The 72,089-nt window shown below is 36.5% G+C and overlaps 3 protein-coding genes and 1 non-coding gene across 5 annotated transcripts; 2 read left to right on the plus strand and 2 right to left on the minus strand.

Moving 5' to 3' along the window:
- The first annotated feature begins 224 nt into the window (after nt 1-224).
- LOC141645123 (small nucleolar RNA R71) lies at nt 225-330 on the plus strand. The gene has a single exon (XR_012544711.1). It is a non-coding gene; the product is annotated as a small nucleolar RNA R71 (small nucleolar RNA).
- Nucleotides 331-11,706: 11,376 nt separating this feature from the next.
- Nucleotides 11,707-41,723, plus strand: LOC141643011 (anaphase-promoting complex subunit 1). 2 transcript variants are annotated; one of them, XM_074452032.1, is made up of 37 exons: nt 11,707-12,090; nt 13,375-13,438; nt 15,452-15,536; nt 15,813-16,081; nt 16,300-16,402; nt 16,507-16,667; nt 17,292-17,476; nt 17,551-17,620; nt 18,441-18,608; nt 19,669-20,150; nt 21,339-21,795; nt 22,034-22,372; nt 23,052-23,135; nt 25,187-25,279; nt 25,458-25,517; nt 26,153-26,251; nt 26,661-26,801; nt 27,334-27,414; nt 28,958-29,029; nt 29,591-29,662; nt 30,193-30,286; nt 30,386-30,462; nt 30,562-30,615; nt 30,975-31,052; nt 33,453-33,574; nt 33,658-33,818; nt 34,744-34,820; nt 34,892-35,005; nt 35,098-35,199; nt 36,408-36,548; nt 37,002-37,175; nt 37,673-37,736; nt 37,816-37,955; nt 38,052-38,209; nt 38,611-38,689; nt 39,945-40,043; nt 40,890-41,723. In XM_074452032.1, the coding sequence occupies exons 1-37, from the start codon at nt 11,849-11,851 to the stop codon at nt 41,274-41,276; spliced, it is 5,448 nt and encodes a 1,815-aa protein (XP_074308133.1). In that variant the 5' UTR covers nt 11,707-11,848; the 3' UTR covers nt 41,277-41,723. The 2 variants fall into 2 exon arrangements, with proteins under 2 accessions (XP_074308133.1, XP_074308132.1); XM_074452031.1 differs by having other exon boundaries at nt 11,769-12,090; nt 16,297-16,402.
- A 1,361-nt stretch (nt 41,724-43,084) lies between these two features.
- LOC141641344 (endoglucanase 14-like) lies at nt 43,085-46,307 on the minus strand. Its single transcript, XM_074450010.1, has 5 exons — nt 46,107-46,307; nt 44,313-44,714; nt 44,119-44,205; nt 43,879-44,028; nt 43,085-43,797 (listed from the first exon to the last, which is right to left on the minus strand). The coding sequence occupies exons 1-5, from the start codon at nt 46,305-46,307 to the stop codon at nt 43,198-43,200; spliced, it is 1,440 nt and encodes a 479-aa protein (XP_074306111.1). The 3' UTR covers nt 43,085-43,197.
- Nucleotides 46,308-48,803: 2,496 nt separating this feature from the next.
- LOC141641345 (endoglucanase 13-like) lies at nt 48,804-51,714 on the minus strand. The gene is made up of 5 exons (XM_074450011.1): nt 51,514-51,714; nt 50,650-51,150; nt 50,430-50,579; nt 50,031-50,312; nt 48,804-49,407 (listed from the first exon to the last, which is right to left on the minus strand). The coding sequence occupies exons 1-5, from the start codon at nt 51,712-51,714 to the stop codon at nt 49,090-49,092; spliced, it is 1,452 nt and encodes a 483-aa protein (XP_074306112.1). The 3' UTR covers nt 48,804-49,089.
- Nucleotides 51,715-72,089: the final 20,375 nt, after the last annotated feature.

A 72,089-nucleotide genomic window follows, 5' to 3' on the forward strand; every position in this document is an offset into this window, starting at 1 on the left:
CTTCCAGCTGAGCCACGACTGCCTTATCAACCGCGTGAACTGTTCGAATACCATCCCTCGGGTTCCCATACTCGGCACAATGGGTCTCCATCTCCTCAATAATCACCCATCCCTTATCATCGTCAGTATTCTTTTGAAATCTTCCGTTGGATGAAGCATCAAGTATGGCTCTGTGGTCATCGTACAACCCATTGTAGAACTGATTGGACAGAAACCACAGATCAAAACCATGGTGAGGAAGAGACCTCACCAACCTCTTGAACCGGCACCAAGCTTCATAGAACGTTTCATCCGATGCCTGCTTGAAACTAGTGATCTTGGCCCTCAGCTAATTGGTGCGCTGCGGAGGGAAATATCTCTTATAAAAAGCAAGAGCAAGGGTCTCCCAGTCTGTGATCCTTGCGGCCGTACGGTCCAAGTCAGTCAAAGAAAAAGGAAACAGCACCTCCTTAATCTTGTCTTGAGTTACCGCCTTTGTGGCGGGGATAGTAGAACAGTAGTCCGTAAAGACCTCCATATGCTTCCTCGGGTCTTCACCTGCCACACCTCTAAAGAGATTTCTCTCCACCAGATTGATATAGGACGGACGGATGTCAAAAGTATTCCCATCCTCAATCTGGAGATTGAAACCTTTAGGAATATATGATGCTTTAGAATCCGAATGACTAGCAATGTTTGGCATCTTTACTGGTTGGTTTACATAACTGAAAGTGTCTTCTTGAACAGACGGGTTTTCTATAAATAGGAAATGCTGAAGTTCAGGTTCGAAAGTACTCAAGGCTTCCTTTCGTGATTCTCTTTGCAGACGGAGTCTATGCCTGAACAGTCTCTCTGACTCAGAATCAGCTGAAATTAACTCCAACCTGTTTGACCTGGGCATACACAACACTTGAAAGAAAATAAATAAGAATTGTCTCAAGGAATAAAAATTCCCTGAGATGGATAAAATAAATGAAACAAAAACAGATAGGGCAATTGCCTCCCCAGCAACGGCGCCAAAGTTTGACAGGGCAGTCGTATACCTATCAAAAATAACTAACTAAACTAACTATATAGCTAGGGAAGTCAGGTCGATCTCCTCAGGGAGGCAAGATATCTGTAAAGAGTTCGTCTATTTGGTCACTAATGGGGGTTGTAAATTTGGTTTTCTAATCTAGTAAAGGCTAAGGGGGAGAGAAATAAATAAGAGCAGTAAAAGGGCAGAAAAAGGGCAGAAAACGAGAATAAGAATATCAATAAAGAGGGAACATGTCGGGATTTCGGTTCACTACGGTAGTCTAATGACTCAACTGCAAATAGCCTAGATAACTCATTGTGAGACGGATGTTGAAAGGTCCTTCCGGTCCACTTTCTATCCTAGATTTCCATTAACTTAACTTTCGTCCTCGTCAGGGTAGTCTACTGTTCATAGCAGGTCCATTTAGTCCAATCTTCCGATCCAGGATTAAATTTAACCAGATTAAAAGGTGACTCAGAAGCGTGCACTCAACTAAGTCGGTAAATACAGTTATATTGCCATGGGGACAGAATCTCACAAATAATTCATCTAACCTACTCACTACATCGTCACATTTCTACCGTAGATTCCCTCGTCCCAACATGAAATGATTTAGCTACTCATGCTATTAATATTGTCAAAACTAATAACAATGAAATAACTAACATTAAACATAATGAAATAACAATGAAGTTGCATAAATAAGGATTAGGGCAGAAATTAAGAAAGAACAAAACAAGTAATTAAAGTAGACAAAATGAAGAATTAAGATTAAAAGAGAGTAGAGATTACAATCGCAAGAATCCGGCGTAAAGAACAACTAAATCCGAGCGAGAAAATCCGAAAGCAAAAGTTACAGTAAAAGGGAAAAGCAACGCAGTCAAGTGTAGTGTAAAAATGATAGATGAAAAGATTATTAGATAGAATAGATGCCTAATGACCTAGTTAAAGAGCTTTTAAATAGAAAAATGCTAAGTCCATAAGCTAATTATAAGTTCACGGGCTAATTAAAGCCCATGAAAGACAAAATCACTCGATCGAGCAGTTTGAAACAGCTCGAACGAGTACTTCTCTAGGAAATCTACTCGATCGAGTAGAAATAGTACTCCAACGAGTAACCTTCAATTCCAGCCTTGTCGATCGAGTAAACAAACAACTCGATCGACCACCCTCAGCCATAGAAACCACTCGATCGACCAATAAAAGGGCTCGATCGAGTGTTCTTCCTCCAAAACAGCTTAAACTCGTAACCGACTGCTTCGTAGATCGTGCCTTCACGCATCCCAATGCAAGATCTCACTCTGAAAATCCCGTCTCCTCAAAATGTATGCAAAGTAGGACGAAAATGGTACGATTCCACTACTTTCACGTTCATTTCTACAAAACGGACAAAACGAACCAAAGTAGCCAATTCGGGGCATAATGCAATATAAACAGTACAAAAGTACATGGAAATACGTGCTAAAATAGGCTAGAAAGACTATACAAAATGCACGTATCACTTCTCAACTTCAGCAGGAACCTTCTCAACCTCAGCAGGAGCCTTAGAAGCAGCCGTCTTTCTTCTACCACCAGCCATATTCTATTTCTTGCTGAAAATTGATTTTTTGCAAAGAGAGAATTCTAGAAAGAGAAAGGAGAAATTTTGAGATTGGAATATGAAAGCAAGATGGGGCAAAGCAAAGTATTTATAACCGCAAAATCAAAACGGCTAGGAAAACAAGTGGTTGAGGCTAATCGTGACTCTCCTAGGGTTTTGTGAATCTACCCTATTTATGGCAATATAGCCGTTACAAGAAGCTGAATCAAACACAACCTCTAATCCGTTAGAGATTCCTACACAGTTTTTTGCCTGGCCCAAATTTTTATCTCCTTATTCCTTGCCAGACCCAATAATGGAATAAGCAGATAAGGGGCAATTGTTGGGCCCAGAATTATCCTGCCTGGCCTGACAGAGGCCAGGCAATGATCAAAACCAAGACTCAAGCAAAGGATACCTGAAACCAAGCATTAACAGCATATGGACAGACACCAAGCAGAAGAAAATACAAGACAGGCAATAACTAACCCTAGCCTGAAAGGAGATCACGTCAGGCACAAGAAAAACGTTGCACAAGCTAAGCAGGCAACAACCAGGTTGTTTAAATATAATCCCTACAAACAAGGAAGACTAATTCAGAAGGAAAAGATAGAGGAAAGAGTCAAAGACAACGGCTAAAATGCTTCAACTACCTCCGGGTAAATAGGGCACAAGCCCTATTCACCAGGAAACCCTAAACGGAAGAAAAGGAGGACTTTGGAAGCTAGTATAAATTGAAGAGAAGATAAAAACAGAAGGGACACTGATCACACACTCATTCTCACTTCCACTCTTGTATTCTTAAACAATATTCTTGTATGTCACGTCTGATATATAAATACTCTGTCAGGCTATCTGAAATCATAGTAACAATCACTCCTGGCTTGGTGCCCGTGGTTTTTTCCCTTATTCCCAGGGTTTTTCCACGTATAAAATCTTTGTGTTTTTGCTTTTTACTTATCTATTTATTTACTTATACTGGTCAGGCAAGTTATTTGAGTTAGATCACCCCTCCTTAAATCCCCTGGCAGGGCGTTCTCATTTAGTAAAATCCCTGCCAAAACAGTAGTATTTCTTAAAACAGTGTAGTACAAAGGTAGAAGTTATCAAAAAACCCTATTTTAAATGTTACCATATATAGTCAGAATGTGTTGTCATATATTTTGTTTGAAGGACACTTTTAATGTAAAGTAATGGTAAAGTTTCATACTCATTTCGCAGAAATTTGTATGCAATCGCGGCACCTAAAAATGGACAAAACAAAATCCGACGTTAGACAAACCTCGAAATAGTTGGAGGTGCAAACAACAAAGAAATTGGAGGTCCTCCAAAGGGTGTTGCCAAGAAAAAAATGAAGGGGGCAGAGGCCATTCATGAACTATTATCTGTTTAACTGTCAGTTTGTAATAAAACTTATGTTTAGTACTTGGTGGTTTGTTTGGGGATATGTAATTTTGGAACATTCACTCTTGATGTCAGACATCTAAGATAATGTTTGTTTTGTGACCACCTTAATAATTACAAAATGTCATCATAATCTATTTAAATGTGCGCATTTTTTCTTAACAATTGTAACTATATCATCATAAACGTCTAAAAATGTCTTAATTTTTGTCGAATATATGACCACTAAAATTATAAAATACTTCAAAGAGTAGTATGTGACCATAAAAGAGTACAATGTTACCATTTAAGAGACTATAGTAGTATATTACCTTGAGTTCTAAAATACTACAAAAATTTGTTCGTTTAATTTCTAACTAGTGTAGATCCCGCGCAAATGCGCAGGTAAATATAGGCCTTTTAATTTTTAGTGTATTAGTTATAGATTTTAGATTTATATCTCACAAATTTTTATAAAAAATAACTAATATTAAAATTAATAAAAAGAATTGAATAATTCCATTAATTGTATTTTTTATGAAAATATTTTAATTACATCAAATTATTTTAAAAAAAAAATCTTTTTTCATCACGAAATCAATAATAGGAGATACAGTTTTTATGTATAGATTATTTTAAATGGAAAATTAGTTTAATAAATGAAAACCTAGTTTGTTTCCATACATAAGTTTGAGCACTTTGGAGGAAAAACTTTAGAGAAGTTGTATTATCTTAGCATATAGGAGGATTTATATACTTTTTAAATTTGCACCTCATTAATATTCATCAGTTCACTCAATTGTATTTTGATATGAAACAAAAAAAATGAAATGGAAAATTAATATAAAAAAATTATTTAAGTTGTGAATTTTTTTTAGTGAATGTTTTTTTGTGACGAAGCTGATAGTAAGCATATGTCAAGTTACTCTCTGCAGTAATAATTATTGCATTACTGAAAATTTAGCAACTTATACTTTATAGTTTAATATCAATTTAATTTTATTTTAATGAAAAAATCATAATTATGAATTTATTTTAAAAATTAGAGTTTATTTATAAGAATATATTCATTTAAAAGATAATAATGTAATGAAAGAAAATTTTATTTATTACCTTATTTAGCCAGATGCTTTTTGGAGGGAAAACTAAAAGAATTTTTATTCTCTTAGTAGTAGGGGGGATGTTACCATAAGAGAGTACATTGTTAGTTTGTTACCATTTGAGAATGTATATAAAATTGTAATTAGTTGGTAACAGATTTATTTTAAATGGTAACATAACCTAATATTAATATAAGATACTAATATGTGACCACATCAGTAGTAAAATACTACATATTTCGTTCTTTTAATTTCTAATGTTACCATAGAGAGTATAGTGTTACCATTTAAATTCTACTGATAGTCTGAAATGGTTTCTGAAATGATAGCATACGTAGCTAAAGTGGTGACATACTGGAGTGAAATTGTAACATATTTAGTTAACTTAGTGATATACTAGAGTGAAATGGTAACAATTTGAGTACTTGTGATTACAAAACATACGATGACAATGTTATAACAACATTACATCACTATACAACATGTACTACCTAAAATATTTTCCCCAAAATGTGGTCGAATTGTTATCATATACCATAATGCCCTTTTGCACCTTTTATATCAGACACGGGAGAACATTGTACGCGAAACTGTTAGTTGATCGCATCTCAGTCCCTTTCCTAGACTTCTTCTTTCCCAAGTTCCTTTTTTTTTTACGTTGATTGCGCCCGTTGTCGTACAATGTATAGGGTCAATAATAACAGGCTCCCCCAGCTCTATGGTTGGTTGATCATCGTGCATATTAAGGGACACATATGTGCCATTAATATAGCCGATGTCTCATTGCTGGTAAATATTAACACATTATCATCATATAAACTTCAGATGTTTACACATTAAGATTTAATGTAACTAGTTAATAGGTAGAATATTATCATCTTAGTTATATCATTAAAATCTAACTTTACAGAGAAGATATGATTGAATTTGAATAGAGACTTATAATGAACACATATATGCATTGAGATGTGACATAAAAGTTTGTGTAAAATGTTATTATCTAAGTCAATAAATGTAACCATCTACAATAAGTTTTCTTTGATTTAAATGAATCTTATAATAACATATATGAATGAACATGCTAATATGTGAGTTTATGTTAAAATTGTTACCATCTTTGTAAATATGTGTTGCCACTTTACAGAATATGTGCCATGAATGCTACCACCCTTAGTAAAATGATATCATTTTAGGCTGAAATGTAACCATAATAACAAATGCTTAATTGATCTTAAAAATGTCAACAAATAAGTGACAACATTTATGCAGGACCACATAAGACAATATGTCAAAATGTAACCATGTTAGCTTATGTTCTTACACAATAAGATGATAATATTGTGAAACATTCTCCTTTGTATGCATATTCAGGTAATGACATTTTGAACACAACCAAAAGATGTGCGAAGTTGGTCACATTCACATATACTCCCTTCATTCTACTCCACTTCGCATGTTTGCTCTTTGCACGGATATTAAGGAGCGGATTAAAAAAAACTATAAAAAGTACATAGGGAAACAGAATGGTGGGGTTAAAAATGTTAAAAAAAATATAAATGTGAGATTTTATGGTGGATTAATGTCGGGTATAGATGACATTTTTTGTAAATATGGAGTGTGAATAAGGATAGAATGGTCATTTTCTTGGCCTAGAAAGGAAACATGTAAAGTGGAGTTGAATGGACGAAAAAGGAATACATGTAAAGTGGAGTTGAATGGAATCACACTTGCCGAGACACGTTTTGCAACGTGAATATCTTTAGTTACACATTATTAAAAATTATAAAAATCCTATATTCTTATAGCATTCATGACGATAAATCAAACAAGATCTCACATGACTATATTTTGTCTTATAGATCAAGAGCTATATCAAAGATTTCATACGGCCATAAATAGTGTCAAAAAGCAAGTGTTACCTTTGATTTGGATGGGAGGGAGTAGTAGACAAAGATAGGTACATATTTATGATAAGGTGGTCACATTCACATATATGTCACCACGTTTAGTCAATTACGTTAACAAGTTAATAATATTTATACGTTCCTAAAATATAAGTACATATCTGTGATAAGGTGGACACATTTTCAACAATCACATATAATTGACCATGTTTATTAAATATGTTAATATGGTGACAAACTGACAATTGTATAATCAGACTAAGATAGGTACATATCTCTGATAAGGTAGTGGTCACATTCACATATCTGTCACCATGTTTAGTAAATTATGTTAACAAGTTAATAAATTGGTACCTTCCTCAAACATGGTCACATATTTGCAAAAACATGCTCACATTTTTAACAATCATATATAAGTCACCATGTTCATTATATTACGTTAACATCTTAAGGGTAATTTATAACATCAAAAAACATAATATTATTGGTACATATCTTTGATAAGGTGGTCATTTTGAACAATCACATATATGTCACCGTGTTTCGTCTATTATGTTAACATGTTAAGAATAATTTAAAACATAATATTGGTACATTACTCAGCTAAGGTGGTCACATTTTCAATAATCACTTATATGCCACCATGTTTAGATTAAGTTGATATGGTGACAATTGTATAATCAGATGGCCACAACTGAACAAAGGTGTTTTGTTAAAAAATGGTATCATCTTAGTCTGAACACCCCTAAAGATCAGTATCTATGACAAGAGCAACCAAATTTAAAACTTTGGTTAAAATGGTAATACTGTACTCATAAAGGTGGTCACACTGTACGCTAAAATGGTAACATACATGACTGACTGTATAAACTTTTCAAAATGCATTTTATGCAACGTTAAATTAGTGTAGAAGTCAGTTTTATAGACATATATTTGTGCTCGCCATTGTATGTTAATCTTCGTAATCAACTAAAACCTTCATCTAAAATTGAATCAACAACAACAAAAACAACATCTTAAAATCTCATCAACAAAATCTTAAAATCTAATCAACAAAAACAACATCTTAAAATCTCATTAACACCGACAAAAACAATAAAACCAACAATCTTCCAAATTTTCATTTAAAATCTTCTACATTCAAATTTTCATCTAAAATTTTCAACCCCAACAACACCCGAAAAATATCACCCTAAATATCATCGACAAAAACAACATCTTAAATAATAAAGAATACAAACCTTTACTAATCAACATCGTCACAAATCTTCGTCGTTATCATCAAGCAATACACTATCCTCGTTCTACACATAAATAAAAAAAAAAAAAAAACTTTCCAAGATCTACATTCCCAGATCAAAACACATTCCCAGATCTACTCATAAAAAAAGACACATTTGTTGCCCTAAAATCTCATCAACAAAGACATATTCATTAACAAAGACTAAAATGGTATCCGATATGTATTAAGATGGTAATATTTGAATCTGTGTTCTTGATGTTATTAAAAATTCGAAAGTCATATTCATTAACTGACAAAGGGATGAAAATATGTTTTAGTAAGATACACGATGTATCATCCATAACAAAAATTAACATCTTAGAATAACTATTTTGATAATAACACGAATTAATGTTAGTATTACCTAGAACACAAAAAATCTTGCCTTAAAATGAGCTATAATCACCTAAAATATCATCAACAAACACAACATAACAAAGAAAAATTGCGGATACATAAAGAGGAAAAAAAACGAACCTTTATTTATCATCATCGTCACAAATTCATCGCCAGTAACGTCAGGCACTACACTATCATCGTTATCAACAACAGCAATACGATGATCTTCTAAAACCGTCTCTAAAACCAAGCAAATATCTTCCTCTGACATTGTTTTTAGTGAATAATATTTGTGCAAATAATGTTGTTATTTTTGGTGAAGATTTACATGCATTTTGAAAGAAGATTTACACGAAGAATTATGGAAGTAGATGAAGATGGAGATTTGGTAGGATTGTTATTTTTTAAAGAAAGTGATGATATGAGTCTCACTCGCGTAAAAAAAAAGGTGGTAGATTGGGGTTAGCGTGGGGGACAATTTGTTAATAAAATAATGTTGGTAGCACAAAAATCGAGAATTGCTAACAATAAAAATTCAGCCCACTAGCAACCCACCCGTCCGTTTTCTTATAATATGGAACTATTTGATCCGTCTCTCCCTTGTGACAGATATAGGTCGTCTTCAATGAAAATTTGTGTTTTTGAGAAGTGAGGCCAAACATTATTATTTATTTTCTTTTGAACTTTTAGTTAAGAAAAATTATTAGGTTCTCGCGAGGACAATTAATGTGTCCTCCCTAACCAATAAGAAGTCTGCAATAAATATAAAAGTAAATATAAGATAAATATAGTCATGAAGGCTTCTTATTGGTTAGGGTAGACACAATAATTATCCTCCTGGAGAACCTAAGAATTTTTTTTTAGTTAATATAGACTGGTCTCATGGTAAGAGGCCATCTTATTTAACAATTTGTGCATCACCAAAGGAATACGAAATTACTTTTCACATACATTTTATCATTAACTTTCCACATAATACCCCTATAATCTCAAACCTAAACAAATTAACTTTTACTTCTACCTTTTTCCCTAAAAACTAATCTGATTGCTCATATAATTCAACAACGGATCTAAATTCACTAATGAATGAAGTACTTTATTTATTTATCAATCGTTAATATTATTTGTTACCATTATTATCAATTAATGAGCCTTATAATCGAAAACGTCGTGATACATGGCGTCCCTGTAAATATTGAATAATGGTATTACATGTTTGTTTGCAAATAATGGTGAAAGTAAATGTTATTACTATAGTTATATATAGTTGAAGAACGTGTGCACTTAGATTATTCATTATTGCCACGCCTAGAACGATGTCACCATCGTACCTTATTTGATTCACAACCTAGACTAAATTCAAAGGTTGTTTGGGTCAAGCATACTGCATACCTATTGTTATGGGTAAAAAAATACACATTTTACAAGACACGACGTGGCAATCATATATTGGTCGGCACAAGGTTGGTGGGATTGATGACTTGGAGGCATGAGGACCGTTAGATTAAAGCAAACAACAAACACACATGTGATAAATATCTTATGCCAAGAGAGTGAGAAAAAGTCAGCAACCACTTCCTATTTTGGTGTAACTGACGCAGGAATCTCGGAGTAGAAGCAAGAGGGAGTTTTCTGAGGCTTCAGACCTAGCAGTTACAGCTATATAAACCAAGCAGAAGCAGATGGAAAGGAGATCATTCCACACACCAACACTCAAACACTCGCAATTCCGTCGATCATTTAGCAATATTCCAATAGCAAATTAATCCTTATATTTCCTTACTTGCATATTTTCGTCTCGATTATAGTGTCAAATTGGTGGGATTCCGACTCCCCCCGCGGTTGTTCCCACATTGGATTTTCCGCGTCACCAAAACTTCGCGTGTCAATCTTTTATTCTGTCGTTCTTTCGTTCGATATACTCGTTGCATTTGTTCCGTGTTAGGCCATAGATTGATCATTATCACCCACTAATTAAATTATTAATTCGGTAAATTATTACCAAAACACCTATATAGTTGAATCGTCAAGTGCTCTGAGGATAAAATTTACCGAGTATTCAAATATGGCAAATTCCTCTTGAATTTATGAAACAATAAATTAATAGTGGATGGTGGTGCGTGATGAGTTGGTAGTTGTGCACGAGATAAAATCTTTGCAGGGGAGGAGATGTCGGTTGGTGGGATGGGGCGGGGCTGGGGACAGAGAGGTTGGATGGTTGATTGGTTGTTGATGAGCGGGTGGATGAGCTCTATTGGGTTTTGGGTGAGGGAGACCAGAAAATTGGCAACATTAAAATTATAAAAAGTTAACGTATTTTTTTTCGCAATACAAATTGTACTCATTATAGTACTTTTTGTACGTAACTTTCCATTTGGGTACCCTTCACCACAAAAAAAAAAAATCAAACATAATTCTCTCCCTCTAACTTTTTACCTCTACCCGAAATACGGCGCAATTTTTTTCAATAAGATGATAATTTCGGTGTAGAAGTATAGAACTAATTCCATAATTGCATTATGATTAATTAAATTGAAGTCTTTCCCTTGATTTTGGTGTTTTTTGTCGATTTACTTAAGATTCATGTTAAAGTTAAAATTAATATAGTTAAATGGCGGGGGACGATGGCAAGGTAGGGTGGACTGATGGCTCGCCAACAAGTGGGTCGGGTTTTGCTGGCGTGAGGGCGGGTGAACGCCAATGTCACGATTGATGGTGGTCCGGGGCGGGAGGAGATGATGAGGGAGAGTGTGTTGGGAACCGGTGGTAGGGATTGAGTGTGATCGAATGGTCTGGATGACCCCATGTTGTTCTGGGTGCTGACGGCGACGGTGGACTGATATGGGGGCGGCGTTGTCAAAGGTGGTGGTGACTTCGCAGGTCGTAGTTTGTAGTTTGCGTACTACATAGAAAACAAAGGAATTAAAAGGGAAATGAGAGGGGAAGTGAGAAGGGTATAATCGACAACATTGTACTGTGATGAGTAAAATATATACTGCGAAAATTAACACCTAAAATTAAAAACGGTATATAAAAGAATAAATTTCGTATGTATAAAAACAAAGCCCAAGAAATACGGGATTTGATGGCTTTAAATGAAACTTATGAGCTCGATGAACATCGTGCAATTGGGCTAGTCCAAAGTCCACACCCCAGAAGGCTACGAACACAAAATCTTGTGAAATAGAGAGAGCGCGGGAGTCTAAAATATTTTCACACAAGCAGAAGACGAGAGAAGTAGAGTGAGAGAGTTTGCAAGCAAAAATGAGTGTGGGAGAAAGAGAGTTAATTGTACTCGGCGAATTCAAACCCTTCGGACTAATTGCCGAGGCTCTTGACGGTGAACCCCCTGAAATTTCCAATGGTAACAATGTCGTCGATAAGTACGACTACTTTCTCTTCGATTCAGAGCTTATTAGAGAGCGAGACCACTTCGACTTCTCCGTTTCGCCTCCGTCTCCTTCCTCCTCTGCTGCCGATCACGAGATTTTCATCCGTGGAAACAGGTCTCACTTTATAAATCATTTTATTTTCCTTTGCAGTTAATTCCCTATCAAGTGTTTTATTTTGATTTTGTTGCTTATGCTTTGGCGGTTGATGATTTAGGTTTGTTTGATTTTGCCATGTGTGAGAGAAACTGAGTGGTTTTTTTAAAGCTGGAATTTGGTGTTTTAGGTTAATTTCTGATTTAGGCGAAACTTCATGGAAGTAGGTCTTGATTTATCGATCGTTTCATTTCAATTCTATTGCCATTAGTTCGCCAAATGCTTTATTTTCAATTTGTTTTAACTATTTGACCTATTGGTGATTAGGTTTGGTCTTGTGCACAAAATCTTAATTGAGGCGTATTTTTCCATGCTATTTGATTCATTTGATGCTAGCTATCTTAGTTTTAAAAGGCACAAGGAGGGCCTGGGGTGACATAGCGTTAGGCGAGAGGTCAATTTGCTCACCATAGACACACGAGGCACACATTTGTTGCTAACAAATTTCTGTTTCAAGATAAGGTTTTTTCTTCTATGTGTATTGAGGAACGTCAACAGGTAAGAATAAATGCTTGTGATAATGTGCCAATGAGAACAGGATAATAAAAGCACTAGAAGAAAAAAAAAATGTTGAAATTGCATAGTAGTATGTCTCACGCTCTTGCCGGCTGTGCCTTGTCTATAAGCCACACCTAAGTCGCACCAAGACGCTTTGGTTGAGTGAAGAATAAAATTGATTTAAAAGTGAATTGTTCTACATCAAGCAATATACTGTGCACAGTGCAAGTGATTGGAAATTAGGTATTCTGAAAATGCTTCATCCTTGTGTTTCTTCTAATGTGGCGTGCCGCTTGAATCTAATTCCTCACATTTTGTATTGAATTAAGGAAGCAGAAAGGGGTAGTGAAACAAGAAATATGATAGAAATTTATATATGACTATGTAAGGACAATTCATTGGTCAAAACAATACTCCCTCCGTCCCGGTCATTTGTTGTCCTTTGGTTTTGGCACAAAGACCAAGGAAAGAGAAATGGGCTAAATACTAAATGACAAGTGGAACAAATTGAGTGTGAATGATCAAATTGCTAATCTAGTTCATTCTTAAAATAAAAAGGACAACAACTCACTGAGACACCCCAATATGGAAAAGGACAACAAATGACCGGAACAGAGGGAGTATTCTTTTTTTCATTTGTGGCGTGTGTGGTGATTATGGTCTTATAATCATTAGTATGAGTTTTTTTTTTCTTCTTGGAAGTGTGTTATTTTAAGCACCTGAGAGGAATCTCTTTACTTACTCCAGGATCATGTGGATAGCGGGATCACGTGTGTACAAGAGATTTACCCTGAGCTCGACAATCATTATGGTATACTTTCATTCTCTATCTAACATTAAGTAAGTTTTACATAAATGTTAAAAGTGTCGTAGTTGTGCTGCAGTAGTCTTCTTCTTTCCCTATCAACACGATGCATTATACTATTATGTTTGCCTTTTGTTGGGAAGATGCCAACCCATGGTTTAGAATCGTGACTGCGGTCGCGGTAACGGTGTCGCGGAATTGTCCTCTACTCAGCCGTCATGCTTCAAGTCATGGTTATCGTGGTGATATTTATTTTACAAGCGTTTGTAGATATTTTGCTATCTACTGGCTCTTTCATATAAAGTTTAGATTAATTCTATTTAAATACTCCCTCTGGTCAATACTTATCTATTTCCGTTTTAGGGTGTATCACCTATTTGTTATCTATTTCTACTTTTGGTAAAATTTACAAAAGTGGACGAGTGGGTATGTGATGTGGGCAAGTGGACGAGAAAAAGGATTACGCATCTAATGCAGCTCAGACCTTTTAGTTTTTGAGCATATACACATTTTTTCTGAGCATATTACCATTTATAAATATAGTTTTTGAGCAATATTATATTTTTTAAGTGTAATGTTTTAGTAAATGTGCTAAAAAACTTTATACTAAAGCAGAACTAAAAAACTTTAAAATAAAACTCAGAAAATAAACAACAAGAGGTACTACCTCAGATGTATAGTCTATGAACTGGCAAGTGGACATGTGAAAGAACTCCTTATTTTACCATTGTTTTTTCTCTCTTATTTTTCTCGTTTCCTTCGTCTTTGTGCCGAATTAAATAGATGACAAATGTTCGAGACGGAGGGAGTAATTAATTTGACCAATGCTATGCAATTTTTAAGAGCTTTTCATTACAAAATTTGGCCGGAACAAGTTATAACTCTTATAAGTCGTTCATGGCAGGCCGTATCAAGCCGAGTTGGCCGATATTTTCCTATTTTCAATTAACCCTATACATCTCGGAATATCTCGTCTCGGTCACCTTCAATACCGATACATCTCGGCCGAAACGATACGTCTTGGACGAGATTTTAAACCTTTCAGACATGCTTTATCTTTACAGGATCGTATTTCATTAAATACTCAATTACTTCAGACCATATGAGGCCCCTTTTTTAGGTGTGTTTCATTGCGTTGTTTTTACCAACATGTGATTAATAAAAGCAAAATGAAACTGTTTGTGTTTATTATATTATAAAGTAGTAATCGGTCAATGCAACTATCTATGTAAATTTCACTATAGATCATTAAAAAACAACCTCTTTGTGCTTTCAACATAAAGGGTATGGTGGCATTCATCTAACCTCTTTACCCTGCCGTAAGTGTGAGAAATTACTGGAGTAATTTGCAGGTCGTCCTCTGTACATTAGGTCTTAACCATGTTTCTAAATGTAATGCCTTTGAGCTTCTCTATTGTTGTATGTGTTGCTAACAAAGTCTGAACCTTCAGCTATACTGTTGATATTGTTTAGACACAAAATATTGTTATTTATAAGGGTTTTATGCTTCCGGCATATTCTCTTCCCGCAGACGGACAGTAAAATGCAGTGTGCGACACTGCTACATTCTTAGTTTAAAAAAGCGCGCCTTGGATGAGGCACTAGCCAAAACGCCTCAGTGCATTTTAGGTGCGCCTTTTAGACAAGGCTCACCTAACAAGGCTAACTAACTAGTACGCACTTTCCATATCTTTTAGACATGACTCACCATTTCTGTTCCCCTTTATTCCCAACTTTACTCCTTGACATGTTAGTCAACTTGAAAACTCCTAAAAAGGCTATTGTTGCCAAAAAAAATTATTTGGAAATTACAAATTTGTTATCAAAAATAGGGCGCCTTACGTCCAAAAGCCCTGCGCCTTCGCCTTGCGCTTTAGTGCCTCATCACCTTGGCCCTTTAGCGCCTCAGTGCGCCTTGTGCATTTTCGAACTAAGGACTGCCTGCATTATTCAGTTACTTTTCATTTTCCTACAAAGATCAATATTTACTTTGACTTACGTACTTTATTGACTTCTCAGGCTTGTTGGTGTCATATGGCTCACTCACCTGAGGCTGTCCTTTGTGTATTACAAGTAGATGCTTTGACAATTTTTAGTGCGTCCGGTAAGCAGATAAGTTGATTCAGTTGTACCCCTGTTGCTTTTGCATTATTTAAGGATTGCCTGAAAATTATTGGTACATGTTTTTTTGTTTATTCACTGGATCATTAGAACTTGGAAGAAGTTCACATGATTGTTTCTGACCAAAACTTGGGTCGCTGGTGGCTCACAGTATGTGGGCAAACATTTCTGGTTGAATAGTTCCATCTTTGTTGAAATCAGCATTTTCTGTTAGCATTATGCATATAAATTGAGTATTACAGTTTTCTTTCTGCTACAGGTGAGTTGAGATCAATCCCGCTTCCTGGCATGATTACCTCGATATGGCCATTGCCTTTTGGTCTGCTTTTGCAGCAAGCAGCAGAAGGGAACCCCCCATTATCCTCTAGCCCATTTTTAAGTGCTAGGGATATATCACTCTCTAGGAGAGAAGTTCACCTTAGCCCTCAACAATGTTTAGGGTTTCCTACCATGAATCATATTGGCAAAGCAAATCTTGCATCCGTCTCTTCACATCTCATTTTGAATGATCCGCTTGAAGAACCCCAGGTAAAGTGTTGATGCTGTTCTCTCTCCCCTACTGCCAGCTTTGCCCCCACCCCCACCTCTCTTGTTTTTTTATTGACAAGATGTGTAACACATAGCTTACTAGCTTTTTAAAAATATCAGTGGTTGTTTATTTGACTCCTCTTTCTGGTAATATTACTGTAATTGGGTTGGCAATCCATAATTTAAGCCATCTATATTCTTCTACTATACTTTAGCAGCCAACATTTGTTGGTGAAAGAGGCGAAGTATTGATGAAAGACTTTGACGAGAGAACAATTTGGAGCAGTGAACGCATTCCTTTAATTGCTTCCTATAATAGAGGTTCCTACTATCCCGCCTTTTTTTTTGTTTTCTGAGGTAATTAAAAAACAAATTTGTTTTTTTTTTTTCTTGTATGGATTGATTATTATTTCTGTGCCCTGCAGAGAAGATGCAACATTCTCTTTGGCTAGTAGAATGTGTTAGCTCTTGCTCTGGACAAGAAGCAAATTCTAGTTCCAATTTTAATGGCACTCAAGTGTTTCCAAAACAGTTTTCTTTCCGGATAATCTGGAAAGCAAAAGGTTCTCGAACAGCTGCCACCAAGGTAATTTTTTGTTTCTTTCTCTCTATCCCAGGCTTTAGTTTTTTGAGTAGGCATAACTTGATATGTGGCAATCTGTACTGCTTTGATACATTTTGTTACTGCTGGTTTGGCAAATTTGCAAGTATATAGGTATAACTATCTGTAAACCTTAATCACAGATTGAATAATTTAAATTCTTGAAATCTCTCACGTCCGTCCTTTTTTTGTGAACCATTTATGCTTTTTATCAATCTCTCTTGTGTTGTCTGTTTTTGCTTGCTTGTTACCCTCCCTGTCTCCCTTCATCCCTTTTCACTATAGTTAAATAGAAAAACAAAGGTGTGGTCATTACTTAGTATCTGTGATATGGAGTATGTGTTAGAAGAAACTTATTATTCTAATGCTATAGATCTCGTTGTCATATACTCATATGAGTTAGCCACTGAAAGATCAAAGGGGGTAGGAAATTTGTCGGACCTTCGGGTTTCACTAGTAGATTTTTGGTCCCTTGTGAAATAAGGATATTATTTTGCAGTTATTTTACCATAGCTGGTTATTTCTTCCTCACTGAGAAAGAGTGGAGTCATATACAAATTACTGTAAGCTCTGTGCTCTGTTTTCTGCTGACATAGTTTTGTCTTGCAGGTTTTTCTGGCAACCGATGAAAATGCTGCTCCAATTATTTGTCTCCTTTTTCAAGAACAGAGAAGTTTACTGTGCCTGAGGCTTCAAGTTGAAAAGAGTGACGATATACTTGTTGCCATCAAAACAGAAATAAGTTGGAGCATACAAGCAGTTGCAGCTGAACCTGTTTCTGTATTTCACCCAAGGTTATGCAGTGACTAAGGCCCTAAATTCAAGTGCAAATTTTTTGAACATTGTTTTGACTGCAAGTATGTTTCAGGGTAAAGGTTGGGGCGCTTTCATCTGAAGACATCCTTGTTTTGGATCCAGAGAACACGGTCTACCTTTATGTATGTTGAACACAATTTTTTTTTATTGTTTGCAATTTTTTTCCTGTATATTGAAGCACAAAGATTCATCAGCAGACATGAATTGGTAGGGAACATCTTAATGGATCAATCTACCATACCAATTGCTTTAGATCAGTAAAATTTTACCCAGGAAAGACCCAATTCTTCTAAAGAGTATTACCATAATAAAGCAGGGGGACCTTACTCAATAAACTCTCATGAATGTTCCGAATATTTATAATTGATCTTTGTCCCTTGTTAATATCTCTACTAGATACTTGTAAATTCTGTTGCAAATGAGCAGAGAACATGATTGCTACACCGTCCAGTGACTAACAACATTTAGCAGATTATCTTTTGCAATGAATGTCATCAACCCCTTGCTGTCTTTTTGTACCTAGGTGTTGTGTCATTTAGTTGATATTCTATATTACTTGCCAAAAAAAAAAAAAACTGACAGCATTTAATAGCTGTATTTCCTTTTTCTGGCCGATAGTTGGGATTGTGGGTTAATCTGAAGTTGGGATTAATGTTAGGTTTATTGTGGGTTAATCTGAAGTTGGGATTAATATGAGAGGACCACTTATATTGTGAATTATTCCTGTTAAATTTTCCTATTTCAAATCTCACCTTAGCCTCATGTCAGATGATGTAAGAGGAGATTTTCTCTTGATATTACAGATCTTTTCTTTTCGTTTCTTTTGTATAAACTGTTCATGCTCTCTTTTGGTTCCTTACTCCCCTTCTATATTGTAAACTACACATCTGTAGAGTAAAAAACACAATTTTGTCTAACATATTCTTGTTATTGCAATTGCAGTCGGGGAAGCAGCGCCTTTGTAAATATATTCTTTCTTCTCATTTAGACCAACATTGGCTCGAAGAAACTTACAAATCTCCTGAGAACAGATCTACACAAAATACAAAGATTATAGGATTGGCTGATGCTGTTGGGTCCAGGATAAATGTAATCTTAAGCAATGGACAGGTACATAGAAACTCATTGCTTGTTTGTCTGTTTCCTGCGCAATCTTCTTTTCATTTCTGGATTCCGCATAAAATTTTTTGAACATTCTTGCTATTCATCCTTGTTGCGATATCTGAATATTTTTGTGGCACTAGATTTTTGCGAAGTTGCCAAGTTCAAAGATGCTTTCCTGCTGTAGTTGCAAAATTTGCTAAAGGTGCTTACTGATAAGATTATGTTTGTTTGGATGTGATCACATATCTAATTAAATGACTGGCGATATTACATACACCACTTCAGGCTTCAGCATACCTTATCTCTACTAATGGGATCAATTACATATAGTTGATGTGATTGTTTTCAAGAATTCAATAAAAAATGACTATCTTGGGAAAAATGACTTTAGAAACTTCTATGCCCTGGTGGTGGAATTTTGTCTCGATTTATTTTATGCTACTTTAATGCTTGTTATGTGACATTAGCTGTTGAAAACAATATGGTACTAACCTCTGACATTTTCTTTTTTTTAGCCACTTTTAATATTTTTTGTCCTTGATCTCTATGATGATTTTTTTTCTTGATTTAGTTATAAATTTATAATAGAGTAGTTTCAGAATTTAGAGGGCCCTGGACTTCTGAAGTCTTATTGAATGACTCCATTGTCCACCTGTTCTGGAAATAGTGAAACACTTCATAATTCACCCTCTTTAAGAAATGTTGAAAAATTGTTTTGTGAACATTGCGTCCATTGTATCAAATCAAGGACATATCACCGACACGTGACCGTGTTGTAAATGTTTTAATGATCACCACAAGTCCACAACCAATTTTACAAGATTTTGAGGTGGCAGTTAGTGTAATAGGCTGCGAGAGCCGATTCTACTGTTACCAAAAGTCGAAATTCAATATGGTTATATTTCTTTCTGTGTTTTGTTGTGCGGAGGGAAAGAGGGGCGGGGGTGTTGGATTCTGTGTCCGTTCAAACTTATGCACGTAGTATGTTGTGTTGGTCTTGTTGATTGCTCTCAATTAATATTTGTATCATAATTATTTGCGTGCCTTGCTATTAATCTTTGGTCAGATGATAAGATGTGCATTACGAAGAGGTCCTTCATGTTCCTTGACAACTGACTGCATAGTGGCAATGTCTGAGGGTCTTAGTTCTCCATTCTATAATCATTTTCTGAAGCTTCTTTGGGGAAACTATGAGTCTGCTGATCTCTCAAACACTGACTCGAATCCTGATTCTGAGTGGGATTGTTTTAAATCTATTATACTGCAACTGTGTGGAAAGTCTCAATCTGTTTCACTGAAGGAGTCAGCTCATGCGCCTCACTCTTCATGGGAGTTTCTCATTAATAGCGAGTTTCATAAGAACTACTGCGCCCGTAACTTCTTCACTGGAGCGGCAACTGTTGGGTTGGATGTGAAGCCAGAAACATATTGCTTTTCGTTGTTCAACAATATGTTCACACCGGAAGAGCTTTCCATGTTTTTGACTGAGTGCTTGGATTCATTGCACGCAGTTTATGAAAATCTTAAACTGATCAATCTTCGAAAGCGGTAAGCTTGTATTCATTAATAATGTTATTGTTGTCGTAAGCATTTAACCAATAAAAAGACCATGTAAATATTCAAGTTTTTTTTTTTTGACAAGATAAAGAAACTAGGTTAACCGTAATCAACCTATAGCATCCTCTCGGATGTGAACGGTAAGCGAAAGTAAAAGACTTTTGTGTATCTTCTTTTGAGGCTTTCTTGTGTATCTTCTTTTCTTCAACATTTGTGCCCTAACTAATGTTTCCATTAGCAGTAAGTCTTTGATGCTAGCTGAATATTTCTTTCACAATCCACCATGGTTGGTTTGAGTATGTTTTTGGTCATCCAGCTCTATTTCACCTTATTGAGGCCCTCCAGAAATTTTTCATGCTCTATCATGTTTTGTTCTTTGGTTAGTGGAGAAGTTTCTCCTTGCCATTGTTATGTGGATGCTGTCTTCTGTCTAATGTCTAATGTCTCATAGATAATAGTGATATCCCTGTCTTCCAACTTACCTTACAAAGTATGTAATCTGAGAAGTTAGTTTTCAGTTGTCTTTGATTGTAAATGAAAAGGTATTGATAACTGTGGCGAAACAAGCTGCTGGGCGATAGTTATAGCAGCTGATTTTTATGCCGTTACTGTTTGGCAAATAAAGTAAGTTAATAGTAAGGTACGCTGAAGTGGTGTATGTGATGCTGTGTTACTCAGACACGCCGACACGTGTCGGACACCGACACGTGTTGGCGTGTCGGACACGGCTATTTGGGTTGAATTTTCCTGTTTTGTGGTCTAAATTGAAGTGTCAACGTGTCGTGTCGGACACCGACACATGTACACGTGACACAGCAGTTAAGTGAAGTGTCGGAGTAACATAGATGTGATGTAGTAGTCTGTAAGCTTATTATTCGTATGTGCTTTATAAATATGATTTCTCCTGGGAATAGTTGCCTATGTGTGGGTTAAAAGTCTGGATTGATTTTCACAATATCTAACTAACAATTATGAACTTAACCCTGCTGAATGACCAGTGGGAGAATTTATTATTTGGTAAGTCAGAAATAGTCTACGTTCTGATTTGAAATTAGTTTATTTAGACTTCTCTCAATAATTTGGCTTTTGGGTTTGGATGTTGCTTATTATAACGCCTTCTCCTTTAGCTCAAAAGTGTAAGTGTATAGCTTGTTTAAGTTTCTTTGCCGGTTCTTGCAGGGATTTGGAGCGTCTAGTCATTCTTTTATCTAAATCTGCTAATCTTTTGGGAGAGGAGAGCTATGTTGACTATTATATTCGTGATTTTCCTTTTCTCTCCAAAAAATTGAAAAGATGTAGTCCTTCTTCACCACGATCTCCCCCAAGCTTATACAGATGGCTTGAGAGCTGTTTAGTGCATGGACTCACTGTTACGAACATAAATGACATTCCGCCTCTTGTTCGTAGCTGTGAAAGCTCTGCTGTTAGTTGGTCACGTAAAGTGGTATCATTTTATAGCTTATTCTCAGGTGCAAGTTGCATCGGTAAGAAGCTTTCTTCTGGTGTATTTTGTAACATTGCTTTAGGTTCTTCATCAACCTCGGAGGAGAAAATGGTCCTGGCAATGGTTGGGGAAAATTTTGGTCTTCAGCAGCTCGATTTATTGCCTATTGGTGTTTCATTACCCCTGAGACATGTAAGCCAGTTTCTCAAGAACTTTGTATATAATAGCTCATGATTCTAATGTTACCTTTGGGACATTTAAGCTACTTTCTCAAGAACTTCAATGATGGCCCATCATACTAAAATGAGAAATTACAAAAGCTTCATAACTCTATACTGTTGCTAGGGGTTTTATCTACATGTATTAGTGTCAAATTGTCTCATCGCTCAATTTCTCCATTTGTTGATGTGATTATTCTTGTCTTCTGTAGGTAATTGATAAGTGTCGGGAATCCTCTCCTACAGGCTGGCCTGCTGCTGCATATGTTCTTCTTGGGCGAGAAGATATGGCTTTGTCTAGCATAGCATACCTTAACAAACATGAAGAGCCTGGAACTCAAACCAACAGGCATGTGATTTCAATGTCTGCACCATATATGCTGCAGCTACAACCAGTGACAATTCCCTCTACAATATCAGACACAATTGGGATGGACACATTAAAATATGAGGATGTGAATTCGTCTGATGATTCTATCATTGACGGGATGGAGCATTTATTCAACTCTAGTACTCAGTTGCGCTATGGTAGAGACCTACGTCTGAATGAGGTTAGGTTTTAGTTATAAATGCTTTCTTTCCTGCGAGAACATAGCTCTTCTGTTTGTCATTGGAATGGAGCGGAGAGGGAAAGATATTTATAAAGGCCACATGATGAATATGACTTTTACCTGACAATCAGTGATCTATACTGGGTGTTTGTTTGCCTGTTTGACTGATGCCTATGAGTTAAACTAAGTTTAGGCACGGCTGCATGATTTTAGAGGTGCATTTGGGATTTAGGCATGCCTCGAACCTATGGTAGGGAAGAATAGAACAAGACTATTTTCCCAGGTGAGGATTTAATTGAACTTCCGAGGAAGAATAGGAAGTGAGAGAGTGAAACTTAAAGTTCAATACTTCAATGTGTAAGAACAACTCCAGTATTCAGTTTCACTTGTTTGAGGGTTCTTCCTATTTTGTTTGATAAACTATGTTGTTCTACAAAGTCTGTTAATCAGCGGTAATTATACTAGCAGCCATATTTCAGTACTATGGTAGAAAATTCGTTTAATCCCCCCTTCCCTTCTTTTTGCACGTTACTTTCGTGTTTGTTAGATGGAATGTGATCTTGAGTTGTTTCGGTTGTATGCCACGAGGTCTCACAAATTCATACTCCGTATTATCTTTTGTTGAGAGTTTATGGAAGCTGCTTTGCTGTCGTATGAAGTTTTTCCTTGATTGTACTAGGTCAGGCGTCTTCTGTGTTCTGCAAGACCTGTGGCAATTCAAACTTCTACAAATCACACTGCATCAGATCAGGATGTGCAGCAGGTATGAACAGTTTAATTATATCTTTAGCTGTAGTTTTTTGATCTTTCTATCTTTTCTTTCTGTCCGTTCCACTCTCTAAGGAGAAGCAGGTGTTCAAGTCAATGTCTCAAGATCTGAAATAAATGACCGGCATGCTCCTCTTTCCAATGACTTTGTGTTTTCCTACTGTTTTGCTCAACTTGTCTGATTTCTAAGACGAGTTGTTTCCTTGTAACTTTGTACTTGTTGCAAGTGTTTTATGTTTAGCGAACTCTTATAGTCTTCTTGGCCAAATTGACAAATTGGTAAAAAAGTAAGGGGAGATGGAGAAATTGGTAAAACAAGTTTCTCTTAGGATAAATTGGTAAAGAAAAATGAATAATTGGAGAAATACACCAAAAAATTGACCACTTGAGTGGTTAAGTGAACTTCTCCTCATTAATTAAAGGTAACTAATTAAGCTAATATCATCCCACATAAATTTAAAAAATGACAATTCAGAATAGGCTTGTTTGTTTGGAATTAATTTTGTGACATACATTTTTGATTATTTTTTGTAATAATTTAGTCTAGGTGTAAGTGAGAATCATGGAGAACTAGTGTAATTTTTTTAATTTTTTTTAACCATTTTATATATTTTAAATAATGTGTTTCCTGTAAATTTATGCGTTACGGTCCAAGGGTTGGGCAAGTGTTCGACCAAAAATTTGTGGACGATTCAGGTTTTAGTCATTTTAGGTCACAAAGTTCGATTAAGAGGCTCATGATCTTGGAAATTGGGATTGTGCTGAGTCACATTAATGGGTGAGGTTAGTTCTTAATAGTTTACGAAAAATATTGCCTTTGGGGAGAAAGAGGTGCAGTTATATGTAGTAGGAAAGATAAGTGATTAAGAAATTGGAGTTTTTTAAGCACACACTAATTATATGGATGGTTACTTTTTTAGTGTATTTGTCCAACCATTCATTTATTTTTACCAATTTGTCCTAAAGAGAGCCTTTTTTTTACCAGTTTGTTCATAACCCCTTAGTTTTTTTATCAATCTGTTAATTTTGTTCCGCATATCTGAGGGTATCTAAACTTATAGCATGCCTTACATCTCTATAATGCTGTAGTGCGTGGACAAAAAATAAAATTCTGCTTAGCATACAAAGCAGGAAGTTCTTTTTGTCAGAGGGCTAACTTGACCTGGCATCGTCTTTTTATCACAGCAAATATTTTTAACTTCTAAGTAGTAACAGTAAGGTGGCGTAATTTACTGAAGTTTGAATAGCTTGTTATAAATGTCTAGATAAAGTGCGTGGACATTGCGGATACTAGTATTTGCCATTCATTGAGTCCTTTTCAAATTGTGGATCAGCATTATTTACTCCAACACTCACGCTTTGCTGCATTAGTTGTTGAAGAGGATGTACTTTTAGGATATTTGTTTTATTATTTGCGTATTCTTTGGTACTTTTTTTAAAGCTACACAGTGATTACTTTTAACAAATACAGTATATAATATAGATATATCTGAACCCTCTCAAAAAATGACAAAGATACAAAGCTTCATAAATTGCAAGTAATTGATGTTAGTGACACAGGTGAATGAAATAAGTTCAGCAAACAGCTTCTGCGACACGCTAATTATTTGTTTGGAACATCTTTTATTTTTGGTATTTTTTTAGATGAAAAGATGCGTTGAACGATCTTGTGCACTGGGTGGTCAACATGGCTTAGCCTGAAACTTGCATGATCAGAGAGCTCTCTCACTTTTTCTGATTTGCTTCTACAATAATACACCTCGGAATCTTAGACTGAGAGATTATCAAGAATATGATTCTGGCCTTCTACATTCCACATTTCCACCTCTTTATGTAGTTTGATATATTTATTAACTATTAACAGTTAAAGGAAGTAACTGCTTCGTGTAAAATTTTATAAAGGGGGTAAGGCTGTGTACATCCCACTCTCTTACATTACGATAGATAGGAGCCTTTTGAGGCACTGAGGAAATGTTGTTGTTTTCCGTTTAGTAGTTGAAGGAAGAAACTGAATCTGTGCGTACCTTTTTTTTGGAATTGATGTAGGCTCAGCTGTGGCTGTTTGCACAAAGGACTACTGCTCTACCATTTGGTCGCGGAGCCTTCACTTTGGCTACTTCTTGTACACTTTTGACAGAGGTTCAAATTGCTTCCTCACAGTCTCAGTTTGTGATATCTTTAGTGTTTATGGTACTGAATTACCGATATTGATGACCAATGAGGCTTGTACAAACTACATACTATGGTGGTTTTTTATCTATTCTACCATAGTAATCTGCCTGTGGCATCTCACCCTCCCTTTATTAATTCTTTGCAGGCACTCACTGTACCAAAGCTTGTTTTGGCTGGACGCTTGCCTGCTCAACAGAATGCTACCGTATGTTTGTTATAAAATATATATTTAATATTGTTGCTATGTCATGTTTTTCTCTTCACTACCACTTGTCTAGGTTGGGTTGTTAGATATCAGATAGAGATTTGGGAGTGTGACAGTGTTTTGTTTATCCTATATATAGTGGCACCAGCGTTTTACTTTTTGTCAACATCATGTCTGTTGCTTCTATTGGAGCGTTCATTTTGGGTATGCATTTGTTCTTATACTTGCCAAGTTGATGGGGTATAAAATGTTTTGGCTAACATGGTGTATATGCGCAATACTTGAGCCATTTCTTGCTTTATAAGTTTATGCAGGCCTTTTCTTAGAAATTTATCGACCTAAATTTTCTTTATCATAGCATCTGTTGATTTATATGTGGTCAGATTCTTGAGACCGGGATGTTTGGCTTACATGGTTTTGGGTATATTTAGAATTCAGCATACTAGAGAATTTTTTCATACTGCGGATATTTTCTTGTAATCGCTAATTTATAATGCTTTTATGCGGTTATGAATTTAGAACTCTACTTGTATGTGGTTTTCTCAGTTGTCTAGTCTCTACACGACCTAGAGTGTGATTTTCCTAAATAACTGTCCAATGTCTTTGTTTTTCATAGATTTAAATATTTGTAATAGGTAAACTTAGATCCGAATATAAGGAATATTCAAGAGCTTCGTGCTTGGCCGGAGTTTCACAATGCAGTTGCTGCTGGATTAAGGCTTTCTCCATTTCAGGTTTATTTTGTTTTTCTTACATAGAATTAGTAATTTAATAGCTGCTGTTGTCTTTTGTTTGTTTTGCTTCAATAAATTTTTTGAATTAGTATTAGTAATTTTTGGCACTCCCTCGTTTTTTATATGCAGTCTTTCTCTTTTTGAAACATTGATTTTACTTTGAATTCAGTAAAAAAACTTTGCGGGAAACTGTGAAATATATTTCGTTACTATCGTACCCAAACAAAAATTCATAAGAATATGCATTTCATAGTATGTACTCAGACATATACTGGGAGATATTAAAGATATAATTGAGTGTTTCGAAACATGAAAATGACAATTTAAAAGTAATGAAAGGAGTATTTGATTTTTGGTTATGAATTTCGGGTTTACTGGACTGTTACTTTTATTTTTTGCCTGAATACAGGGAAAGATGTCACGGACCTGGATCAGATACAACCGGCCTGAAGAGCCAAATGCTACACATGCAGGTCTTCTTCTTGCACTGGGTTTACATGGACACTTGACTGTTTTATCAATATCTGACATATTCCACTACTATAGCGAGGTTTGCTTCAGTTTTCTGAATCTTGGATGAATGTTATTCAAACTTGTTCACCTTGTTTGCCTATTCTAAGTAAATTTTTGTTCAAGGCACATACTCCAATCCTGAGTTTGTGGCCAGTTTTTGCTTTAAAAGGAGTAACATCCATGTATATAGAAAAACAGCGTTCATGCTATATTTGTCCAGTTGATTGAGGATCATTTTCAAGAATTATGTTGAATTAAAATTGTCCTTCAAATTTGTTCAAGAAGATTTTAAGAGTGAAGGTTATATTCAATTAAGAGTATTACTATGATACTTTTATAAAATTAGAAAGGGGTCTACTATATTAGAGCAACCTAATATGGTAATGAGGCCCTTTGAAACCGAGGGAGTAATGATGCAATCAAATTTCAGACAACATTTCGTAGCAAATTTAATGTTTCACTCGTTGTCTTTTTGTTGCTGGATCATTCATAGACATGGTGTTGTCGAAGCAATTGACAACGTTAATCGTGAATGTTGTTTCCATTAAGCAGTTTCCTTTTGCATTTAGGGACATGAAAGCACTACTGTGGGGTTAATGCTTGGTCTAGCAGCTTCGTACAGGGGCACCATGGAGCCAACCGTGTTCAAGGTGATTCTTATGACTATATAGTGGAGCTTATTGTGTTGTAGTAATTTATGTTTTCACTGTCCTATGGTGTAAATCTGTGTGTATTGGACGATTGGTTACTTTCTTGCACTCTTAGCTGTGTAAGCGATGCCAATTGCGCATTCTGATAACGACATGGTGAAGGTTACAGTTGGCATAGAGAAGGGACTTCGGAAGACGCTAGAAAGTCCTGCACTTGAATTATATGTTATTTCTTTTCATTGAAGCCAAGATTCACTTTTGTTTGGGTTCTAAGCATGACAGAAAAGGAAAAAAATGGATACCAAATTTTGTACACTCCTTTGTTCCAAGTCCCACATTGGAAAAGAAGAGGAGTTATGCCTTGTTTATAAGAGACCCACCACTCCATTAGTATGAGGCCTTTTGGGAAGGAGCCCAAATACAAAACCGTGCGGGCTAGGCCCTAAGAGGACAATATCATACTAATGGTGGTGGAGTGGTGGAGGCGGCAATCCCAATATTATATAGTGGAGTCGCAGCTTATTAAGGCCATTATCACACGATTTTATTTCCAGATTATCTGCAAAAACTTGGGATATGTTGCATTTGCCCTCTCCCTAAATCCATATTATCCGCAAAAACTTGGGATATGTTGCATTTGCCCTCTCCCTTACCCTGTGATAGACGTGGACCTTTAAGGCACCAACTATATAGCTACAATGTTATTTGTCACAGTCAATTATGATGGGTAAGATTATTGGTGAGTCTTGAGACAAGACTCACATGAGTTTTAAGACAAGACTCACTCAAGACTCCCAATAATCTACCATTAATGTTGACAAAGTCTTAAGTTGAGTCTTGGTTGACTCCCAATAATCTACCATTAATCTTGACAAAGTCTTAAGACTTAAGACTCTTGTAGGGTCCTGACACAATTTTCAAGGAAAGTCATCCAATGAAAGGAGCCCATGTGTTCTTTTATTTTGTTCCTTTTTTTTAAACCTCACATTTTCTCAAGTGAGTAGAAAAGTAGAGTCTGAGGTGAGTCTGACGGATAATGTATGAAGTTTGAGGTGAATCTGAGGTGAGTTTGAACTATTAAGAAATAATAAAAGTTAGTGGAAAGCTGAGGTGGCAGAGTCTTAAGACTATGAAAAGTCTTGCCAATAATCTTACCCTAAGCTAGACAAAACGGCCTCTCCAGACCTTGGAAGATGCGAGGTATCTAGTAGCAGCAAAAAATTATGAGTTACAGTGTTAGTTTCAATTAAATATTTTGATTTTATTTTACTGATTTGTTTCATCTGGTTTACAGTTATATTGGCCACACATGCGTCATGCAGTGAATAGGATTCATTAGACTTTTTTAGCCAGATTCTTCGTACCTTTGTCACCGTGTTCTGTATTACAGAGCAAATATCTAATGTAGCCGAAGACTGATTGTTTCTTTTTTGGCTGAGATATAATACAACATTATTGTCTACATCACTTCCTGTTTGGAGACGAAAGTTCCTATCTATTGACTTTGATGAGTGTAGCCGCTGTTTGTTTCTTTTTCTTGCAGTCCTTCTATGTTCATCTACCCGCTCGTCATCCATCTTCATTTCCAGAGCTTGAAGTTCCCACGCTTCTTCAGGTTGTTGCTTGCATCACAACTCCGTTGAATTTTATGTTAGCTATAATTGGGGGGATGGTTCTGAAATTATTGTCAAGTGAGTCGGTCTGACATTTGCTGCCAAATATAAGCTTTTTTCATTGGCGGTAGTGCGGTAGACATCATATCAATTTACAGCAAGGAAATATATTAAAAACACAAAATATTTTACAAAATTAGATGTGAAAATGATTTCCTATTTGTTACTGCAGTTAGTGCTATCCTCCCTCCTCTTCCAAAGCAAGCGAAATAATTGTAATGTGGAAGAAAAAGGCCTGACTTTGATGCAAGATGAAAATAAAAGACGTGTCTTGGGTTGGGGTTTATGTTCCTGTCCATTACAAATTCACCTACTCTTTTCTCATTGAAAGTGAAGCTTTAGAATTGAATTATGTTCCTGCTTACATTTTTTTTTTTCTTGTTCTGCTTACTATGTGCAGTTACCATTAGGTACAGTTAAAAGATCAGTGTTCTTTCTTATCATTATAACTGGCCTTCATGGCTTTTTTTGTTCTTATTTTTTTCCCTTGGGCTGTTCTGCAGTCTGCAGCGTTGATGTCTGTAGGCCTCATCTTTGAAGGATCTTCACATCCCCAAACGATGCAAATGCTGCTGGTATTTTAATCCTGTTTCCTTCTATATTTTTAGCTGCCAGTCTGTAGTCTCTTCACAATAATATGCATTTCCTATCTGTTGGTTGCATATCTATCTTTCTCATATGTTAGTATTTATACTCAATTTGAAAATGGCTTGTGTGTTTATTCAATATTGGGAGTGCTCCATGGAACCGTGATTCAAACAACCATCAAAATCTGACTAAAGAATTCGTTATGGCATGTTTTTACGATGGCTGGAAAGTGGCAGCCCTTTTTTTTTTTCGTAATGTAAGATGTAGACGAGGAAGACTGCTTTTATTGTGTGAGCTTCTTGTTTCAACCTATGTTCATAGTTCATTACGGTCAGATTCTGAGTTTTATGTGGAGTTAAAGGACCTTTTTGGTAGTATTTTGTGGGTTTAGGAGGTCCCTTGTTTTGATATGGAGGTGTAAACTGAGATCTGTATCTTAATAATTTGGGTGAAGAAGTGGAACTCAAAGTTGTATGTGCAACTATTTATTGGCTGTGACATGTTGATTCTGTTGCAGGGTGAAATAGGTCGTAGAAGTGGCGGTGATAATGTGCTAGAAAGGGAGGGATATGCTCTTTCTGCTGGCTTTTCACTTGGACTTATTGCATTGGGTATATAGATTTGGCGATTTAGTTTTTTTCCCCCTTTCCTTTATTCCCCAATCCCCCATTGAATATGTGTGCAATTGATTGCGCATCTTTAATTTCTAGGTCATGGTGAAGATAAATTCGCTTTTATGGATACCTTGGTGGATCGGTTGTTCCAGTATGCTGGTGAAAACTGTAGTGTATGCTAGTGGCCTATCTTCTTTCTTTATATTTATTTTGCTTAGATGAACTGTTGAGGACATAGATATTTAAATTGACCGTTCCTGTACTTACTGTAGGGAAATTCACTCTTGAATCCAGTGACTGATGAGAACTGCCGGGGTGCTGGCCAGGTATTCTATGAGCAGCATTAGATGTTATGGAATACAATTATATTTTTTGTTGCATAGCTTTATTAATTTTTGGAGCCAGGCTCCTTGTCTGTTGGCTCTAAAATATGATGGAATTAAGCATGATGACCCAGTAAACAGTTTACACTTCTCATATTGTGAAGTAGCAGATGGTCATTATGGGTCATCTTGAAACAGTATCTCGTGTTTCCGTCACAAGGGTGAAGTGGTGAGCATCTGACCTCATGGCCATTGGCAAGAGCCTTTAAGACCATGGAGTAATGTTGCTGTAGCTCTATTAACTCTCTGTAGCATGCGAGGTAGTTAATACTTTGTTTTTTTTTTTGGCATCAATGTCATAGATGCTGGACGGCGTTCCTGTCAATGTTGATGTCACTGCACCTGGAGCTATAATCGCTTTAGCTTTGATGTTTCTCAAGGTAAGCATTATGAAGTTTCACATATATGGCAATCACATACATGCACCTCTTGGAAGCTATGAAAGAATAAGTATTTGTTTTTCCTAGAAGAGACATAAGGAAAGCATTGGCCTAGTGGTAAATTTTCTTATATTTAATATGGCAATTGGTTGATGCGGGGTTTAGTATGAAAAACTGTTAGAGCTACCCAAGCGATGAGGTGTTGGTCTAATGGTTGAGACTAAAGGCCTCTACTCTTCGGCTCTTGGCCATGTCTATGTGTCGTGTGTGAATGGTATTTCTTTGATTAGTAACTTTATATTCTGTGGAGCCCTCATGCCTTTTAACCTTTTTTTAGTTTTTAAGTCACGATTAAAAAGTATTTCCTTGACTAAAATCAGTTTGGTGACATATGAGGCTGAAGTCAAGAATTTGTCATGTTTTGTTCTTAAAAAGTATTTTTTTTTTGGGTGGTGCTCATTCATGTACGGGTTTTACTCTTTTATGGACGTAACTGACCATAATACCCTTTTTATTTTAATGATTTTCGTTTTAGTACCCTCTTTCATTCTCTCTCTATCTTCTTCATTTACTCTATCCTCACTCTATCACCATCCAACCACCACTACCCGTCATCCACCTTCCTCACCACCGCCTCCCTTGTACCACCGGTCGATCTTGATGACCTCCTCAAACCGGTCATCAAACGATCTTATAGATTCGCCTCCCGTCACATATATCCCCTCCCCTAACACCACCAAAGCACCCTCTGCCACACCGAGACGACAAATCATGAATAACACCGTTGGACCACCCCGCATAGTATACTCATCGACTCAACGTCCATCTCCTACCATGCCACCACAAGACATGTAACAAAAGTGAAAAAAAAGAAAAAGAAAAAAAAAAGAATCCCTTGAACTACAATGGCTGAACACTACTCTTGGATATACCTTTACGGCTTAATTTATTGCTCATTTGTAACTCAAAATCCTTACTGTAGTACATACTTCATGATGCTAGTAAATCTAATTTATCGGCGACGGTTTAAGCAAACCCTAATTTAATTAGGGTAAATCAATTCTTCAATTTGATATAATATAATTAATAGAATTAAGAATTAGAATTATTATTTGATCGATACAAGAATTAACATCCATAATTGTGTAATTTGACGGATTAGATTAATTTTGTGGATTTGATTAATTTGTGAGGGAGAGAATTAGAGAGAGTTTTTTTTTTTTATTCTAGTCAAAGGGCATCTTGTGGAAAAATAATGGAAAAAAGTCCATGAAAGAGTAAAACCCGTCCATGAATGAGCAACTACGTTTTTTTTTTTTTTTTGTGTGTGTTTTGTTATAAAATATGAGTTTGTGGTAGCAAGTTCCTCAAATGATATTATCCTCTCAATTATTCATGCATATCTTCTAAAAGACTGCAATTTGATAAGGCTCAGCTAACAAGGCTCATTACTAGGCTCATTCCATATCTTTTATTTCTAGATTTTTAATTATGCCCTTTATTTACCCCATTATTCCTAACTTTTAATCTTTTAGATGTTGGCCAACTTTAAAATTTCAAATGGGTACAGTTGCCTAAAGTTTTGTTTAATACAAATTTGTTACCCAAAATAGTGTGCCTCACTATTGGCGTCCCCTTTAGCCTTGCACCTTGCGCCTCATCGCTTTGACCTCTTAGCGCCTTGATGCGTCTTGCACCTCTTCAAACTAAGTTGTCTTTTCATTTTGTTAATTTCACCTGCATTGTTTCACCTATCTTTTTCTCTTATACTCATGTTTTCCCTTCTCTTCACTTTTTCAGTGTTTTTCACTTTACAATGATGGTTCTACACAGCGATTCATGTTATAGCCAACCCCCAGATCATAAGGAATTATTATTAAGTTTGGAAAGTTTCGGAAGACTTGACATGTTTAAACTGATTTATATTAGTCTTCTGCTTTTGAAATCTTAGATGAATTTCTATTAGTGTATACGATTTTAAGAGGCTGTTGGTGGTATATTGACTAGTTTTTCCAGACATAATATAGTTTATGAGCTTTTTGTTCTACATTTTGGCAGCCTACTAGCCTAGTTAAAGACTTTGCATAAGACCATTGCGTTGAGCTTCTACACACGACCACGCTGTTACATCCATTAAATAAAATTATTTTGCAGAAAATTGGAATCTAAATTTTATTTGCATTTGGTGATTTAGTTGGTTACCTAATATCGTGTGTTTTGTGTAAAGCTGGTGTTTTCACACAAGAACCATTTTTTTAGCCGGTGTTTCCTTGTGAACCTCGTGCTTGTTATGGTTGAAGTATAGTCTTTGTAAGAAAAGAAACTTTACAGTTAGTAGATATACATTGTATATTATGGCATCTTGCTATATTTTCTCAAAAGTTGACCCCTGATTTTCAGACTGAATCAGAAGTGATAGTTTCCAGACTTTCCATTCCTCGTACAAATTTTGAGCTACAATACTTAAGGCCTGACTTCATTATGCTTCGGGTCATAGCACGGAACCTGATTATGTGGAGCAGGTTTGTTGCTCACCATTCAATCTTTTCAATAAATGTGCTGATCGTCTTTTTTGAAAGTTAGTAGCTGCTTTAATCTTTTGCAGGGTTAACCCTACCAAAGAATGGGTTGAATCTCAAATCCCTGAAATCGTGAAAAATGGTGTTGAAGCTCTCGGAGATGATATAATTGATATGGAGGGAGGAGATGAAGAGGCGGTTGTGCAGGCGTATGTGAATATTGTCACCGGAGCATGTATATCTCTTGGTAAGTTGAAAAATGGGTTTGTTCGTCTTCTATTGTTCGACTAAGGTTGCAGAATCTTGAGAAGTATTCTTCTGGACTAATTCCAGCTTTATTTCAACTATAAATGAGTCTCTACATGATGTCTTGTGAGCGGAATCTCTCACGTGACTCTGCTTCAAACTCCAAGGAGATGTCACTTATAGGCTCCGTGGTAACGGGCAAGCAATTGCGAACTCCAAGAATAGTGCTAAAATTTCGTATTTGACAAACCAAAGATCAAGTGCTATATATGTGGTGGAAGCGCTGGAGGCGTGTCAAGGTCGAAAGAAGTACTTAGTTTAAGTTGTGACATCCAGGGCCTTCTTTTTCAATATAAACACTCTCCTGCATGTTCCTTCCACATTTTTCATTTTCTTCTTACGCCACTGTTTTTGCAAGCAGTGTTGTTGAAATCTTCATAGTATCTCTTTCCTTAATACACGAAGCTGCAGTTGCTGGTCGTGGTGCTTTGACCACAAACTTTCTAGTTAGTAGGGCCTTTCACACTAGATAGAGAGCTGGAATTCTATATTTCTTGGTAGGACATGGAAATAACTTGATGTAAACATGTGCTTTGACATTATCTCAGCTGGTACTGAAGAGTGAAGAAATTTTCTTGGATTAATATGCATTGAATGTTTGATACCAACCATTAGCTAGAGTAGCCATCTAGGTTAAGTATATGCTGAAAGTCAACTAAAGAGGGGACATTGTGTTGGTCCCTAATCCCTATACTAATACAGTAACATGCTTGTGAACCAATAAACTAACCTGAGCTTCATCCAAGCACTGCAGGGAATAAATATATAATTATTTTTATACATGTATACATATATAAAATTTTCCACTGTTTAATATTTACTGTTCTCATTCTTTCTAAATGCCATTAACAATATTTTATTCAAAGGTCTAAAATATGCTGGGTCAAGAAATGGCAATGCTCAAGAACTGCTGCATAGTTATGTTGTATACTTTCTGAATGAGGTTCGTGTCCTGCCTTACCGATTTTGGCATACCTGTCAGTTCATTCTCAGTGACACGTTCTAGCTGTGCAGATCAAACCTGTCTCTACTTCAGCTAGCTGTATGTTTCCTAGAGGGTTGTCAAAGTTTGTGGATAGGAGCACGTTGGAGATATGCCTTCACCTTGCTGTCCTTTCCCTGGCCATGGTTGGATAAAAATGGATTTATGACTAGTTTCTTCACCTAGATTTTAATTTTGTCGCGTATTTCTGCTTTGTAATATTCGGTTTTGGAAGCAGGTCATGGCTGGTTCAGGAAATCTTCAGACATTAAGATTGCTGAGATTCCTCCGCAATCGAAATTCTTCTGATGGTCAAGCTAATTTTGGCATTCAGATGACTGTAAGTTTTTAATTAAAACATTTTGGCCAAGCTAATTTACTTTCAATCGTCTATTTATACAACCTATGTGACTTTAAACTTTCCTTAGCAATTAATGCATATGCTCTCTACAACTCCCTCTTATATAACATAAATAAGTTAGTTACATAATTAAATGTCAAATTCCAACACTCCCCCTTGACACTTAATTTTTGATTAGCTTGGTGTCTTGAATCTCCAATCATGTTGTCATCTTCCTATAACTTGTTCTTCTACCCTTGAACTTCGATGAATTAGGATCTTTACTTTGTCCTATCTTTCTCAGAGTCAACGCCCCCATCTTGCTCTGGTTTTTACCCTTTGTTTTACTTTGGGTTATTAGTTGCCTAGCATGATTTCGGGTCTATCGCTCTTTGTTCTATTTGGGTCTGTAGCTCCTTGCTTGTATGAGTCTAAATGTCTAATGCCCTATTTTGTTTATGGGCTTTTTGGCCAACTTTTGGTCTGGATCTCTTCAGTTGCCCCAAGATGAAGCTGGTTGACATTTTTCTGTTTGTCACCCTTGTTTGAAATTGGGTTAGCCACCATTTATTTTCCCGGCTATCCAATGCTTCTGAAGATTGTGGCCCATGTCCATTAATCAATTTTTTTTTTGGCACTTTTATCCCTTCATTTTTTTTAGTATATAGGAAGAGTAACAATTTTTTTTTTTTTCATTTTTTTATATCAAACCCAGGACATAGCCATGGGCTCTGATGGTTTTTAGGGGCAATATAATCAAACAAGGAGAGAAAGATATTGATAGAATAATTTGTATTGTATTTTTCTATATCAAAACAAGCTAATACATTAGCTATTTATACTAGAAGAAGAACTTACAACTTCCTAAAGCATTTATATGTGTAAACGTCCTCTACATTAATCTTATTAGGACTTGTAACTCTAATGACATTGAACATGACTTGCAAAACCTCCCAGTAGTAATGTAGTAAGTTTCTTCATTTTTTCATTGAGTTACTTTGTAACCTTATTCCATTAATTGTCATAATTCAACAGGTTTGCATCTCCATGGCAATCCATGCCTTCTTTTTCCATAACATTCTTAAGTTTTGAATTAGCTTTCACTCTATGTGACTCACGATTGTCAAAAACTCACATGCAGAAACACATTCATTTCATTATTTTCTGACTTGAAAGCCCCATTTGAAACTAACCTCTCTCTGTTTTAGGTAAGTCTGGCAATTGGCTTTCTGTTTCTTGGAGGAGGAATGCGATCATTTTCAACTAGTAAAAGTTCTATCGCTGCGTTGCTAGCCACTCTTTATCCTCGTTTTCCTACTGGACCAAATGACAACCGCTGCCACCTTCAGGTATTTAGATTGTGATCAGAGATTGATTTGTTGTTCAATTGACAAAGATGAAAATTGAAAAAGGGGGGGGGGGGGCTGGCTAAAGCTTGTATTTAAAATTGAAGAAAACAGAGAAAAATTTGAGGATAGTTACTCGCGTTTGAACCCAGCCTACGGCCTAGTCTTAAGGTAGGAACGTAGGAACTCATGCCATGACCAGCAAAGCAAGCCTCCAAGAGAATCAAATCACAGAAACACTAAGTCAATTACAGTCCCGCCCACTAAATTAACAGGAAGACTAAGAGAATCAAATCACAGCAGCTCTTTGTTTACTTTAGCATGATTAGGGTGGAATCAGGAATGGTTGGAGTGTTGAAGATAAATGATCCAACTCATAATATGTGCTTGATTAATCCTTAGTTCTCCTACTGAATACTGTTGCTGCTGTGATGATTGATGTTGGCTTTTGTACAGGCGTATAGGCATTTATATGTACTTGCCACAGAAGCTCGGTGGATTCAAACAGTTGATGTGGACACAGGCTTACCAGTGTACGCCCCTCTTGATGTAACCATAAAAGAAACGCAACATCATGCAGAGACAAGCATTTGTGAGGTTACTCCTTGCATTCTTCCTGAGCGTGCAATTGTAAGTTCCAGCATACCCTGAAGTCTTTAGTTATTCTTATGGACATTTGTCTGCTACAGATGTGCTTGGGCTATAGCATCTACTCCCTCTATTTTACAGTGTTCTTCCCATTTGACTTTTGCAGGCTGAAGTCTCAAAATATTAGCCGTTAAATACATTTTAGGAAAAATTATTTTGATATTAAAATATCTACATTTGTTATCAAAAATGTGTTAATTTTTTTTATACTGTCGACAAAAATTGTTATAGCCTTAAAAAAAATGGTCAAAGTGTCGTAATTAAGTCGGTGTAAAATCAAATGGAAATAACATTGAAGGAATAATATATATGAAAGAAATCAAGGGAAGGACCTCTTTATTGTGATGATTGATTAAATTTTTCTGTTTGTTCAATATTCTCATAGAACGCTAAAGTTCCTACTGCAGATCATTTAAAAATAAATTCACCGAGCACTAACTTGGTTATATTTGTGACCTGAACTTTTATGTATCTTACAGCTAAAGAGTGTTCGAGTTTGCGGTCCTCGGTATTGGGCCCAAGTCATAGAGCTTACTCCTCAAGGTAACAATATAGATTTCATAGTTTAGGATGTTCACAGTTTAGACGGTTCAAGCTTTGGGAGCTAATTTTTTCACCTCAGATAAACCTTGGTGGAATTTTGGTGACAAGAATCACCCTTTCAATTCTGGTATTCTTTATATCAAACGAAAGGTGGGAGCATGTTCATATGTTGATGATCCTGTTGGATGCCAGTCACTATTATCACGAGCAATGAACAAGGTTCGCAGTGATCAGTGTTTCTTAGTCTGCTATTCTCTACAAAAATTTTCTTTGTATGCAGTTTAGATAATTGATAAGGTTGATTTTCTGGTGTAGGCATTTAGATTAAAAAGCACGGGGTATTGTGCTCCAAGTATGAATCCGCATACTAAATCAGGTTCCAGTAATGTTGCTCAGTTAGTGAGCACATTTTCGTCTGATCCAAGCTTGATAGCATTTGCCCAGCTTTGCTGTGATTCTTCCTGGAACAACAGGTAAACTTTGAAATTGGAATTATGAAAAGTTCATGTTTCTGGAACAACTGGCTGCGCTTCTTTTCGTTATCAAATGGCAGTTATTTGTACAAATCTCGGCGTCATTTCAAACTGTGGTAAAGCTGCGTGTATTCGACTAGCCTTTACCTCGGTATTTGCCGGAGCATTTGAGGCATTAGGGTAATGATGCTATTTATGTGAGTGTATAAATATACTCCCACAATATATGATAACTTTTCTCACAATGTGCCAGAAATGAAGTCGTTTCGCTTTGTTTCAGGACATGATTATTTGTAAATGGCATTCACGTGCTTTGTACTTGCGTCTAGCCTCCCATATCGTTTTGGCAGTTTTATGCTTTTTTAACCGTTGATCTGTGCTTTTGTTTGTCTGGGTGATAGGTCAGACGTTGATTTCCAGGAATTCTGCTTGCAAGTTCTTTTCGAATGTGTTAGTAAAGATAGGCCAGCTCTTTTACAGGTACACTTATCTGGTTCTCCTCCTATCATGAATGTTGGTGGCTACAAACAGGAAGGCTTTGGTTCAGCACTTTGAAGTTCGCCTTTACTGCCTTAATTACACAGTACATAATTAAACGTAATCCTAATTGTTAACCCTCCCCACCACTAATATTTTACCCATTTACAAACCTCAAGACCACCACCAGCTCACCATTACACGACAACCCCAGCTCACCATTACACGACAACCCCAAAACTCACCAGTCTCAACCCTAAGAACCACCACCACAATCTTACCAAAGCTGACTGGCTCCAGCGACCTCATGAGAAAAGGTCTTCAAGTTGGAGAACGGTTAACTGGAATCGGGTCAAAATGACCGGAGAACGTGACACATGAAAAAAGGCGCCGAGTTGGGCTAGGCTAGGCTGGGGGAGGAAGGTCGACGTGGCAGGAAAAGACGAAAAGCGGCTGAAGGGAGAGAATATATAGTGGGCGGTGTGGAGGAGAGAGATGGTAGTTCTCGGGGATATTGATAGGTGGGGAGGAGAGATATTTTGGGTGGTCTGGTCGGTGCCTCAGTGGTGGTTTGAGGAGGGAGAGTAAAATTTTTGTTTAAGGTTTAACTATTAATCTGAGTATGTTTATGAGAAATTAATTGAAGTATAACAATGGCACCTTTTGTAATTCCTAAAGTTCATTAGGGTATTTTGTGGTAAAAAGATCATGCCAAATATGGAAATAAAAGAAATGGTAACATCATAACATTACATCCCAAAAGGAAATATAGGAACATTATGACATTACGAAGGGAGTATTAATTTGTATTTTATTTCTTAGTTTTTATAAAAGAAAACTGGATATTTGATTTTTATACCATTAGGCTTAGCTTGACTTTTGTATAATGTTCACCTCTCATTTGCCTTTCACTTTTCTCTTTCTATTTCCTTGCATTTTGAAGTGTGCCATCACTCAAGTGCCGGTTCTAAAGGATGATTCATATCAGCCGACCCCAAATCATTTTGGAGTAAGGCTTTGATGTTGTTGTTGTCGTCGTCGTAAGTTAAGTTTAACCAAGTTTAGTTAACTGAAGTTTAGTTAGGTTAGTGTAAGTTCAGTTTACGTCAGTTCAGGTTAGGTCTATAAAATTCAATTTTATTGCAAAAGAACAGGGGTACATGGCTTACTGTCTCCTGTAACTCTCTTGCCCTTCCAATCTTGGCATTGCTTGGCAGGTTTACATTGGAGCTTTAATTATCATCGTAAAATTATGCAGGTCTATATGTCTCTATATACAATGATCAAATCAATGAGTGATCAGGTGACACAGGATGTACTCAGGCACTTTGATTCCCTCTCTATGGCTAATTTGAAGGTATTGTGTATATGGAACACTGCAATCTGTTCTTCTCACCCACCTATTATAACGTAAATATTTAGTGCATTTCTCATTAGTTTTGGGGAGTACGGAACCAACAATTCATGGCTGTGAGAGCCCTTCTCCTCATGGCAACTTATAACTTTCAATGACTTGCCATGTTCTGTCATCTGTGATCTATTTAAGTGAGCAATTAAACTAGTACCTCCTTGACTGCGTCCTTCCTGTTTATTTTGTCCTCATTTGACTTCGGTGGTGGATTTATGTCAACCTTGACCACTCTCCATTTATGTGGATGTACAAGGTAAAATTTGTCCCGTTTAACAAGTCAAAATTTATATTCCCTTCCCTTCCCATCCAATTCAATCCATTAGTAACATTTGCTTTTTGGAGGTCAAACTTGGGACATTTTGACCGTAAATACAGAGAAAATTAATGAAACTTTGAAAGATGAAAATAACATATTTAAATTTGCTCTGAAAATGTCTTTATATCTTCTGTAAACAAAAAGTCATGTATAAATGAAGAAATACGGTAAAAGTGATGCCTTGAAGACCACCCAAAAGTAATGCTATATAAGTGGATTGGATTGGAGGCTGTATTATTGTTTTGAAAGGTTGTAGCAATTGCATAATGCAAAATACCAGTCAAAGTTGACGTTTCACCACTAAAGTCAACTCCGAAAGCAGCGAATATGAAGGTGGGGTGAAGGGAGTATTTTTGTTATAGCGATTTCTTGTCGTCATCTGCATTTTAAAGCTTTTGCCACTTTGTTACATTTTTTTTCTCGTTAACTGCAATAATCGAATTAAGACAGCTTATGTCGTTTTCTCTAAAATTTAGCTTGTGGTGGCGTACAATGAGGCCTTACTAAGAGGAAGGCTAACCTCGTCAAGAGAAGGAATCATCCAACCAAATTTTCTAGGTTCTCTAAGGAAGAGAATTGAGGATCTCTTCAGGTATTCTCACGAATTGGAGCCCGATGTGCACAAATATCTGATATCTGGGAATTGGCCAAACGACAAGATGCAAGATATAAAACGTTCTAATCTACTTTCATGGTATCTTCAGTGGTATTGTGTACCTTCTCCATCTGCATTGCAGGCTACAATGGATAAAATAAAACACAAGACCGAAACTTTGCTGCCGGTCCCATTGTTGCGATTAGCGTTTCCCCATGCTCATATCCGTGTGATTTCCGAGATCAATAAGCTATTATCATCTGGTTGATTTGGTGGAAAGGCTTATTATAATTATACCTTTTGATAACCGCACCGGGTTTACTGAGGCACCTAATGTGGAAGTATTGCTTGGTGGTCGGACAGGCGTATCATGGCTAATTGTACCTCCGATAACCACACCAGGTCTGTGCGTTCCACCTAGGTGAAGGTCGTTAGCTCTGAACCATGCTAGGTCATCGAGTTAGGTTGGCCCTTTTGATGATACAAGGTGATTATTTAGTTTTATGTGCTGTCTGGGTTCAAATATAATTTTCAACTGAAACCTGTATATTTAAGGACTTCCAGCTAAATGACCATCTATAGAAAAGCCCAGATGTACAATTCTCTTGATGTAGAGCATAACCTGGTAGTCCTGTTACAACTTGCAGGCTCTGGTTTTTAAAATTTTGTACGGAACTATTTGTAGTGAGATGTTGCATAAACTGCCGAGTATTAACCTTTATGGACTCTTGATACATTTGAATGGTTGGAAGTACGGGTGATAACGAGCCGAGCTAGCACGAGCTTAGCCTTGCTAGGCTTGTGCTCATAAAACAAAACCCCAGCTCAAGCCGATCTCGAGTTTAAAATAACTGAGCCCATTACCATGCTCGTGAGCTCTAACCCGAGCTCGAGCTTAATTCGGATCTATATAATTTTAATTATCGTTTTTTTTTCCGATATTTTCAATAACAAGTTTCAAAGTTATATATAAATAAATATAATTGGCAAATTAATGAAAACATTTGATATGGTTATACAAATATATAACCATGATAAATACTTTTATAAGAATAATAAAAGTATAACATTTGATAAGTTTCAACCGCTCTCGAGCTTTTTGAGCCGAGTCGTCGTTTTGATTTGTTAAATTATCGAGCCAAGCTGAGCTGAGCCAAGTTGAGCCTGAGTTGAAAGTCATAGTTGCATAGAAAAAAAATCTCTCATAAAATGACACCATAACGAAATTCCCATTATATTCTTGTGGGTATTGAGAATATAAACCACGGCTCAAATCCGAAAAATATTTATAAATTATTTTAACACTAAAATAGCTAAATGTTTATTTTTTAGCCCTACTGAAATTTGACAGCCTCATGTCGACGATGGGCCGTGTCACTGGTGCATGATGGAGGGTGGTGAGGTCGAGGAAGGGAGCATTGACCAGTGGTTAGCGACGATGTCAAAAGTGATTGTGAAATGGTGGAGGACGTCCTGATAAATTTTAGCATAAAATGATTTATTACTGTAATATTTTGTTAAAAAAAATAATAAAAGAAATTACTACTACATTCTAAATTTAAAGGGGGTTAAATCCACGATTGAGCAAACTTAAGGAGTTAATCGAGTTTAGCCTTTTTTTTTTTTTTTTTTTGTTACAATAGAATGAACCTAAACACAAGACAAACCAACATATTATGAGGTGGTTGTATAAATAGCTCACTTCATTTCACACCCTGACTCTCAACTCTCAAGTAATCGTTTTTAGAACTTTTTCTTAGGTTTATGGTTTACCTACTATATACTCCGTAGGTATGGTTAATATGAGATTTTTTTTTTGTTAAGAAAAGGGTAGACTATGAAAATATTATGAAAAAAAGTCCATAATTAAGTAAGTAAAATAATACGGAGTATACCGGTTTTTATTGATTTGCAAAGAGAAGATTTATTGACTTGTAAAGGGGAAGATTGAAAAGAAAATTTGGAGGAATTATTAATTGGTCAAGTCCCTTTTAACAAAGAAAAGAGGATGACATTACCAAATCAGTTGAAAGGGTACATAAACCCTCTAGTTATAATAACTATCATTATATTTGATTGAAAAGAAGTGCAGTTTTGCACTAAACAGTAAACAGCCTGATAATTGTTATTACTAATAATTTATTAAATTTATTGTTGGTAATGAGAGAGAATTGAGTAATAGTATGTAATCAAGAAAATCTAGCAAGCATTCCAACAAGACCGGGGGAGACAGCTGTTCCAGGCTCAGTCATCTTATAGGATGTTCTACTATCCACATAATTATCATTTCTATCCGGACCCCCTACGACCGCCCCCACTAAAACATTCGGGTTTGATTGATTCCTGTTGAACCAATTAGTGAACCCATCTTTGCATCCAACTGGAGTTTTATCCACCTTTAGGGATATTATTGATGCTGCTCTATGATGGACCTTTTGTGGGTAGTTCCACCCAAATCCTACCATGTAACTCCTCCTTTGTGGGTTCGCACCAAGTATATAATTAACCTGTGATTTAGCGAAGCCAGTCAGCTCAGCAGGTTTAACCAAGGAAGACGGGCATTTGAGAACTTGTCGAGAAGCAGCGAGGTAGTCAGCATAAACGGTTAAGGCAAATGAAGCAGAGACTGTGTACTGCAGATTATCCCATTCATCAAACCATAATAATCCTCCTTTTGTCTTAACAACATTGTTGTTCCCTTTTTGTACACAATTGCACAAGAATTGCTCTACTTGCTCTTTATGTTGTCCCCAATTCCCGTTCGCTGGCGCCTTCCCCTCCATAATTTGCTGTATTTTAACAACCAATAAATTAAAGTTATATTGGGTATTTTAATGAAAGGTTGATAAAAGCTTTAATCCTGTATGTACCTTGGCTATAAGAATTTGAGCACCAACATACTTATCATCCCAAGAGAACATAGTTCTAGTTCCACCTGCTTGAAAACTGCTTAATACGTTTTTATAAGCGGCTTCTCCCGTGGCTTTAAGTAGCCATGCAGCAGCCCACATTAATTCATCCTGTAAATTTTCACATATGGAGTATTCATCTCTTAGTTAATTACTCAATTTCCTCATGTGCATTAATTGGCAACCTTTGTTCTTAGTTACCTGAAACCCGCTGCTCGTGTAATATTGTCTAACTGCTGGAATACTATCCGAGTATTTTCCTTGGTGGCTTTTTGCGAAATCAAATAACTGTGTGTAAACACGATGCAGAACCAGGTCACTGTTAGAGCGCTTCTTAAAATAAACGAAATTATTTATGATAATCTTGTGGCCGCAACTAAGAATGGAACAGATACCTGTCTGGCATGAGTAAGAAGTAGAGAAGCATATTTACGATCAACAACGTTGAAAACAATAGAAGCAGCAGCAGTTTCAGCAGCCAGGTCAGAACCAGGGGTCTGTTCATTAATCTTGAAGACCGACCTAGGCGTGGTCATATCCTCAGGTCGTTCCCAGCACGCATGATCAGAGGTGCCATCGCCGACACCAGCATAAAGGAGATTTGGCTGAGGGTGAGCTTTAATGAGATAATCAGTGCCCCATTTAATAGTTGATAATGCATTTCGGACTTCATTTTTAGCCTGAAGTTGTGCACCATACTCAACTACACTCCATGATAACATTGTTATCGTATACGCCATTGGAAATCCGAATTTTACATTGTCCCCTGCATCGTAGTATCCTCCTACTAAATCCACCTGTTTAACACATATTTTTAAGATTTAATCTCAGAAGAAAAATAATTTATGAGACAGACACACATGAACTTGGTAATTCACGTAAATTTGCAATTCACCTATTTTGTCCCAAAAAAATACATCACACTTAAACAAATGACATTTATAATTCACGGGATTTTCTGATTTCCATAAATTTGAAGGATAACCAAATAAGCGCTAATTCTAAAAAATTGGCCAATTTTCACGTATATGAGTTTATCCGCTCTATTTGCCCACTTGTAATGATACGAGATACGATTGGATCCAAATTAGATCATTTCAGGTTTGCCTACTAGTTCAAATATAATACGGAGTATGATTTTAAGATGCATTAGGCAAATTCAAGTTCAGACTTGTTTTAGTTGAGTTACTACGGAGTATAAGTCAGTGAGTACGAGTAATTTATGTTGTTGATCATATGAAGAAGTGAAGATCATTGCTCCTATTTTTTTTCCAAAATAATTTTTAACTATATAGTATATATACTAAAGAAAATTGGTAGTCAATGTATATTATTAGGTTTGTTTTTCATTTGTTTTTTGAATAGTTTAATTTTAATTTTAAGATATGTTATTAGTTTTTATCAACTTTTTATAATTTATTATTACTAGATCATTTTTTTTTTCTAAACTGTGACCTTTTTTTTTTTGAAAAATAATTGTTTTTTTTCTCCTTAATTATGTTTTAAGTTAGGTTTGGAATCATTATGTTTTAAGTTAGATTTTGGATTTTGTGAAATAAATACTCAATATCTCATGAGATATCGTGCAAGGACTAAGGAGTTGAATTTCAGTTTTGTCTACCTTGAAATTTGAGGCGTTTAATCTCACAACTAGGCGACAAAATAATGGAGTTTGTTAATTTTTTCAAAGTTTTAGTCCATAGACATTGGAATAACAACATTAGTTGAATATACTATGAGATCATGTTTTTATAAAATGTAGCAATCTTAGAGAATTAGAGGAGTATAAATTAAATTCACCGTTTATTTTAGTTTTTGGTATTACTATCGAGTTAAATTCAATTCGACTAACCTTCAATTTATTGGTTTTGGACGTAATTCTTATTATTCAAATGAGTTTTCTCTATCAGATAACAATTTGAAAATTTCAAATCAATTTTTGATTTCATGTTTATTATACTATAGTACTTTTAAGTTACGTTGAAAAATGAAAATAAAATAAAATGTAGGTAAAGTAATGTTTCGATCAAATGATGACTTAAATTTCAAGTGATTTAAGTTCTAACATATACGAGTAACTTTTTTTTTTTGTGTGTGTGAAAAAGTGTGTTATAAAATGATTTAAATATTAAAAATCTACTGAAAATGGATTAATTTGCATGAGCAACACCCTAAAGAGATTAACGTACCCCAGCGGCTTGACCATCTTTTAAACCGGAGTTGCCGCGCCATGCAACACGTTGATTAGAGGGCAATTTGCCTGATCGTTGTGCTTCGTAATATAACAAGGATTTGGTTAAGGCATCCCTATAATCTATTGAAACAACTCCATTAACAAACACAAGAAATAACACAATCAACAAGTTTAACATGTTTCTCATGAATGCCATCTTATATAATTAGGAGATGTTTTTTGTATAAAAGCTTACAAAATTGTTCTAATGTTAATACTAGGTTGATAACATATCACACATATATATAGTTGAGTAATCGTATTTATAATGCTGATTATGCTGATACCAAGGCACAATAAATCATGAAAATAACATCAGTTCTGTGTTGCCAAACACTACCTTTTAGTCTTCACAAGTTTTCTTATTAAACGGTCTTTATAATAAGGTTAATTATCAGACAGTTATGATCTTATGACAATATTTAGGTCATTAGGTGAGCGCTAAAGTTGGACAAGTGGATTAATCGGGTAGGGTTTGGGTAATGACATGCGAGTCAGGTTAAATGGTCATTTCAATTCGGCTCAGTCTTACTTTCAGATCAATTTTATATTGTACTTCCTATGTTTCACCCATTTTTTTACGTTTACTTTTTCATATTCATATTTGTCAATGTACATTTGTTTTGTTCATATCTTTATTTATATATTATTAAAAATATAAAAAATTGATATTCTTAATATACACGATTTAGAAAAGATCTCACATGAGTGACGTGACTATATGTTACTTCCTCCTATCCAAACCAAAGGTAACACTTGCTTTTTGGCACTATTCATGATCGTGGGGAATCTTTGATATTATTCTTAATCTATAAGACAAAATATAGTCATGTGAGATCTTATTTGATTTATCGTCATGAATGCTATAAGAATATCAAATTTTTATAATTTTTAATAATGTGCAACTAAAGATATTCACGTTGCAAAACGTGACTCGGCAAGTGTGATAAAGCAACTGTTACCTTTGGTTTGGATGAGAGGGAGTATATATTAGAAATTATATTAGATTAACCAATTTTTTTACTAGGAGACATACGTACTTAACGAAGCATAATCTTAAGCAAAATTAATTCCATGATTTTAAACTTACGAATTTGTAAATTTTCACCCATGTTTTGGCTTACATTGTTAATCAGTACTAGTAATCTAGTTACAATTTTCATTTGGTTCTATTATACTGTGGACGGCCATTTTCAACAATTATTAATTTCAAAGATAAAAAAGGAATTTTCCTCTTTGGTCCCAATTTGTTAAAATATAATGAGATATCAAAAAACATTTACGGAGTAATATATTTCATATGATAAGAAGATATGTTGAACAAATTTATTTGGTAGCGAATTGTACAATTAATTCTAATACATCAATTTTAACACATTGTCTACAATTCACAATTCTTATATGAGACGTTCTCTTAATAATGTTTAGCCGAGACTTCTCAGAATACTTGTTAGTTTCTTTTTATATATTTTTTGTTAGTAAATAAATGTTGTGTCTCGCACTAATATAGTGTAAGCGGTTTCACAAAAGACTTAATGTATTTTATTTTCGTATTGATTACGATGTATAAATAAGATTACGCAATATCATACCTTAATTAATGAACAATAGGTCTTGGTATAGACGGGTGGGGCAAACAGACGGGTAAAGACCTCTAATAAAATGGGTAGGGGGACAAGGTGGGGCACCTCCCATGTGTTTCCCACTTTATAACAAATGAGTATTTTGTGAGGAAAAATGGTATCCGTCTATATGTATAGACGGATAGTGTCCGTCTATAATGAGAATTTGTGATTAATGAAATCTATGAGGTTCATTCCCTTTACAGGTCAAAGTATCACCTTTTTTGGAGTTGAAACTATTGTTATAACAATCAGAGTAGTTTATAACGTATAACTAAAAAAATTAAACTAAACGAGTCACATGTTTTTTGGGTCAAAGTAAAATTTCAGGAGTTGAAACTGTTGATACACAAATAGGATTATACATCCAGTTGTACCATAAGTATGGTACAACCAAGTATAAGAATTCGAGCTTACGTGTATTTTTTTCTGAGCTAATTTAAATTTCATGTTTTTAATGTGTAAATAAATGAACTCAATACTTTTTAATAAAGCTCATATTCTTTAATATAAAGCACGAATACTTTGGCACAAAGCTCAGGTTCTGCACCGTACAACATATACATTTGGTTGTATAGTCCATGAATTGACTGTTGATATACCAATTAGAGTAGTTTTTATACTTTATAACAGGTAACTTCAAAAGTTTATTGGAAACAATTCTTCCGTGTCACATGTTTTCTGGGTCAAAGTAATACTCTAGGAGTTAAAACTATTTATACACCAATCAGAATAGTGTATGTCAATTGCACGTAACTAAAAAAAATCAAACAAAACAATTCCAAGTCCCATGTTTTTCATGTCAAAGTAACAATACACCTTTTCGAAATTAAAACCGTTGATACATCAATCAATTAAAATAGTCTCTAATCTGTAACTTACGAGAAGTATAAAAATAAAGAATCAAACGAAAAAATTCCTTAGAATCGCATATTTTCCAGGTCAAAGTAATCAATCAAAATAGTCCCTAGAATTGTAACTTGCGAGATGTATAACAACAAAATCAAACCAAACAATTTTCTAGAGACAGATTTTTGGGGTCAAAGTAAGCTTTATTATTTTCCTCAAAAAAATAAAAATAAAAGTAAAATACTTTTTTTGCTCCTGAAAACTAGGTAATAATACGAGGAAAATTGGCAAATTTGCGCAAGAACTAAAACCCGTAATAAATTTATTGGTCGAGTACATAATTCTCATAATGGTTCATCCTCAACGTGAGTTTTGTGTAGTTACATCTAGCGTGCATAATAATAATTAGAGTAATTAATTAGTGCATACTAATTAGATAGACTAATTAGTTAGTCTCTTTTAAATTAATCAAGAAATTCTAGCAAGCACTCCAACAAGGCCAGGAGGAGTAGATGTGCTGGGCTCAGCCTTCTGATAGTTTCCCCTATCATCCACATAATTATCATTTTTATCGGGCCCACCTACGACTGCCCCGACCAAAATATTCGGGTTTGGTTGATCCTTGTAAAACCAATTGGTGAACCCATCGCTGCACCCGACTGGAGCTCGATTCATCTTAAGGGATACTATTGATGATGCTCTATGATGGACCTTTTGAGGGTAGTTCGACCCGAATCCTACCATGTAACTTCTCTTTTGTGGGTTAGCACCAAGTATATACTCAACCTAATAAATAATAAACAACAACATGGAATTCAGTTAAAATTAGTAGCAACTTCGATACGATTTTTTGAAAAATTCTCGTTGTTGGCCTCACATCAAGTGATCAAGTATTGTGTGTCGTTGGATGACAATCGGGTCATATCGAGACATCATATCCTTTTAGGTCGAGTCAGATTCAGGTCAGGTCGGGTCGTTATCGAATCGTCTCATTTAAGTCAAATAATATATCAGGTTAGGTTGGGTTTGGATTGGGTCATTATTGAGTCTAATTATTTTATTACATTACTTCAATTTTTAGCCACTAAAATAAGTATTTCAATTATTATTTAAGTCAAACGTATCAAACTACAAACTAAATCTTTGATTTTGATCAATATTAATCTTTTTATAATTGTCGGGTCAATGAGTCAATACCGGGTCGGGTTCGAGTCACTGATTATCATGTCGTTTCGGGTTACAGGTCATTATTGAGTCGGATGGATTTCAGTTTGTGATATTCTGGGATTATATCGATTCGAGTTTGCTCGGGTTTGAATCGGACCACTCAGATTCGGTTAGACTTGCGAGCTCTACACAAAATCAAAGTGGAGAATTGAAATTAGGCAAGTATTATAGTATATATATACCTGTGATGTGGCAAAAGCAGTCAATTCAGAAGGATTGACCAAAGAAGAAGAGCATTTGAGAGGTTGACCAGAAGTAGAGAGGTAGTCAGCATAAACAGTTAAGGCAAAAGAAGCAGAGACTGTGTACTGAAGATTATTCCATTCATCAAACCATAATAATCCTCCATTACTCTTAATCACGTTGTGGTTCCCCTTTTGTACACAATTGCACAAGAATTCTTCTACTTGCTCTTTATGTTGTCCCCAATTTCCGCTGTTTGCTACCTTTCCCTCTAGAATTTCCTGTTAATTTACATCAGTATCACAGTATGTAGTTAACCTTATTCAGTACGTCGATTTCGTTTTATGTAGACGGGAGAATAATAGAAGGCGTAAGTTATTATACATATATATACCAACCTTGGCTACTAGAATTTGAGCACCAACATACTTGTCATCCCAAGAGAACATTGTTCTGGTTCCACCAGCTTGAGAGTTGCCTACTATTTGCTTATACGAATCTTCGTTCGTCGCTCTATATAACCATGCTGCTCCCCACATTAATTCATCCTGAACAAACATATTTCATTTCATCATTCCATTAATTCAATCATCAAATAAATAATGGATGATGAGTTACCTGAAAACCACTGCTAGAGTAATATTTAGCAGCGGCTGGAATACTATCCGAGTATTTTCCTTGATGGCTCGTCGCAAAATCAAACAACTGTTTAGCATGAGTAAGAAGCAAGGAAGAATACTTAGGATCAACATTTTTGAAAGCAATAGAAGCGGCAGCGAAAGCAGCAGCAGTTTCAGCTGCCAAATCAGAACCAGGGCTCTGCTCATCAATCTTATAAACCGTCCTAGGAGTCGTCATATCCTCAGGCCGTTCCCAGCACTGGTGATCCGAGTCGCCTTCACCGACTTGGGCATAGAAGAGGTTTGGCTGAGGGTGTGCCTTTATGAAATAGTCAGTGCCCCATTTGATGCCTGATAATGCATTTTGGAGTTCATTTTGGGCCTTCAGTTGCGACCCGTACTCGACTGCACTCCATGCTAGCATTGTTATTGTGTATGCCATTGGAAATCCGAATTTTACATTGTCCCCTGCGTCATAGTATCCTCCTACCAAATCCACCTGTTTATTTCATTTTTAGAAAAAAAAAAAAAAAAAAATATTGTCATTACTACCATTTTTAAAAACTTGTACCAAGTAGATTCGTATAATATATGAGAAAAATCAGTTCAATTGATATTGTTGTACTACCAAATTTAAATATGGACAATTTTTTTGAAATTGAGGTCAGTTTAATTCATGGGGTATTTCTTAGAGATTATAAACGAATAATTCAAACATACGACCTATTATTAAAGGTATCTTCGTCTTAAATAATACTAAACCGTAAAGTAAGGTCATATTCTCGTATACGGAGTACAAGTTCACGTAAAAAAAAAGTTTGTACAGTACAAATAAAAGTTCATGCAAGAAAAATGTACGTACCCCAGCGTCTTGTCCATCTTTTAAAGCAGAATTCCCGCGCCAGTTAACGCGTTGATCAGCAGGCAAAATGCCTGATCTTTGAGCTTCATAGTATAACAATGATTTCGTTAAGGCCTCCTTATAATTTGTAGAAAAAACTCCATTAACAAAAATACATATTAACACAACAAACAATTTTAGGGTGTTCTTCATGGATGCCATATCATGCAATACCGTGCGATAATAGCAGGGGTCTGTACAAGTTATTATTACACATATAGTTCACTAATCATATTTATAGTCTTGAGATTGATAGTTGATACAATACAGAATTACCCCTCTATCTTTTGCATTATTTAGTTACCATATTCATTTGGTTCTACTGCCATTTATAATTTATAATATCATTAGTTTCTAATTTAATCATGAACACAATTCAAATTTTCAATGTTATATTTTTTCCCTTTCGTTTAGTTTTGTGTTCAAAGTATTACGAAAACTTAAATAATCTTCACCTGATTCGAAGATTATGCTGAATAAATACAGAAGGTAATCATCCAACTTTTAATGATACGATAGATTTTTATTCTGTTAAAGGCGTTAAAACTGGAAAGTTTAAGAGACATTTTATGGAAAATTGAAATACAAAATCATTTTTTTTATTTTCTAATGATATACTTATTGCAAATCAATCCCTTTTTAGCAGACTAATCAAATTTCGACCCGACCCTTTTTTTCGAGTCCAGACCCAAAAAAACTCGACTCGCGACCTGAACCCAAAATGATCCGTTAACTTAGAGTCAAAACCCGATGCAGAACGGGTCAACTAGTTGGGTCAAAGATAAATTAAGAGTTTTAATAAAATATTAATATTTATATATTATATACGAAAATATAATTATTTTTAGTCCTTCAAATTGCAAACACAATTAAAAAATCAATTTTATATGACTTTTATAACCTTTAATAATAAAATCATATTTAGGTTTTCTTTTGTGTTTGTATCCTCTTTCCGTTTGAGCATAGAGTTAGGTGGTCCATCTTCTCGTCGGTTAAGGAAGGAACCTATGGTCCAGGACGAGGGGGGTAATAAGGATGTTCGGATAGAGGAGGAAACTAATATGTTGCTTGTAGGTAGAGTTTGGACACATAAAGCGATTAACGCTAAAGCGGCAATCAAAACTATGTCCAAGTTATGGAACCCTAAAGGTTCGTTTACAGGAAACGTCATTGATGCTAAACGTAATATATACGTTTGTGTTCCGGTTTGAGAATGAGATGGATCAATCTATAGTCCTTGAAGGGCAACCTTAACACTTTGATAAGTTTGTATGGTGCTTTAATGAGCCCAATATCGATGGGAAACTAACGGAGACACCGCTTTTCAATATTCCTCTCTGGGCGTGTGTTTACGACTTACCTTTGAAGGGACAATCTAATGACAAGTGAACTAAACTGAGTGTGAAGGATCAAATTGTTCTAGCATCTAGTGTGGCCTCCTTCATCGCTACTCTGTCCAGTCGCTTCTCCCTTAAAGATATCGCCACCTCTCTCACTTCCTTGATGTCGAGGTTCAACCGTGCCCCCAAGGAATCTTCCCCAACTAACACAAGTACATTTCCGACCTCCTTGCTTGTGCTAACATGTGTAATACTCCGTATTTATGAGTCTTTTGGTACTCTATCGAGTAGGCCTTACTCTGTCGAGTAAGGGTGAGTTGCGTTTTAAAATAGTTTCTGACCTGTTGGGTACTCGATCGAGTAACTAGGATACTCGATCGAGTAAGGGGGCACTCGATCGAGTACCTTAGCTACTCGATCGAGTAGCTAGGTTTACTGAGGGAGTTATTTCTCGGGTTTTGTTAATTATGCGATTAAGGTATATAATCTTTTCCGTCATCATTCTAAACACTTTTCAAAACCTAAATTACTGTCAAAGAGAGAAAGCAAGTACGTTCATCCCTTTAATCGCATTGTTAGCAAATCCCGGAGTTTGGAAGGTCAGTTTTCATCGTTTGTTATACCGTTGAGATCCTTGCGTTGAGGGTAAGATCTATGTACCCTTTTTACTGTTTTTCCTTTAAGTTGGTTAAAACCTAATATGGGGATTTAGGGGTTTTGTGTAGATTGTGATTTGGTAGTGTTTATGTGTTTGTATGATAGGACGAGGTTTTGTAGAAGAGGCTTTTTTGATACAGCTGTTGATACCGTCCGACTGTTGTGCTTTCCAGGTAGGGTTTCCCTACTCAGTATTAGTTACATAATGTGTGGTGATTGTGCTGTAATTAGTGCTTGTTGATTGGTTTCGTGACGGTTGTTGATTGATTGTTGTTGATGGATGTGATTGTTTGTCTCTGTTTCTCGAGATGCGTTCTCGGCTGAGTGGAGTCACTTGCGGGAGTGGCTTCACGCCCTAGTTTCGCCCTCCGTGGAACCCGCCACGGGAGGGGATGTGCACATTAATGGGACAGAGTTATCGCTCGGTATGATGGGCGGGGCTTAGGTGGGAACGGTTGCGGTCCCCCACTGGCAGGGCTGGTCCAGTGGACAGTCGGTGACGGAGATTGATGGGAGTGGTGTGATTGTGTGTGTGTGACCGTTTGAGCTGTGTTGTTTGTTGTGTTGTTGGATTATATAAATTGCGTGATTAGTACTGACCCCGTTTAAATGTTTTAAAAACTGTGGTGATCCATTCGGGGGTGGTGAGCAGTTATTGAGCAGGTATGATATGACGCGTATGGGATAGCCGGATGAGTCATCACGTGGCGGTTAGAAGTCTTCCGTGTCGACGATGTTTTATAGCTTTGATAGTTTTAGCGAGAGACCGTTTGAGAATCTTGTATTTCTTTTTATCAGTTTGGAATTGCTATGTAATCACTTTAAACTTTATTTACTTTTAAAGTTGTTTCGTTATTGTCTTATGAATATCATGCCTCGGGTAACCGAGATGGTGGCATCCTTATACCTGAGTGGTCCGGGTAAGGCACTTGGAGTATGGGGGTGTTACAAATGGTATCAGAGCGACGATCCTGAAACCTGTAACCAATGAATTTAATGAATATAGGGAGTCAATTAAAATGAACCCGGGGTAAAGATTGTAGGAGCTAATGCAAAGGCTTGGGAGACGTCCTAAAGTCGCGAACTCGCCCTACAATTTTGAACCGGTCACCATGGGATATGAGTCGGGATCGCTTTGTGTTTATCTTGTGAATTGTGTACCTATATGGTGATGTGTGGCATGAATCGGTGGATGTATGTATGTGGAGAATGGGGAATGTGTAGAAAAGATGGTGATGATGTGATTTCGTAAGCTATTGATTGAAAGCATGATAGTTGGTTTACAATGTTGTTTTGAATTGTAGGAAAAGTATATGAGAATGATGAATGATGTGGTAGAAAAAGGAAGTAGTTCATATGTGATAATATGTGATGAATGATGATGTTGCAGGATGGATGATTCATAATGTGGCATAATAATAACATGTGCATAGGAATGTTGTGTCGTATACGTATATTTGGTTTGCATAAGTTTGCATGATAAGTTTATGTACTTGTCCACTATTGTTCATGTGTATATGTGGTAAGAAGTGTGTAGCTGTAATGAATGAATTGGTTGGAAGAGATTAAGTAAGTAATTGCATAAAAATATAAAATTCATGTGTGGAACATGTTTATGTGGGTAATGGATTTTAATAATATGGCAATGTTTATAACATGTGAATAGGGGATTTTATGTTGTATATTATGTTATTGTGTACGTAAAGTTATAAAATAAAAGCATGTGGTAAATCGTGATTGACAAGTTAAATAATCTATGTGCATGATTAATGTTGTTGCTTGGCTTTTGAAAATAGTAACATATGATTATGAATACTGGTTTTATGAGTTTTGGACTGGTTTTGTTTGCTTGGTTGTTGTTTAAGTTGTTTGGAAGTAAAATCAAGTAGTTGTGTTTTTCGATTATAAAGAGGTTGTCTTTAAACTGTTATAACTTGAGATGCATAAATGATTTTGATGTGATTCCAATTGGAGGTAATAGCTTGTCCTTTTACGATTCTAACGATAGGTCACACGCCCAAAACGACCAAGTAATGAGTGAGTTATGACTGTTTTACGAAAACTGGACAGTGCTGAGAATTGGGGTACTCGATCGAGTAGCCTTGGTACTCGATCGAGTAAGGGGGAACTCGATCGAGTATGTTAGTTACTCGATCGAGTAGCCCTGGTGATTTGTTTTACGTGCTTCTGATCTTCACCTACTCGATCGAGTAAGTCCCTTACTCGATCGAGTGGCCGGTACTCGATCTAGTGACCCCTGTTTTGGGTCATATGCTTATCTTTTGACATTCGTTGCATATTATGTTTAATTCAAAGTTGTTATTTTACTTCTTTATGCATTGTTTTACATGTAAGTTGGTGTTGATACGTAAGTTACCCAATCTATGGGGTGGTGAGTGGCACCTTATGGTGAGTATGAGTTTGGTGGGAGGAGATGAGTTATATGTGGTTGTGCTGAGAAGTGGAAAAAGAAAAAGAATATTGATGAGCTGATTGAGGCATGGTGCAAGTTTTGGTGAGACGTGGTGAGTGATTTATTCGCGAAATTGAGTGATGTAAAAGTAAGTGAAAGTGGGTAAGGGATGATGTGGGTCTAAGGAACGTGAGAATGAAAAGATTGAAAGGAAGGTTTGGATAGTGGCAACTTGAGATGTGTAAAGAATTATGGAGTGAGATGGTTAGGAGTCGTGTGGGTCAAGAATATATGTAGTGAAAGTTCGTTTTAAAGGGGTTGAGAAGAGTGGTATATAGTGAACTTTATGGAGACATGTTGCGAGGTGGATTTGTAGACAGTGAGTGAGTTTGGGAGATTTGGTTTATTAAGAGGTGAAACTACGTGTGATTTCTTTGGGCATTTAACGGCATGAAATGAAGTTGTTTAAACAGTGAACGTTGATTTTATGGATAGGTTAGTGACAAGTGTGAGCGATAGCATAATAAGAGAAGATCCATGGTAAGAAAGAGTGAGATGATATCGACATGAAATAATGGGATTTGAGCTTTGGCGGAATGGGAAGGTAACCGGAGCACTAAAGAATTAGATAGAAGTAATAAGGAGTTGAGCTATTAAATGGTATTGTTGAATGTGAAGAGAAAAGAAGAGTAAAAAGTAAGCTAAGGAAAATTTTCACCGGAGTTATGTGATATAAAGGTAAGGAATCATCGAAATGTGTGATATTATCATGAGGATGTTAGTTAATGGTTATATGGGAGCTTCAGGACAACATGATTAATAATGAGTTTCGAGGAATTAAGGGAGTAAGAGTTGGTGGAGTATTTACACGATATGAGATTTTTGGTGGAAAGTTAGATGACGATACAATTAAGATAGTATTGGGAATAATGTTGAGGTAATTTTGTTGATGGGTTTGATGTTCTTTATTTGGGGATGCTAACCAAAGATAGGAGAAAAACCGTGTTGTTTTGATATGAGTGTAAGAGGTTTGATATACGAGCAGTGGTGGTATTGTGGTGTTGTCACTAGTGGTTAAGGGTGATGATAGATAAGAAAGACAAAGATCTCTAGAGAGGTTGATTTTACAAAGGCCGGATTGATATGTATGGTTGTAAGGGAGTATAAGATGTGGTTATATGAGGCGAGCGCTAGTGGTTGAATATTAATGGTATGGCATGAGGTGATGGTTATGCGAATGGGAAAATATGTTATGAGGGGCATATGAGTTAAGCTCGGGCGACATGTAACCTTTATCGAGTGGTAACTTACGTGATCAGGATTGACTAGTTGGATGTGATTATGGGTCTATGATGTGTATAAATGTTTGTGTGAGGTTCTGACCTCACGAGAAGCGGTAGGGTGTGATAGTTATAAAGATGTTATATGAATGTTTGTGATATATGTAGGTACGACAATCTGATGGAATGAGGCTAAAAAGGCAATAATTTGATTGATTTGGCATGGCAAGTTATAATTTTATGTGTATTGATAACACATGCATATTCCGTGAAATGGTAGAGATGATGTTCATGAGGTGCTTATCTGTTTATCCATATAATATGTTGCATTGTGATTTAATAAAGTGGATTTGAGTAAGTTTTTCTTGTCGAGAAGTTATCTTTGAGTCAGTGTTTATGGGTTTGAGTAAGTTGTGATGTCTATCGGTGCGGCTGTGGTGCCTCGGGTGGTGATCCGGGCACGGTACTTCGTGTTGTGTTGCGGGTATTTTCGCACTGCGCTGCGGTTGTTGGTGACGGTGTTGTGATGCTGTCACCGGTTGTGGTAGAGTAGGCGGGATGATTATGATACGAGTTTTTCGAAAGTGCATACCAGTTATACATAGATTGTTGTTTTGTTTGTTGTTGTTCTTTGTGAGTTTTGGTTGAACATGTAGACTGTTGTTTTGTTTGTTGATGTTTCTTACCAGTTTCAACTTGGGTGTGAGGGTAGAGTATGATATGGGAGAAAGTTGTGTATGTTTTGTTGTTGTGATGGTATAGTGATTTTCTGTTGATAGGGCACAATTGTAAGAGGTTGTACAGAACATTTGACCTTGTTGTAGATGAGACATCGGTGCACATAGTCATGGCAAGTGATTCGTAGAACATGTGTGGTAATGATCTGAAAGCTGCATGTGGTTTTAGTCTTTCGTTGGGCCAGTGAGGGAAGGGTGTTTGGATTTAGTGTCTTGTTAAGTCATGTATGAGTCTTGCAGTGATGAAAGAAAAGAACTTGAGGATCTTGTGTGAGTGCACGTAACACGTGTGGATCGTGAGTTATGCTTTTGGCGATAGAAGTTTTATATAGTCTATATAGAGAGGTATGTCATGTTGCGGTAATGTGGAAGAGTTGGAGTATTGGTTATGCTAAGGGTTTTGCGGTATTAGTTAGATGGAGTGCAGAGTGAATTGAAGTATGAGAACTGTTTAAGTAAGAAAGCCTTGGAAATAGGAACGGTTATAGAAATGAGGTTATAGGCGGTTATCTTTGACATGTGGTGGTGATGAGGATGATGAGATGATTTAACTAAGGATTTAGTATTAGTGAGTTACGAGGACGTAACATTTGTCTTAAGAGGAGTAGGATGCGATAAAAGTGAGTTTCATGGTTGTGCATGTTGTAAAATAATTGGAAGTAGAGTGTTAGCATAGCGTAAAGGAGGGATTTGTTTTGTGGTTGATGTTGTTAAAAGGCCATGGCCGTGCTTGTAGTAGTGTGATGTTTAGGAGTTCGAGAGTTTTGATAGTGGCATGATGATGTTTATGAGTGTAAGTAAACTTCGAGGACGAAGTTCCTTTTAAGGGTGGTAGAATGTAACATTCCGTTTGATGTTAGGGGTATTTTGATATTGGATTGGCTCTGGATGATGTATTACGGAGCTACTTGGTAGTGTATGGAGTTAGTGTTGAGAGAGATATAATGGAGTCGATACGATATCGTGAGCCATGTTGTGGAGGTAGGAATAGTTAGTGGAGTTGGTGTTACGAGTTCGTGTTTGGGTTGGAGTTTTGTTTTGAGTTCTTAGTCATGTTGTTGTGTCTTGATCGAGTTAGTATGTTTGTTTTTGAGTATGGGTTGAACTTCGGGGACGAAGTTCTTTTTAAGGAGGGAAGACTGTAATACTCCGTATTTATGAGTCTTTGGGTACTCTATCGAGTAGGCCTTACTCTGTCGAGTAAGGGTGAGTTGCGTTTTAAAATAGTTTCTGATATGTTGGGTACTCGATCGAGTAACTAGGATACTCGATCGAGTAAGAGGGCACTCGATCGAGTAGCCGGTTTACGGGGAGTTATTTCTCGGGTTTTGTTAATTATGCGATTAAGGTATATAATCTTTTCCGTCATCATTCTAAACACTTTTCAAAACCTAAATTACTGTCAAAGAGAGAAAGCAAGTACGTTCATCCCTTTAATCGCATTGTTAGCAAATCCCGGAGTTTGGAAGGTCGGTTTTTGTTATACCGTTGAGATCCTTGCGTCGAGGGTAAGATCTATGTACCCTTTTTACTGTTTTTCCTTTAAGTTGGTTAAACCCTAATATGGGGATTTGGGGGTTTTGTGTATATTGTGATTTGGTAGTGTTTATGTGTTTGTATGATAGGAGGAGGTTTTGTAGAAGAGGCTTTTTGATACAGCTGTTGATACCGTTTGACTGTTGTGCTTTCCAGGTAGGGTTTCCCTACTCAGTATTAGTTACATAATGTGTGGTGATTGTGCTGTAATTAGTGCTTGTTGATTGGTTTCGTGACGGTTGTTGATTGATTGTTGTTGATGGATGTGATTGTTTGTCTCTGGTTCTCGAGATGCGTTCTTGGCTGAGTGGAGTCACTTGCGGGAGTGACTTCACGCCCTAGTTTCGCCCTCCGTGGAACCCGCCACGGGAGGGGATGTGCACATTAATGGGACAGGGTTATCGCTCGGTATGATGAGCGGGGCTTAGGTGGGAACGGCTGCGGTCCCCCACTGGCAGGGCTGGTCCAGTGGACAGTCGGTGACGGAGATTGATGGGAGTGGTGTGATTGTGTGTGTGTGACCGTTTGAGCTGTGTTGTTTGTTGTGTTGTTGGATTATATAAATTGTGTGATTAGTATCGACCCGTTTAAATGTTTTAAAATCGTGGTGATCCATTCGGAGGTGGTGAGCGATTATTGAGCGGTATGATATGACGCGTATGGGATAGGCTGGATGAGTCATCACGTGGCGATTAGAAGTCTTCCGCCGTGTCGTCGACGATGTTTTATAGCTTTGATAGTTTTAGCAGTAGACCGTCTGAGAATCTTGTATTTCTTTTTATCAGTTTGGAATTGCTATGTAATCACTTTAAACTTTATTTACTTTTAAAGTTGTTTCGTTATTGTCTTATGAATATCATGCCTCGGGTAACCGAGATTGTGGCATCCTTATACCTGAGTGGTCCTGGTAAGGCACTTGAAGTATGGGAAACTAACGGAGACACCGCTTTTCAATATTCCTATCTGGGCGTGTGTTTACGACTTACCTTTGAAGGGACAATCTAATGACAAGTGAACTAAACTGAGTGTGAAGGATCAAATTGTTCTAGCATCTAGTGTGGCCTCCTTCATCGTTGCTCTGTCCAATCGCTTCTCCCTTAAAGATATCGCCACCTCTCTCACTTCCTTGATGTCGAGGTTCAACCGTGCCCCCAAGGAATCTTCCCCAACTAACACAAGTACATTTCCGACCTCCTTGCTCGTGCTAACATGTCCGATGCCAAGTCTGTTATTACCCCCATGGATTCTGCCATCAAGCTCAGCCTCCGTGATTGGGATCCCCATGACAATCCCACTGAGTATTGAGCCCATGTCGGGGGTCTTCAGTACTTGTCCCTTACTCATCCAAATCTTTTTTTCCCCGTCAACAAGTTATCTCAATATATGCATCAGCCTACTCAATACAGCTGAAATGCTCTCAAAAGGTTACTCCGTTATCTTACAGGTACAATTTCTCACGACATTATCATATATCGTCATTCTCCTCCTAGCCTCCATGCCTACTCTAATCCTGATTGGGTCGGGAACCAAGACGATTTTACATCCTATGGTGCTTATATCGTATACCTTGGTCGGACTCCCATCTCCTGGAGCTCCAAACATCAGCGTACATTTGCTCGATCCTCCACTAAGGCCGAATATATACCGGTCTATTGCCAATGCTATCGCTGAAATTACTTAGCTCGGTAATCTTCTTTCTGAGCTTCGAGTCACGCTACCTACTGCCCCGGTGATATGTTCATTTTATATATACTTTTACCCCTCATTTTAGCTCGGTTTTAATTGCATATCATACTTTAATTAGTATATTTGTGAGCTAATCTTGTGTTCTAGGTGTGTTGCTTGTATTTTATCGCATTTTTGTAGGAATGAAGCACTTGGATGCTTTTTCCCGTCACTTTAGCAAGTACCGAGTTCACTAAGCTAAGTGGAAGCAAGATGGACCAAACATGACCATGTAAGAGTGTGTTTTCAAGCCCAAATATGAAAGTATGGAGCATTGGATTGATAAATACAAATGATCATACAAATAGCCCAATGAGAAGTCCAGATTCATGTGGAAAATATCAAGCTTAGGATGCCCTTTGGAAGCTCTTAAGTTATTAGATTAAGCATTTACCCGGGTGCATTAAGGGACAATTATCGCAAACATTGGATTCCCTCAACATTTAATCAAGAAGTTAAAGGAAAATACCCAGATTGCTACGCCCCCGATTGGGGCAGGCGACCCCGATCGGGGTTGACCCCCTCTTGGACTTTTACGTTATGCCCCTATTTTATTATAAATAGGGGACTTAATCCGTCATTAGGGACATCTTTAATACGTCTTTCATACACTATTTCACTCTCTATTAGCCTTAAGCACAAAATTCTCTCTTAGTTTTCATTGTAGTTTTAATATTGTTAAGCATTTGGTTATTATATATTCAAGCTTTTGGTTCTCATATGTTCTTCCTTGCAAGTTTCTAGTTCAAGTTCCATTTCTATTTCGGTAATTTCCAATTCTAGTTTATTAGTTTACATTTCTATTTTAGTTATCATATAATTTTATCTTTAGTACTTTTGTTATATAATTATATCACATAGTTTGTTATTACATTTTATGATTCACCATTTAGCTTATATTATTTCTATAATCATGTCTAGCATTTCTTACAACATAGTTTGTAGTTTACATTTCAATATGAGTAGCTAAATTTCCTTAGTCTAGGGAGTAGGGAAGCCATGCAAAATCTAATAAATGTAAAATGATAAATTAGGTTGATATAATATTGTCTAATTATTTCTATTACATGTTTGTATCGTCACGATTAATCTTTGTTTAGAGGTCTTATTCATTGATTAAGTTTGTTAATTCGTTCTATAAGTCGAGAGGCACGGAGTCGGATTAGACTAAGCATGTGTAGTAGGACGACCTAGTCATAAACGAGAGTTTCTCTAGGACCCGGTATATGGTTCACACAAATATCGTGAGGTTGGTGTCTTTAAGCCTAAACAATTGACAATGTTATTATTTCCGAGTTTAACATGATTTTATATATTTACATTTGCATGTGTGACTCGACTCCCCTAGACTCCTTTAATAATCATATATTGTTTTAACCTTTTATTTGCTAATCATCAAACCAACCAACAAACCGAACCAATCGTAATCGACCTTGATAGAAATCTTTTCATAGCATTTCATAGCGCAATTCCCGTCTCCTTGTGTTCGACCCATATTAGTACATTAATTTGTGTTTAGGGAAATTATCTTTGTTAGGTGTGCGACTTAGCCTATAACCCGACCATCTACTGCGACAATCTTGGCGCTAGTAGCCTTAGTGCCAATCCCGTCTTCCACACAAGAATGAAACATCTTGCCCTGGACTATCACTTCATCCGCGAAAATGTTCAATCGGGTTTTCTTTGTGTTGTTCCATTGTCGATGATGACCAACTTGCTGACGCCCTTACTAAACCTCTTCCTCGTCCGCATTTCACAATGCTTATGTCCAATATCGGACTCTCTTCTAGGCCGCCCGTCTTGCAGGGGAGTGTGGAGAATAATTAGACTAATTATTCTCCCTTATCTTTGACTTAGTTGTATTTATTCTTCCTCTATTTAGTTCTCTCGTATTTAGGAAAATATCATCCCTTATATTTTGGTAACAAAAATACTCTCTCTATTAATTTAGGGTGTTCACACTAACAATTGTATAAATACTCCCCTATGTAATCCTTGTATTTATCACACAATCAATATAATTTGTACATAACCGACATAAAAGAAAAAATAAAAGTAATTAAGATTAATAATAACTTGAATTCTCAAATACAAGAGTGTAAGATTGAAGATAAAACTTAAAAAAAGATTGCTAATACTCTTTTAAACCCAAAAAAAATGAGGCACCTCTTCAACAATGAGCAATAGTTTAGAGTATTTATATTAAGCATAAAACAAGTAAAAGCCGGCTTTAAATGGGCCCAGAACCACGGTGTAAAACTCTAGTTTTGTATAGCCAGTTTTGCACTCTCGTGCCTTCTCTGATCTACTTTTGCGCGGTCATCTAGACTTTCACACGGTCCACTTGAATCCTCCAAAATTTTGCTTGTAGCTTAGTCGTGACAGGTCTTGGACACGTCACTCAATGTCAAGTCGTCAAGGCTCGCTTTAGTATGGCTATGTTGATCATGGAATGTCTCGGAATCGCTTAGCTAAGCTTGAAAACTCTACAAACTGGCAACAAAACACCGAGCAAAATTTATATATGCATTTTAGCACATAACTTGAGCATTCAAGCATTTAAATCGCATAAAAATTGAGATAAGTTAAAGGAAATAGACAATAAATAATGGGTAAACACGGAATTATTAAAAATAAACTTGGAAAACCTCCTAATACAATATGATAAATAATGATATCGGTATGATTATAACCTAGGTCGCACAAAAACGGACACGGACACGACACGGACACGTGACACGATATTCCATGAAATTTAGGACACGGGACACGTTATTTAAATTTTTTAAAATACTAGATTTCATGCCCGGGCGTTGCCCGGGTAATATCATAACAATGGCTTCAAAGTGCTTCATTCGTTCAAGCGATGAGTTTGTTTAATATATACTCCCTCTCATCCAAACCAAAGGTTACATTTGACTTTTTGGCACTATTCATAATTGTAGAGAATGGAGTATTTATCCTGAGGCTAGTTTTTAAATGGCATGTCCGGGGGTTGCTCTGATAATATCATAACAATGGCTTCAAAGTGCTCCATTCATCAAGCTAATTCTGTAAGGTTGTGCAATATATATGAGGTTTACCTTAATTAACTGTAAGAAACTGACTTAAGCGGATGGAGTATTTTATCCCGTGGCTAGTTTTTAAATGGCTCGCTGATTCGGGAACAACTATTTATTTGCTTGCGATAACTTTGTGTGGTTATAACATTAAACATAAACTGTGTTTTGCATAATATTTGATGTTTGCCAATATCCAAAGTTGATCTAAATGCAAGCTAAGGTTGTTTGGATTATAAAACTCGAGTTGATATAAAATTGACCTCGATCTCAATTGAGTTATCAATTGCTTCATCCTGAAACTGCCCGATTTGAAAATTATCTTATTTATGTCCTGGAACACGCTACGCCAAATCTGGCCATCAATAAGGAGCGTATCACAATGGTTTAATGCATTTAATAACGACACTTAGTTTACCGTTTTCCAAATATTGGCGGAAACCTAGACCGCGCTAATAGGAATTACGGTTTCCCTCGAAAACCGTTGTTATTATAATTTGACAACGGCTGATTAACAAACCGTTGTCAAAAACTTTTAACGGTTTCCAAAAACTCGTTATAGAATCACTCTTATCAATGATTGTTAGAAAACCGTTACCAGTTTAAGATATCGGCATTTCGAAAACCGTTACTAAATTAACACCAGCAACGGTTTTTGTGTGCCCGTTGTTATGTTATTGCTACGGATTTTTTGTAACCGTTATTATTGTCTATTATGAGATAACGGTGTTTCAATTCAACCGTTGTCAGTATTTGATTAGATTTTTCAATTTGATTACTGCATTCAAAACTGAACTTTAATAAATATTCAGTTTGACCAATAATATTCAGTTTGACCAAAATAATTCTATAAATATGTGTTCATAATGTTTTAGGTCAAATTCTAAATTATCAAACATTTACTCTCTAATTTCTTTCTAAATATCTCTCTAAAAAAATATGGTTGGTGAGCTACAATCATGTTCTCGTTACGCACAGCCTTTTACTTACATTCTCCATAATCTCCCGGTTCATTATGGTGTGAATGAAAAGGGTCTAAACCCTAATTTTGGGTGGTTTAAGCAAATGCTTCATAACTCCGGTTTCACCGCGGTTAAAAAAGTGTACCCTGTGTCTACAAACAAGCAAGGTTTTGTAGGCTTCGCTTTTATCGTGTTTGACAAAGCCAACTACCATGATAGTTTTCGTCAGGCAAGAAAATTAGGGGCTAGATTTGCGGGGGAAGATGCGAGGAAAGAGGACTTTTATTCGGATGATAAACAACAAGGCCCTTATCTATGTGTTGGGACCCATCTTGATCATCATTTGCTGAAACATTGCAGGAAGCATCACATTCTTGCCACCGTGCCTATGTCATGGGAGAGAGGCCATTCCACCTGCGCTTCCCGGTGATAATGAAGGGCCGATCTACGACTTACTCTATACCGAAATTCATAATGAGTATCCTAACACTTCACCAGATTCTAATAATTAAGTCTTTAATTATTATGTGGCATTGTAAGTTGTATTTGGATTATGGTGATGGTTTGAATTAAAGTTTAATTATTTAAGTTTTTTGTACGTTTTTTGTCACCCCATCTTCTGGAATTCAGAGACAATATCACCAGAAAAATATCAAACTTTTATTATAATGACTTAGGTTTTTAGGAGTACATTAAAATATCAAGCTAAAGAAAAAAAATCGCGTAAAACAAGCGTTGACAAACGTGAAAAAGCAAATGTATAGTGTGGAGTTGAATGGAGGGAGTATGTTTTTTGTTACCCTATCCTCTGGAATTCAGAGACAATATCACCATATATGTCTCTTTCACCTTCAGCCCAATCCACACAGTCGTTTTCTCATTGCAACGGCACTGTCCCCTGCTCGGCAATGCGAACTTGGCGGTGCAGAATCGGAAGTAGTAGGAGACGGTTAGATTCATTCGCAAACCATAAATATGGGCCTACCCGCTGTTCATCCTGATCAAACCAGAGTCTCGAAGAGTCATTGTTATAGAATGCCCGCTCAAGTTTGCGAGCCTGACGAAAGCTTTCCCGCTCCTCACCCCCGCCAAACTCGATGAGGGCGCACCGCCCGAAGCCACGATGCGCATCATTGTCCGGGTAGATAGTTTGAACCAAATTCAATCCGGCTAACCGAATCAGACCTATTAACCAGTCTAGGCTATACGAGAGTATAGCCTTTCCATGCCCGTCCTCTGTATACGGGAGATTGTGAATGATGCACGTAAAGGGTTTAACGTACATAAATCTACTTGGAGGTCCTACAAGAGGTTCATATGACGCTTCATCATCATCTGCGGATGAATAATATGAACCACTATAAGTTGATGAACTTGACGACATAATCGATATGGAAAATTAATGGAGGACTTAACAAGTTAAGAATTGGAAAGTGCAAATGGTACAAGTTAAGATTGTGAAAATTATAATTCTACTTATAATGAGTTTGGGTTGTATTGGAAACGGTATAATAAGATAGTAAGAATTGGAACCGGTATAATAATAAGATAAGAATTGGAAACTTAACAAGTTAAGAATAGGAAAGTGGAAACGGTACAAGTTAAATAAGAATCGGTCAACTCTACCGTGTTAAACATATTAGCTTACAACGGTTATCAAAAAACCGTTGTCCAATTGGTAAAAACACAACGGTCCAATTACTTAACAAGACTAATGCATGCCTTGTAATTTTTACTTTTTCTGATTCAAAGTTGCAGTATTGCTTGTTTGACCATATGTATAACATAAAATGATAACGGTTCTTTGTTAAGTCGTTATCATATTACACATATCAACAACGGTTGGACAGAATCCGTTTTAAAAAAAATTGTTTAATTATCTATGATATTCTAGTGTTTGTGATTTGACTAATGCATGCCTTCTAATTTTTAATTTTTCTGATTCAAAGTTGCAGTATTGATTATTCGACCGTATGTATAACACAAAAAATAACGGTTCTTTGTTAAGCCGTTATCATATTTCATATATCAACAATGGTTATTGTAAATCCGTTGTCATAAACAATGGTTTTTCTTATAACCGTTGTAAATACAGATCCACTGTGAAAACTGAAAAGTTTGTGGTTTTACCAATGCATGCCCTTATTATTATTGTTTGTTTGACCATTATTCACCAGATGCATGCATGCACAATTAATACAAATTTGAATGTAACGTATGGATGAAATTAATCCAATTAATTATAACTTTATTATACTATAAATAGCATCACATTTCCACTAACCTTTCTACTTCACTTTTTAAATAATCTACATATACATACATATTATAATTAAAAGAATGGAAATTTCCCATGGCACCCTCGAACTTTGGCAGATTACACATGGTACCCTTCATTTTAAGTTTCTACACATGGTGCCCTTGATTTACCTTTTTCTTTCCCAAAATACCCTTTTAGCAAAATTCCGTTATAACTTCGTTACTCATTTGACTTGTGAACTTTTTTTTTTAAATACACTAACCTCTCATTATCAATACACAAATCCTTATTAATAAACTAACTTTAATACTTAAATCCCCAAACCACCCATTATTATCATCTTCTTCAAAAATCACCCCAAAAAGCTTCCACTTCCCCACCACCATAACAGCCACCATCATCATCTTCTTAACTATAATCGCACCACCTCTCCCAAAAACCACCCTCTGACTCGGTCACCTCGACGCAAATCTGATGCCGACCACCCCCAAGCAAATCCGACACCAACAAATGTCTTTCCCGTAAAACAACAACAACAACAACAACAACAACAACAACAACAACAACAACAACAACAACAACAACAATAACAAATTCAGTCAATCAGTAACGAAGTGCAGATCTACCGAGCATTTTTCAAACAGAAAAGAGTTTCTTGAAAAATTTGTTCACTGCAACTAATTTTTTGTACAAATCACAAGATAAGAGCACAAGATTAAATCACGTTCTATTCTTTAATATCCATTTTTTAGAACGATTTGATGGAACTTGCAAGGTTTTCTTGGAATATTGAAGATTTATGTTGAGGGTTAAATCAAAGTTCGCGAAAATGGGTATTTGTAGCTTTTAAGTTGGTGTAAGTGAGATTTATGAGTTACAAGTTCTAAATCTTCAAAATTTGTCGGCGTCGGAGTTGCGTCGGGTGGTTAGCGCCGATTTTGCATCGAGGTGGCTGAGTAAGAGAGTGGTTTTGGGGGGAGGTGGAGGGATTGCAGTTAAGACGATGATGATGGTGATAGGAAAATTAAGATGGTGGTGGATGATATGGAGGTGGGTGAAAGTTAAGGTTTTTTAGGGTGATTTTGAAGAAGATGATAATAATGGGTGTTTTGGGGATTTAGGTATTAAAGTTGGTTTATTAAATATTAATAATGATTTGTGTATTAGCTTATGAGAAGTTAGTGTATTTAATAAAAGAAACACAACAATAAATACAATAATGAAAATTACAATAATTACAATGGATTAATGATTTATGTCGAAAATACTTTCAAAACGGATAATTTGAGAAAGAATAAATAAATAAATTAACGAACAAGAATTAGGGTGATAATACGATTAGTAGTTAATTAATACTTAAACTAATAAACTAGGTCAAGGCAAAATGGGAGTTCAGAGACAGAAATCAACCAGGAACAGGCGCAGTAGAGCTGCGTCCCTTGGAAGAGGCGCAACAGTTGCTGCGTCCGTTCCTTGGCTCAGTTCTGGCTGTGAAGCCGGAATTGCAAATTGTTAATATTCGTTGGTGATTTTAATGATCGATTATGAATAATTGACTCGGATGAAAGTGATTAATAGATTATTTACATGCGAATGGGGTCATAAGAATGATAAAACACAAATAAAAACTAATTAGAACAAATTATTTACAAGATTAATAAGATTTTTAATGACAAATTAATTAGGTTAAATAAACTATTAATGACGAATTAATGATGAATATGATAAATAACAGATGGGACTATATCAAAGATCGAATTCCAGAGACTCAATATTAATGAATCGAATCTCCAAAAACCGGATTGACTTTAATGGCGAAAACCCGCAAATATGAATTATAAGGGATTTAAGTCGGGATTTAATGACGAATTAATCAACAATGAATTATTTACATGTTAGAATTATTATATTAGAATTACCGTGTTAAAAGAAATATGAACAATTGAAAACAAAGCGAAAAACAATAGGACGAACAAAAGACGAAGGAAGAAGAAAGGAAGCAGGAACTGCGGCAACCTCACGAACAATTGAAAACAAAGCGAAAAACAATAGGACGGTTGTCTTCTGATAATCCATAAAAAGGGTTTGAAATAAGGTTTTACAAATCGGTTTTAAGAATACTTTCGACATAAATCTTACAATAATGATACAAAAAAATAAAGAACAATAAATAAAAGAAGGATTTACACCCTCAGACTTACATGTTTGACGAAACGAGATGAACTAAGTTAACGTTTAGTGATGTTCGACTCGAATGTACGACGAAAATGCCTTCTAGGAGGAAAACGAATAAGATTGATTGAGTTGATTGATGTGGAGTTGGTCAAATTGGTCGGTCATGCAAAGCGAGGCTGGTACTCAGAAGGATCCGAGCTTACGTGGTCGAAAGTTCAAGCACGTAGACGCCAAAAAGTAAGAACGTGGTCTAGAATGCAAAGGGAGAAGAGAAGGGCGGACACTCGCTTGACAAATATGTGAGACCGAAGGTCTCTATTTATACTAATCACACGGAGGAAGTAGGGTTTTTTCGGAGAAACTTTGGAAGTGAATCTCGAAAAGATATGAAAAGATACGAAAAATACGCAAAAAAGAACTTGGGAAGAGGCGCATTAGGCACTGCGTCTCTTGGAAGAGGCGCAGCACTTGCTGCGTCCTTTCCCAAGTGGTTTCCTCCTGCGGAAGAAAGATTTCCGTGTTTTGGTTATGGAATAACGGATTAATCTTGTTTTCCTTAATATTTTGTGTGAATATTATGGGAAATTCTTTACCAAAGATTAAAAGATTGCAAAATATGGAATAGAAATATCCAGAACATTCCAGAACATCCTGACTCGGTTTTAAAAAATGAAGACGGTTTTTTTTTACCCGGACTCCAAATATACTCTAATTACTGCCAAAACGACCATATCAGCACGTAGATGATAATTAAGAGGTAGACACAAGTGTTTGAGCGATCACTTGACGATAAACTTACGAACTGTCACAAATCGTTCCGCGTACCAAACATGCGGCCCAATCATCACCGGGTGGTTTGCGGGAGGTGCAGAAATGAGGTATCTGCAGAGCCCCCACTTTGACTGAGGCTTGGACAAGGCGAAAGTCAATGTATAGCCATCAGGTCAATCGAATATTACAACCTGACGACTATGGCGACGCGAGGCGGTTCAAGGGGTCTGAACCAAGGACCTGTCGTCGGGAACATTTTAGAGTCTGTCGACTATCGGGAAGGGTCGTTTAAAGTCCATTAGACTACGTAAGGAAGCTCTCCAGCCATAAGAAGAGACCATACCTGAAATTCCTTGAAACTTCAGGGGAAACAAAACGCGATATTGGGAGAAGACAACAGGACATAGTCTGGAACTGCTGGGAGAAATCTGCTTGTGGTCGGCTTCAAACAAACTTCGGAAGAGCTCGGGGTCGATGTTGATCTCCATGTCTCGAGAGGGAATGATTGTCAGTGTACTCTCGCTGGGGGAACATAATCGGGAACTGATCTCCATGTCTCGAGAGGGAATGTCTATCCGGGTACTCTCGCTGGGGGAACATAATAAAGGCGTGTCGAAACACCTGTCAAAGATGAACCGCTCGTGTGACAAGCTATGTCTTGGCAGAACATGACAACAGTTTGCCGTTGGCTTTTAAATACGGATCCGGGCGAAGAATATACGTCAAACGGACCAAATATGTGATATGGCATCGAGGAAGAGGCGCACCAAAGATGGGCCCACAAAATAACGAACTTATAACGAATCTTCCAAAAGTGCTATGGAGGGAAACTGAGGAAGAGGCGCAACAAGAGATGCGACCCTTGGAAGAGGCGCATCACCTATTGCGTCTTTTCCTGGGCGTGTCAATCCTGCGTAAAAACCCGATGAAACAGAGGGGTTTGTTTCATTATTTCGAAACATAAATCCTTAATTTCTCTCTCAAATTCCAACTATTTCCGTCAAAATTTGATCCAAAAGCTTACATTTGCCATGACTAATCAAGGTATGTGTATCAATCTTGCATTTATCTTCCGTATTTGATCAAATGGGACCGACAAAATTAGGGTTTTCGACCCTAATTAGTCGAAAATTTGGGGGTTTTCCCCCAAATGATTTTTCCTTTCAAAATTGACTTTGTAAATGGCTAATTGGTAGTATAAGGATCATAACCATGTATTTGTTTTGAATTTTCATTGAGTTTTGAGCATTTGAGTGAAATTGTGACGGTTTCGCAACTAAACCGTAAATCGCTTCGAAAATAGTCTTAGGATTGCCCATTTGTGACGAAACTTGGTATTTGGAATCCTTGCATGATGGGTAAACTTCCTACCATCTCGGAATTTTGATTGGTGACGGCTTTTTCAGGACACTTCCTAAGGCATAATCGCCGTTATAACGAAATGCTGTCGAAATTCCGACTCGAACCCATGACTAAGCTTCAACTTAGGCTTGACTTGACCCAAATTACCACATGAGCAGACGGGTTTGTGGGAAAATTGCCAAGGATGGCGAGAAAAGAGCGATTTCGGAGCTCCGAAAACTCGAAAATCCCCTAATTAAGGCTTGTCGTCACTTGACGCG

This window comes from Silene latifolia, chromosome 2 (genome assembly GCF_048544455.1).
Source record: "Silene latifolia isolate original U9 population chromosome 2, ASM4854445v1, whole genome shotgun sequence".
Lineage (NCBI taxonomy): Eukaryota > Viridiplantae > Streptophyta > Magnoliopsida > Caryophyllales > Caryophyllaceae > Silene > Silene latifolia.

What these genes read in the sequence shown, in the direction of transcription:
- LOC141643011 (XM_074452031.1), top strand. Translation starts at nt 11,849, where the DNA reads ATGAGTGTGGGAGAAAGAGAGTTAATTGTACTCGGCGAATTCAAACCC. An exon ending in CTGATCAATCTTCGAAAGCG is followed by an intron (nt 20,151 to 21,338) that starts GTAAGCTTGTAT and finishes CGGTTCTTGCAG; the next exon opens with GGATTTGGAGCGTCTAGTCA. An exon ending in AAGTTCCCACGCTTCTTCAG is followed by an intron (nt 29,030 to 29,590) that starts GTTGTTGCTTGC and finishes GCTGTTCTGCAG; the next exon opens with TCTGCAGCGTTGATGTCTGT.
- LOC141641344 (XM_074450010.1), bottom strand. Translation starts at nt 46,307, where the DNA reads ATGGCATTCATGAGAAACATGTTAAACTTGTTGATTGTGTTATTTCTT. An exon ending in AAGATGGTCAAGCCGCTGGG is followed by an intron (nt 44,715 to 46,106) that starts GTACGTTAATCT and finishes TGTGTTAAACAG; the next exon opens with GTGGATTTAGTAGGAGGATA. An exon ending in TTCTTACTCATGCCAGACAG is followed by an intron (nt 44,206 to 44,312) that starts GTATCTGTTCCA and finishes GTTTACACACAG; the next exon opens with TTATTTGATTTCGCAAAAAG.
- LOC141641345 (XM_074450011.1), bottom strand. Translation starts at nt 51,714, where the DNA reads ATGGCATCCATGAAGAACACCCTAAAATTGTTTGTTGTGTTAATATGT. An exon ending in AAGATGGACAAGACGCTGGG is followed by an intron (nt 51,151 to 51,513) that starts GTACGTACATTT and finishes TGAAATAAACAG; the next exon opens with GTGGATTTGGTAGGAGGATA. An exon ending in CTGCTTTTGCCACATCACAG is followed by an intron (nt 49,408 to 50,030) that starts GTATATATATAC and finishes ATTATTTATTAG; the next exon opens with GTTGAGTATATACTTGGTGC.